This window comes from Ipomoea nil, unplaced genomic scaffold (assembly GCF_001879475.1).
Source record: "Ipomoea nil cultivar Tokyo-kokei standard unplaced genomic scaffold, Asagao_1.1 scaffold0804, whole genome shotgun sequence".
NCBI classification, from domain to species: Eukaryota; Viridiplantae; Streptophyta; class Magnoliopsida; order Solanales; family Convolvulaceae; genus Ipomoea; species Ipomoea nil.
Window position 1 is genome coordinate 534,012 of NW_017617232.1, and position 72,089 is coordinate 606,100.

A 72,089-nucleotide genomic window follows, 5' to 3' on the forward strand; every position below is an offset into this window, starting at 1 on the left:
TTTTCCTACCCAGCGAACTGCAAGGGTAAACTCGTCATAAAACACCGGAATAGGGGAAATCACATGTTTGTGTGTTTTATTACACTATTGTTGCATGTTGTCAACACTGTTGGTGTATTCTGGAAGCCGGCCGCTATAAATGGCCATTGTAATTACCATAACACGGGAATACACCATTGGTGTGTTTCACTGTGGTGTGTTTTATTACACTATTGGTGTATGTTGTCAACACTGTTGGTGTATTCTGGAACCCGCCCGCTATAAATGGCCACTGTAATTACCATAACACCCCCACTTACCAAAACGCGCGAAAATTCTCAGAATTACCACTGCTGTTAGATTAAACTGATTCAACGACACAGATACTACCACACGACCACACCTAATGACATGACCACATATGAGCGTTTATATATATATATATATATATATATATATATATATATATATATATATATATATATATATATATGCTTATGATTTTGTGAGAATACAACCCCATAAGAAAATTAAGAACCAATCTAAGTCTTACATTTGTAAAAATTGGACGGATCAGATCAGATTTTAAAAAAAAATACAACGACATTTTCATAATTATCATCAACTTCTTTGCAAACTTGAACATTTAAATATGCATTTTGTAACAACTAAATATGCATTTTTGGATAAATTTTATAAAATTAATGAAAAAGCTAAATTTGAAATCTATATGTTAAACCTTAAGCAGTAAAAAGTTGAACCCATACACTAAATAAAACCAAAAATTTAGTCATAAACTCTTAAATCCAAACCTTAAGGGAGGCGTTTGGTTCAGGTCATCTTAGATTATCTAGGTAATCTGAATCTGGTAATGTTATATTACCTTGTTTGGTTCAAGTTATGAGATTACCTTTTTTTTTTGAAAGGAGCCTGTTCGGCATTTATTCAAAATATGCAGAAATAGAGTGCGGCGGATTAGAGTCCGAATACATACTAGTCAGCTGATTAAAAGCGGTAGATGCTAATGTATGAGCCAAATAATTTTCTAGTCTAGGAACATAATGTAGTAAACAGTAATCAAAAGATGATAAACTAGTTCTGTAACTATCAATGGCATAGCCCAAGTAAGACCGTGACGTGTTTGTCGTAGACGATAAATATTGCTGGAGCACCAAACAATCTGTGTAGAGGTCGATAGAGCTTATTCCTCGATCACGTAACCATGACAAAACCTCCTTGCATGCGAAGGCCTCCGCCATTAGAGGCGAGAAACAGTCTATCATAGGAGCAGTCATAGCCGACACGTATCCTCCTTGCGAATTCAGAATAATAGCCCCCACTGCTGCCTTGTTCGTTCGTTGGTCGTAGGCCGCATCGAAATAGCATTGATCCCTCATGCCTTGCATAGCACGGTGTAATATACCCGAAGCATTCAATTGCAGCGCTGGCATCATGGTTTCGGTCTCCTGTCTCGGGTCGTCTACTGCCGCAACATTCCGGACAGCAGTGATTGCCGTGGTTCGGGCAGCTGGTGACGTGGAGTTGGTTGGCGGTTTTCGACGATCGGGATGTACTACCTTCCACGCATTCATGGCTGATAACGCCATTGCTACTACTCTTCGGGGCCTGGGCAACTGTGCTTCCCATACAGCTCCATTCCTTGCACGCCATATGTAATATAAAAGGGCCACTGCATAAATAATCCCATCATCATCTAAAATGTTCATCAAATCATTAAACCAATCACTGAAAATATTTGTGACACTACCTGGTAATGCTATATTATCTGAAAGATGATGTGGCGGTAATGTTTCAAGGTAATGTAATTACCCCCGTTTTCTTAGGTAATCTTAGATTACCTTGAATTATTTCAACTTTGCCATTGTTAACTAATAATAATAATAATAATAATAATAACAACAACAATAATAATAATAATAATAATAATAATAATGAAATAAATATATGTTTATATAATCAAACATACATCTGTGTATATTTATATATTTAGTTTTTTTTTATATATATTTAAGCATTGATATACATTCATACATAAAAATAAATAAATAAATAAACACACACACACACACACACATATAAATTATATATATTATTGAGGAAATTATAGTAAATTGATCCATATAACCTAAAATATAACCCTTAACCAAATAAGGTAATATTATATTATACAATCCAAGATTCCGTGAACCAAACGCCCCCTAAGTGCAATGCACTTTCACATTTTTTTTAAGTGCAATGTTTTAATACTAAATGTGTATTTTGTTAATACTAAATGTGCATACCATAACAACTAAATGTGCATGTTATTGCGTTTTTTTTTTTTTTAAATCTAATCTAATCCATCCAATTTTTTCAAATGTAAGACTCTGATTAGTTATTAGTTTTCTCCAAGGGACTTATATTTTCATATAATCGAATACATACATACATGAAGTGCATATTTTAGTGTTCAAGTTTGTATAATAAAGTTGGTAAAATTTACGAAATGCCACTGCAATTTTTTTTTTTTTACATAAATATGATGATCTATCCAATTTTTTCAAATGTAATACTGAGATTGATTCTCAGTTTTCTTATGAAGACTTATTTTCATATGATCTAATACACACACACACACACACACACACACACACACACACACACACACACACACACACACACACATATATATATATAGACACGCTCTAATGCGAATGGTAACTCAGGAGAGAAATAAGAGTCATTTACAGCTGTCCACGTGTCCAGATCAACGAATCAGATGTAATTAAAAAAAAACGACGCGGTGACATTTTCGTAAATAACTCAAACTTTGGTGCAAGTAAATGTGTTACAAGTGCAAGTAGTTGGTGCAACTTTGCAAGTAAAATCACTTACAAATGCAAGTAATTTACCTTGTTAACATTCATGCACCTAGATGCAACTAATTATAACGTTAGGTGCAACTAGGTATAATGTTAGGTGCACTTAGTATTGGCGCTCAGTGTAAATTTTATTTGCACATATAATACATATTACTTGCAATAAGGTGCACTGTATGAAACTACTACTTGCACTTGTAATACATTTTACTTGCACTTTAATACATTTTACTATGGGTGCACTGTTCTCATTTGAACGCGCTCATATATATATATATATATATATATATATATATATATATATATATATATATATATATATATAGTTTAAGGGACGTAGTTTTATAACTTAAGGTACGTGGTTTTATATCTTAAGGTACATCAATTTGAGATAGTTGATCATTTACATGCATATTGACAGAAAGAGTGTGTTTAAAAAAAAAAAAAATCGTTCGATTTGATTGTTTGAACCATTGATCTAGATTAGTGACAACCCTTAAAATTAGAGCGCAATTCTTTGGAAGTTAATTTAGCTCTCTTTCTATTGTTTATACCTTTTCTTTTTTACATTTAATACCCTTTAATTTAAGTTTAGTTTTAATGGCGAGAGAAACTCACAATAGTTACTCAAAATTTACATTAAAAAATTCGCATGTGTGACCTTAACTGGTAAAAGACCATAAAAAGGTAAAATAATATAAATTATTCATAGCTGATGAAAAATGTCACTAGACCACTCTCATTGGGAGTTGATTAATTTGTACTAGTTGAACACTTTAATAACATTACCTAAACAAAAATATAAGGCTCCTCCTCCCCATTTCACATTAATTATGACCACTCGCGCGCTGAACAGCATTGAATGGTTCCATTATATTATAAGAAAAACGAATAGATGCACCACCGCCTCCAACATATCCATTCAATTCATCTTTCTTCTCTAACTATCACAGAAATTAAAACACCTCCCTCCCTCCCTCAACATACAGTAGCAATAATGGCTCAAATAGAACCACAAACTTTCCATGCTCTCTTGTTCATCTCTTTGTTTGCATGCCTACCATCACTGTGCAGTTGCCATGATAATGGAACCAAAATCCAAGGAATGTTTGTGTTTGGGAGCTCTTTGGTTGACAATGGCAACAACAACCAGCTCCGAGACGCCATAGCCAAGGCCGATTACTTGCCATATGGGATAGATTTCCCAGGTGGGGCAACTGGGAGATTCACAAATGGGAAGAATGTGATTGATCTTCTTGGACAGCACCTGCAACTCCCTGCTTATATCCCACCCTTTACTCATCCTTCTACCAGAGGGGCCAACATTGTTCATGGTGTCAATTATGCTTCTGGTGGTTCTGGAATCCTGGATGACACGGGCGCTGTCCTGGTACGTATAGTTATAAATACCCGCTCCTGCTCGCTTCGTTTTAAATATGTTCAAACTTTTAAATTTTGACATATTTGGTAATATAGTTTATAGCCAATTTTAGCTAAATTTTAATTTTTGACATATTCAGTAATATAGTTTATCAATCAATATTGGTTTGTTTAACCATTATTAAATATTAAATGTTTGACTCGGTTAAACACCTAAAATCTAAAATTTAAAAAGCTGCTCAAAACAATTTTTTCCATAAGTTTTTTTGGTGCACGAGAAAGTATCTATGTTATACAATTTAAATAATTCATTTAAAAGGATCTTTTATATATATATATATATATATATATATATATATATATATATATATATATATATATATATTGGTGCAAATCCCAGCATTTTTTCAATGTGGGACATTGGGACAAGTGCTTTTTACAAGACTTTCAACATTTATTTTACAATCCAAATGAGTCTACTTTGAGAATTAATTTATTATTCATATATTATTCGTTTTGAGCGAACAATATATTGAACTTTCCGTCACACAACGAAGAACCTAAATCTACTTTGACCCGACCCAAATCGAAAGTAAACACCACAAATATTTATATGAAGGTTGAAAAAATCGCGAAGCGCCCTTTTTTTTAAAAAAATAATAATTTAAAAAAAAAATAGTTAAACTCCCGCCTAGACCGCGTAGTCCACGGCGACCTACTCGGCACCTAGGGCGGCCAACCGCCTAAAATGGCAATTCCGCCAAATTTCTAGGTCGCGGATTGCACACATTAATGATTATATGCTCAAATGGCAATTCCGCCAAATTTCTAGGTCGCGGATTGCACATTAATGATTATATGCTCACACGCCCTCTCATGTATGCGATGGGTTCCAAGCAACACGTGAACCGATAAACCGTAGTCACTTATGATTCGAACCCATGACTTTAGTCTGGCTCTGATACCAAATTGAAGCATGTGCTCCATCTCAACTAAAAGCCTAAGCTGATAGTTGGATTGCACATTAATGGTTATATGCTCACAATAATGTCATTTCTGCTACTTTCCCAACACTTTATTTCACAAGTGATGTGGAGCAAAAATATACATGGAGTTTATATATAAACTCATATTTAGTATTTTTTTATTAAATTTGTAAATAAAATTTTAATAAGTATATTAATAAATTTATTACAAAATAATTTTCTTATGAAATTAAATCATGTAAAATTAAAACTTATTATAATTATTATATTATGATATAAATATAGTATATATTAATTATTTTTAGTTGGAATTTAGAAATGGATGTTTAGATTGAATAAATAATGTATAAATTTATATTTATATTGTAAATGCACTAATTTATTAAAATTGAAAATTTAGAATGTTAATTTAGGGTCTGTTTGAAAAGTAGGAAAATGACTTCTGGAAAATGAGTCATTTTCCAGAAATTATTTTCCTTTTCCAGTGTTTGGTTGCATTCCGGAAAACTGTCTTGATGTGTTTGGTTCATTTTCTGGAAAATGAGTAGAATTGTATAATTAAATATTTTAATTATTTTATTTTAAATATAAAAATATTTATTATAATATTAAAAATAATGTTAAGTATTAAATAATATTAAAAACCGAACTCATTTGGCGAAATTGGGCGATTTTCTTCCCCGACAATTTCCGATCGATTTTCCAGCGCCCCTCTGCTTCAGCAACCAACTTCATCTCATTGAGATACTCATGTAGGTAGGTGACCCACCTCCGGAATCTCCCGAATCGGTGAAAGATATTGTTGCGAAATTCCTTAAAGACTTGCGTCGCTTGGGTTTCTTTGCTCCTACGCCGATGATTACAAGAATGGAGATCGGCGGTGGTCTCCCTAAGTTCTGGCAATATCTTGCTTCGATCCATAGCATCAATAATCAATCTGGACAACTCCTAGGCGTTAATAAATCACAGACTTCTTCGTCGCAATTTCTTCCAGCAGAACCTCTAGTGATGTTTTTTTTTTTAAATTTTTTTTAAGGTTTCCGGCAGAAACCAGACCACTGGTTTTTGCCGGAAACCTTGTTGTGTATTTGGCGGAAATGACTTCCGCCAAATTTTGGCGGAAGTCATTTTCCACCAAAATCACTTGATTTTCCCCAGTCAACGGAAATCCTTTTCCGTTGACTGGATTTTCCAATGACATTCAAACACGAAAAACCCAGAAAATGATTTGGAAATCATTTTCCGGGTTTTTAAACATAGTCTTAAGTAGTGTCAAAAGTTTTAGTTGAGCCAATCCGATAAATTCGACAACCAAAGATTTTACCAAATATTTTAAGGATAGAGCTAAGAATTTTAAACCTGCCTCAAAAAAAAAAAATCAAAAAGCCCGATAAAACTAACCTGAAACTTAACAAATTGGCCTGATTGACACCCCTACCAACCAATTGTCATTTTACCCGATACTTATTAGGTGGACCATGATCCACACAACTATAATTATGCATATGATATATTATTTCTATGAATAAAGTACATTATTTTTATACGTAATATTCATTATTTAAATGTGTACAAAATATTATGAGAACAACTGATTGAGAGTCAATGAAAATTGCTTTTCGGTCAAAGGAAAAATAGAACCAATTTTTTGAAAAATAACTTTCCCTTTTTACGAGGGAAAGTCATTTTCCAGGATTCCCATTACCCTTCCTACGTACGCTGCTTCTTAATCTTTCATAGCTTAACTTCTTCCACTTCTTGCTACCAACGAGAAACCACAACTTCTTCACCTTCTTGCCCACCGCCGAAAACTATTTTCCGGTAAAAGGAAAAACAAAATCAATTTTTTGAAAAATAACTTCCCCTTTTTACAAGGGGAAGTCATTTTCCAGGATTCCCATTACCCCTCTTGTGCTGCTTCTTAATCTTTCATAGCTTAACTTCTTCATCTTCTAGCTACTGACGAGAAATCACAACTTCTTCACCTTCTTGCCCAGAGCCGAAAACTAGTGTTCGGTCAAAGAAAAAACAAAATCAATTTTTTGAAAAATAATTTCCCCTTTTTATGAGGGGGAGTCATTTTCTAAGATTCCCATTTTCCCCTCTTGTGCTGCTTCTTCATCTTTCATAGCTTAACTTTTTCATCTTCTTGCTACCAAGGAGAAACAACAACTTCTACACATTCTTGCCCAAAGTCAAAAACTAATTTCCGGTAAAAAGAAAAACAAAACCAATTTTCTGAAAAATAACTTTCCTTTTTTACCGAGGAAAGTCATTTTCCAAGATTTCTTGCTCTACTTCTTCATCTTTCATAACTTAACTTCTTCATCTTCTTGCTACCAATGAGAAACCACAACTTCTTCACCTTCTTGCCCACAGTCGAAAACTTGTTTTCCGTGTCCCGTGCTTTGGTTTTCGTCGAAAATCAGAGACCATAGATTTGCATAATTGCATTTGTTTTTTTTTATAACAATTTTTAATAAATAACACTCATTTTATATCATGAATGGCACTCAATTTTTTTTAAAAAAAAATAATAAAATAAATAGCACTCTTTTTTATATATATATATAAATAAACTCATTAAGTATACAATTTTATTTATTTTTCAAAAAATAATCAAACACACATATTATTCTCTAGAATGCAACCAAACACTAAAAATAAAAACATTTTTTAAAATATTACTTATTTTTCAAAAATTATTTTCTTAATTTCCAAACCCCCTTAAAAGAATATCTCAAATAAATAAATAGATACAATCAAATAAATAAGATACAATCCTGCATGAACCACATACAAAATTTTAATTATGAGTACTGTCAATGTGTCATGTCGACAGTAAGCAATTATAGATTTATAGTGCTGGCGTGCCCCAGGCTCTTTAATTTTGTCAGAGAAAGAAAATACAAAAATATTTTTATCATATACTCCATAATATTTTACTCAATTAATATTATTAACAATACTTCTGTATATGCAAAAAATAAAATTATTATTTTATTTAAAATATTACAACTCCTTATTTATAGGCAAAAACATGTGTGATCCGCTGGGTTAAGTCAAGATAAAATGTAATATTTATACTCAAAAATATAATACTAATTAGAAATAAAGTGTATTTTTATATAAAAAAAATTAAGTGTAATACTTTTAACAAAAAATTAATATTTTTATATTTTAAATTAAAAATATTATATTTTTCCCTAAAAAATAATACGCTAGTACAAAAATAAATATTTAACATTAATGCTGAAATTAGGATTATATTAACAATAGTACAAAAAAATTAAATAAATAACACAAACTGCATAATATATATTATATCAAAAGAATTAATGATCAATTTAATTTTTTTATGGTTATATATTATGAAGATTATATATATATATATATATATATATATATATATATATATATATATATAAAAGACAGATCATGTGAGAACCACATGTCCAGGAGAGAATTGATAACCATTCCCAGCTGTTCATGTGTCCAAATCTAACAGATCAGGAACACTGTTTATTTTTAAATTCGGTGAAATTTTCGTAAATAATTGAACTTTGAAGTGCAAGTAAATTGTATTAAAAGTGCAACAAATAATGTACACTGAGAATCAATATGAAGTGCATTTAACGTTATAATTAGTTGCACCAAACGTTATTATTAAGTGCCCCAATGTAAAATATGTTATCATTAGGTACGCTATTGTTAAAAAGGTGAACTACTTGCACTATTTAAGTGATTTTACTTGCACTAGTTACTTGCACTCTTAGAGCATCCACACCAAAGGTTAATATGGGGTTCATGTCAGATCAATAAACTTGAGTGGGGATATTAAAAGATGTAGCGTGAGGTTATTTGATGGAAGAATCCTCCTGCAAATGCAAAAATAATGTCAGATATTAAAAAAAAAAAAATGAAAAGCACACACCTTGTACCCCACAGCGGGCGCGTGTGGAGTGTCATAGTGGCTACGGCTGGCGGTCACTCTGACACTTAACTCCTTTTTATATATATTTTTTTTTTGTTTAAAAAGTCAGATTACTTTTATTTTTTACTTTATCTTTTTCTCCACATTTTTTCTATTTCTTAATCACTCTTACATTCTTCCCTAATATCCCCAACTGATAATGTTGCTCTTAACACATGTTATTTGCACCAAAGTTTGAATTATTTACAAAAATGCCACCACGACTTTTTAAAAATGAAAATAAATTACATCCGATTCATTAAATCTGAACATGTGGACGATTGCGATAGATCCTTAGTTCTTTTCTGAGCATTCGTTCTCATCTTAGTGTGCCCATATATATATATATATATATATATATATATATATATATATATATATATATATATATATATATATATATATATATATATATATAAATAATGAGTTAATACCCAAAATCGTCCTCGACTATAGTGATTTTTCTCAATTTCATCCTAAACGACTTTGGTGACCTAATATCGTCCCAGACTTTTGTGTTTCGCTCAATTTAGTCCCAGACTTTTGTGTTTTTGCTCAATTTAGTCCCTCATTTTGTTATTCTGTCCATTTGGTGTTAAATAAATAGACAATTCAGTAATTTTAATATTGGCATCTCTTTATTCATAGACATGTGAACTGCGAAATCCTTTTTTTTTTTTTTTACGAATTACTCTCAGAATTACTCCTAAAACTGCGAATATAAAATTTGATTTGCAGGTCCGAGAGTAATTCTGCGTGTAATTCGTACAAGAAAGAGGAATTTCACACTTCACAAGTTGAAAGTAAAGAGAGATCAATATTGACATTACTGAATTGTCCCTTAATTTAACACCAATTTGACGGAATAACAAATGGAGAACTAAATTGAGCGAAACACAAAAGTCTGGGACGATATTAGGTCACCAAAGTCGTTTAGGACGAAATCGAGAAAAATCACAATAGTCGAGGACGATTTTGGGTATTAACTCTATATATAATTTACGTTTAATTTCACTATAATCGAATTGAATCCAAATATTTACCTACCAAAACTTGAGTAATTCGTAGATAACATTCTTTCAAGGCTGAACTCCAACCCTAAGGGCCCCCGTAATTCGTAGATAACATGCATGAGTGAGTGCATGACACGTTTTTTTGTCCTTGAATTATGGGAATTGCACTCTTCGGCATTCAATTATATCTTTTCGTGATTTAATTATCTATGAAATAAATCTTTTTAGCCTTATCCTAATAAAACTCAAGAACAAATAATAAAACCATTTCACCAACAATTATTGTATAATAATAATAATAATAATAATAATAATCCATTTGTGCATGCGTGAGAAGATATTGGGAGTGTTTGGTAAATAGTTATTAGTTGATTGGGTTAGTGAGTTTGACTAGTTTATAGCATTAGCTGATTGTAGAAAGATGTTTGATAAATAAGTAAATTAGTTATTAGCTGATAGTTGATGTCATGTAAAATGATTTTTTCACAAAAATTATCGAAAAAGCTGCTTTGAGTATCTTTTTAAATTTTAGCGTTTTAGAACAATAAACTGTTACAAAACGTTAATTAATCAAACATTTATATTGACTATTGAACCAAGTTAAACAGTTAATAAAGGTCAAATAAGTTAAAATTGGGTAATAAACTAATTATATTACCAAATTGTATTAAAAGTTTGGAATTAAATAAAGATGCATGCATGCAGGGAAATGTGATTTGCTTGAATAAACAAGTGGAGAATTTTGAGCATGTGACGTTGCCAGAATTGGAGCAGCAGCTGGACAATAAAGCACAACAAATACTGCAAAACTACCTCTTTGTTGTGAGTAGTGGGGGCAACGACTACTCATTCAATTACTTCTTGGCCTTACCCACTGCCAATCTTACTCTTCAAGCTTTTACTTCCCACTTGACCACAACACTCTCCCACCAACTCAAGGTACTTTCTTTTACAATTGTTGATTGGGAGTTTTTATTTAATTTGCTTCATCTTAAAGGAGGTATATATATATTTTGATTTCTTCAATTCTTTGGGTTATTAAATTAGCTTGGGGACTAGGACAAAAATAAAATATTGGTTGTCCAATCTCGAACTTCTCCGATAATTTAATATCTTGTTTAATTTGTTTGGTTGTAACTAATAAAAATAAAAATAAAAAACAAAACTAGACATACTAGTCAATGGCTCTATTTGGCAGAGATTATAACTCATTTTAAACTACTAATAAACTATAAGCTCTGTTTGGTAATGTTTTCAAAATAAGTTCCTAGCTTAAAATAAGAGCTTATTTTAAAACGCTGCTTAAGTATAGTTTCAAAATAAGCTAGTCGCTTCCTAACTTTTTTTTTTTTTCCATTTTTGTCCTTATATTTTAAAGAAATGACATCCTTTACCCTTTCCAATTAAAATCCTTTTCTCTTCTCCTTTATCCGCAACTTTCATCGCAATTATTATTATTATTATTATTATTATTTTGAGATGAAAGAGATTCACAACACTATTGCTACTTCATTATGGGATGCTAGATAATGATTATGCTAATAATTTTATTTTAAAATGTTAATTTTGTTGAAGACAAAATGTTAAATTTTAATAGGTAAACAAATTAATTTAAATTTTATGAAGATGTCATTTTTTGTCTTTTTACCTTTATTAGTTTATCAAAAAACTAATTTTACCAAACAGTTTCAAGCATAACAGCTAGCTTAACAGCTCTTTAGTTCTCCGTTCCTATCTTATAGCTTTTCAGCAGCTCCTTTTAAACTTTCAGCTACTTTTTTAGCTAGGTTTGCCAAATATAGCCAATACTGCCAAAGCATTCTAGCGGGGCGGGCTTTAAAGGCTACCACATTTACAACTCTCGAAAATAAAAACCCACCCCACCCTTAATGTGAGACATATCTATGAATCAGATTTAACTCGTTTTGATAGTTCTAATATTATGTGTTATGTTGATGTTTATGGTGCAGAGGTTGTATAAATTGGGGGCTCGCAAGTTTGTGCTCATGTCTATAAACCCCAATGGGTGCAGTCCATCAGCCAAGGCTAGGAACCCCCGGCGCAGCGGTTGCATCCAATATGTGAACCGAGCAAATCATCTCTTCAACCACAAATTGAGGACATTGGTGGATGCCATTTTGCCACAAATGCCTGCTTCTAACCTAGTTTTCGTCAATGCATACAAGGTCATTAGGGATATCATTAAGAATCCAGCCTCTAATGGTGAGTATGTATATACTTTTCCTTATCAAAACACCTTTCACGTTCATCATAATCTATATTGATAATGATAGTATATAAACAAAATCACTACATTGAGATTCATTTAGCACAATATAATAACCGTGATTATATGCTAGAAATTATATAAAACAATATTAATAATGGTTCACATGCATCCTTGATTTTATATATCATTCTTGTTTTCCTAGTACCTTATTCAATTCTTTTATTAGGTCTATGATAGATGACAATAAATTAAAATAAAATAAAATAAATCTTGAAATCTTGAAAGAATAGATTTCAAAGATTTGATTAAACAAGATATAATCAAGGGAAATATATAGTTAAATACATTCCTGAACTTTATATGAAAAATCAGCAATCTTGAGAGAAAAATCAACGACCAGGGAACAATCGTTGGCCGCATTCTTTGAAGAAGACGACCAACAAGTTGCCTTCTTCGGTGAAGCAAGCAATCACTGGTCACCTTTTTCCGTTGAGAGTAGGTGACCAATTGGTCACCTTTTTCAAAGAAGGGGACCAGTGACCATTCATTGGGGAAGGTTACCGGAACCCTAACGACTTGCTATTACAGGTCATTATTCAGTTTTTTCGGCTTTAATGCACAAAATTGACATATTGATGTTCTTAATTGGTTCAGAGATGTATTTAACTATTTTTCCTATAATCATACTCTCATAAACAAAATGTCACTAAAAATGGCTAATATCTGCATCTAATTTTTAAGCTTATATATATGTCAATTTTACTTATTTGTTGTTGAATATTATTATTATTATTATTATTTTAAAAGGATTTGTAGATGCAAGCAATGGCTGTTGTGAAGTCCCCTCAATAGATGAAGGTGGAAATGGGATTCTATGCAAGAAAGGAGGATCCATATGTGCAAACAGGAGCAATCATGTGTTCTTTGATGGCTTACATCCAACTGAAGCAGTAAATGCAGTGATTGCAAGGAAGGCTTATACTTCCATACGGAAAACTGAAGTTTACCCTATGAATGTGAAGCAACTCTCACAAATTTAGACCTCATGATTATGTTTAATTAATTCCTACTAGTCTGTTTTCTAAGCTTAATGTCAGCTAACTCTTAATAGCTACTCCCATACCTTGGTTGCTATTATATGTATACCTGCACTTTCGTTCAAATTCTTAGTAGTAGTTAATTATAGTTTGTGTTCATGTTAAATTATATCAAGGGAAGTTAAATTAAAGATCTTTAGGTGACTTGTGAATCCCATATAGGGTACGAACATATTTCTTGTTAAAGTGGTCTCTACCTTATTATCTACAACGTTAACGTTGCAAATTAATTAAGGGAGACCACTTGAACAAGAAATATGATTGGCATGGAAGGTTGCAGTACACCTGGGCTGGGCGTTATATTTAGATGCATTACAGTGGAAATGATCACCGAAAAGCCAAGCCAGTTTGGGATCGGAACACTACAACATGGGAAACAATTTAAAAATCCTTTTGGTAGCATGTAAATCCCATATAGGGTATGAAAGATTCGGGTAACGAGATATATATAGTGCAACATAACTTGCTATCCGTCAAACATACTGCAACGTACCGCACATATGTATGTGTGACCTATTATATTCTCTTTATATATTTTTGTTGGGGGTGTAATTTTCAATTCTATATAGCTACTAGTCATAGCCCAACAAATGCCAAAATAATTTGTTAAAAAAAGTATATTAACAAATTGCATAATTAAATGAAGCATCATATGAAAGTCAACTAAAAAGCACAAAAAAATAATATACAATTTGCATGCACTCCTCCTCCTCCTCCATCGTCATAATACTAATGAACCTAAAATAGGTTCATTATGATAATTACAAAAGTTCATTTTCACAATGCATAAGATTTATTTATTAATATTGCAAATCCATCAATAAACAACTAAGATTCAAATATATTAATACATATATTACAAGTCCATCAATAAACACTAGCATGCTCAATAAAATGAACCCATATATTAAATCTCAGTATAATTAGTTGCCCATAACGTACTAATGCTGAAAGGCATTTTACACAATATGAGTATGTACATATTCTAGAATTTTTAATTTGTGTTTGACAATTCGCTTTGTATTAACACTAGTAATTCACCCGCGCGATGCACCGGAAAAAATGATGTTATTATAAATATAAATAAAAAAATATTTTAAATTGTTTAATATAATAATATTTTTGAGCTTCCATTGGTCAAGTATTTATTATTTTTATAGAATACAAAATTAAAATTAAAATTTTGTATGATTAATATAATCTCTAATTATGTACATATTCAAATAAACTTATAGAGAGAATTTACATAATTACATTGATTTATTCTTAATTGTATTTCATCTATATTATAATTTTCACAATACGAATAATAACTAAGATAATTACATTTAGAAAGCAAATTTAAAATAAATGCAGTCATTTGTTATGGGGGGAAAAAATAGCTATTTTATTTATCAAATGTTGTGTTTTTTTTTAATAGTAAAGGATGTTGTGGCTATTTTATAATAATAATAAGGATAGAGATAATAATTATAACAATAATTACTCACCAAAATAATAATTGTAACATTAATTACTTCCCAAATCATATAACTTTATTATAGTTAAGATAAGATGAGAGATACCAACAAAATACTGCAATTAATATTAATTCATATATGAGCTCTCACACATATATTTGTCTATTTTCATTAAATTTTTAAAATTTTAATTTTATTTTGAAATTTATTATATACTTTATTTCTAACTTATGACAATTATAAATTTTACTAGCAGCTATCGTATTTGATGGTGTGAATTCTGCTTGCTATCTAGAATCTCAAGGAGTAAAATAGTAATTGTGATTATATTGAGGAGAGGAGAGAAATTGGCCTAAGAATCTCAAGGAGTAAAATAGTAATTGTGATTATATTGAGGAGAGGAGAGAAATTGGCCTAAGAGGCTTTGTTCTTGAATGTGTAGAGAGAGTAATATGAGTAGAAGTGGAAAAAAGCCCTATTTTTTTTGTGTGTCAAAGGCTTGAATGTGTAGAGAGAGTAATATGAGTAGAAGTGGAAAAAAGCCCTATTTTTTTTGTGTGTCAAAGGCTTGAATGTGTAGAGAGAGTAATATGAGTAGAAGTGGAAAAAAGCCCTATATTTTTTGTGTGTCAAAGGCCATTATATAGGTAGTGGTTCTAACCGTTAAAGAATAAAATATTCTTCAAAGGATACTTGACCTTAATTCAAGTACCGAACAAATGTCCTGAACGTATAGGGAGATATATCCAGGAAATAATCTCTATCAGTATTCATGATTGGACATATATATTAAATGATACTAGTTATGACACGCGCTTTGCGCGATTAGACCAATGCCCAATGTGTATTTATAAATTAGTGTTCCTTAATTGGTTAAAGTATTCATATAATAATGAGAGTATATAAACATATGTATGTTCACGGTAGAATAAGGGTATAGTTTAGGAATGTATAAACATATGTATTATATAATCCTATTAATTAAGACATCAACATTCTAATTAAAAATTAAAATTCTATGAAGACTTGTATTCTAAATTCTTTTTAAGACTTCAACGTTCTAATTAATAAATTAGAAGTGTATAAAGATTTGTATTCTGAATTCGTATTAAGACTTCTATATACTGTAAATATAATTTAGAATTGTATATAGATATTGTATTCTAAAATTCTAAAATCCTAGTAAGTCTTGATATTTTAAATATAATTTAGAATTTAGAATTGTTTAAAGATGTGTATTCTAAATTTCTATTAAGACTTGTGTATTCATATAAGAATGTGTATTCTGAATTCCTAATTTAGAATTGTATAAAGATGTATATTCTAAGTATGAATTAGAATTATATATATATATATATATATATATATATATATATATATATATATATATATATATGAAGGAAATTAGAATTGTATATAGATTTGCATTCTAAATTCCTATTAAGACTTCAATAGTGTAAATATAATTTTGAATTCTATAAAGATGTGTATTCTAAATTTAAGTTAGAATTATATAAACATTTGTATTTTAAAAAACGTATTAAGATTTTAGAATCTTATTAAGATTTTTTTTTAAACATAAATCCTAACATGGGGAGAATAGTAAAAAAGTCAAACATACAGAAATAAACATAACGTCAAATGTATATACTATTTGGCAGCTTACAGCATAGTGTTGAGCCGATTGCACTTATTAAGACTTCAATTTCAAGTTAGTTGGATTTATTGAACCAGAGGAGTGAACACTCATAATGCTTGTACTTCATATATAACAGTATTCAAGTGGTTTGTATTAGTGCTTCGTGTTTTATAATTATAGATAGTTGAAAATATGAAAAGTAGATTAACAATTTATACATCAGACCATGTTCATAAAATAAATATTTAGCAGTGCAAGAACTTGTAAAAGTGTACAAAATTGCAATAATGAATTCATTGGAAGCTGATGTCCATCAAAAAATCGGAGGAACAAGTTTGTTTCTTACATTTGCGCATAATATTAACAAGTAAATATTAAATGATAAAACACAATTTTTAAGAGCCAACCCCCCTCCCCCATCCCCCCCCCCCCCCCCCAAAAAAAATAAAAAAAAATCAGAGTAATAAATTATAGTATGAATACAATATAGTCTCAAATAGTCAAATATTGCTTTGACTATTTATTTAACCCCAGAAAATAGAGTTAAGAGTGAAGGGATTTAAATTTCTAGAGAAGTGATAGCCTGATAGCTCCCCTAAATACAAAATTTGATCTATTTCTTAGAGCAAAAGATTTTGTAAAACCCACCACCAGGGGAAAACCATAAGCTAAAGAACCATTGGTGTGGAAGAAGAACATATGAAGAATACCCACTTGCTCAAATGGCTCAAGTGCATAAAGTTTGTCCGTAATTCCTTTGCCTGATAAACAAATGGGAGAAGAAAAATCAATGAGAATGCGCTTCAAAATACAACTCCTAATTGAAAATATAATGATCAGAACGGCCTTTCAATCTTCCAATAAGATGTAATAACACTAAGGGTTGGCAAAATGAACATAAGCATCCACAAAATGGTTACCTCAAGTCTTTTCTCCCAATCTGCACCATAAAGGCTGCTTAGAATTGGGACCAACCTTGAGAATGAAATGAGGAAGTTCTTTGAAAAAGATCATCATTAAAAAATGTAAGAATTTAATATCAATCAAACAAATGGACAAACTAAAATAAACACGCGTCAGCCGCGTCAAGCAGGTTCAAAAACAAAGCAAAAGACAAGTATGCGTATGCACCCAACTGTGCCTAAAAACTCAAAAACGAAAGCATCGAAGCAAATCAATTCAATAAACTCAAAAAAGAAAGCATCGAAACAAATCAATTCAATTTCCGTGCTTATAAAGTCCTGAGTGTTACATCTGTACGGTGAAAAATCAAACTAAACAAACCAATAATAGATCTATCAACTCCGAAACGAGATCAGCAAATTTATATGAAAGAACTACACAAAGATCAAAAAGGTTATACGAAAGAAGAAAAAAAATCCGAAGAACTAAACAAGATCGGCAGTAGCTTATATGAAAGAACAAGGAACGGATACAGACGAGCATATACATAGATAAATTCAGTGATAAAGAGATGAAGAGAGAGTGGATTACCTTTCCACAGGCATGACTTTGCAGCTCTCCTGTTGATTAGTGATGATTTATCCTCCACTAACAGTTTCCTGCATTTTCTTCTTGCAAATTAAGAGAGAGATATCTATAATGAATCTTGTCAGGCATCCATATGTTGTTCGTTTACATGAGGCATGAGCTAAAATAAGAGTATATGCCTTTTATTTACCCAAAAGGGAGATTTTTCCAGTCACTTCAGGCTTTTCTCGTTTCAGAGTTTTTTTAATACTTCGGTTCAAACTTTCTTCTGGCTAAAAATCATATGTTTTTGTCAGGTTATAGCAAGCCGCACAAAGATTTATATTATTTTGGAATTCATAACAGGGGGAGAACTTCAACTTTGAAGATTGTAGCTTTAAATATTGCAATCAAAGTTTTCATTGCAGTTAATTAGTTTGTTAGTACTCTTATATTCGGAAAAACTAACAAATTGTATATCCGAAATTTCAAATTACATCCATGTCAACCAAGCATAAGATAATTTGAAAAGGCTGGAAAGCAAGGCAGGACTAAAGACATCAAAATGAGTTAATTTTTTCAGAAAATACAAAAAATGGCAATATCAGTCATTACAGCATTATATGCATGATCTTATTGTAAGAGCTTTGGGCATTACAATCCCAGTAGGAGTCTCTTCATTTCCACAAACTAAAGTAGGCAACTTCAGCTCTGTACCTCTTGGAGTCTTGGGACAGACAATTCTTAGCAACTTGTCCTCAATAACATTATATCATTCAAAATTCTCAAAAAAATATGAGGTACAAAATCAAGTTCTACTATAGCCAAACCCAAGGAGACCCAAAACACCAGACTTGCTTAACATCATCACCATTCAACAACTATCCCACCCATACAAATAAATAATATAAAAAAAATATTAAAAAAAAAAAAAGATGCCACAATCATCTCCTCCAACTGCAAAATTGCAGTTGGCATTTCCAATCTTTTACTGAAATTTTCCGTTAGTCAAAATTAAGCTGTAAAAAAAGAAATTTAAAAACAAGCAAAATCAAAAGGGAGCACAAATCACATCTGAAAATCCAGTCTTGATAAACAAAGCAACAAAAAATCAATGTACAATTGATGACCTAATGAGAAATAATAAAATAAAAAGAATGAATGGAATTGAAAAACATTAGTTTGAATCTGAGAGCTTACTGAATTAAGAACTCGGGCAGAATTGCGTAGAACAGGATGAGCGTTTGCAAGAGCGAGGAGTGGAGCAAGAGGAAGGGTACTAAGGCAACAAGGAGCTTATATGGAATGGCTGAAATCCGTGAAGAGCAACTATAAATCGTGCATTGAGGAGCTCGAAACGGAGAAGATCAAAGAGAAAGTGACGGAGGAGGTGACGCGGCTGATGCGGGAGATGGAGCCCCATCTCTGAGATCGCCTTGGCTTTGTTCAATTTTGCTGTGCTTGTTGTGCTTCTTACGATCTCCTTCCTCCTCTTACCTCCGGCGGCGGCAGACGATCCCTCCTTTTGTCGATTTTGCTGTGCTTGTTGTGCTTCTCCTTATTGCCATTCAATTTCATTAAAACTACAAATTTGCCACCGCCAAGTTCAATTGACAGAATCTGTTAAATTTAACATTGTAAGTTTGCTATTAGTAAGAAGAATGAGGGTATATTAGGGTTTTAATTTGGTAATGTACAATTAGATTAGCATAATGTATAATCTTGTAGAGCACATTGTTGTACCGACATTTTTTTAGTTCCCGTTAAGGGTCTAACAATATTCGCTCTTATTAAAATTGTAGATATCATTTTAATTTATGAGCTTAAAGTGAGACAATTATTAATTTATTTACTAATTTTAAATATGTTGGAAAAATGCATTAAAATGGCATTTTAAGTGGCTATTTTATGGTATAATTATTGGTGAGGTTCACTTCTGATTTTGGTCGGGTCAACGTGGATTCGGGTTCTTCGTAGTGAGGCGAAGAGATTGATATGTTGTACGCTCAAAACGGATAATGGGTGAATGAGATATTGATTCTCAAAGTAGACTCATTGAGTTGAAAAATGAAGAGAAAAAGTGAGCTTTTGTCCCACATTGGTTAGGGAAGAGGATTTGCCCCACTATTTATACAAGAGCTCTTTTAAAGTTTATTGAATTGTATAGCATAAAGGCTCTCTCGCGTGCGCATGATTCGAGCCTTAGCGACCGAACTCAACAGCATGGGACCATGGCAGGAGGCCCAACAGTCTAGTAGTGTGGAATTTTAAATTCAACAATAGTTACGGAATTTAATTTCTATTAATTCCAATTTTAAAATTCGAATTTTAAGTCAAACATAATGACCTTGCTGTTTCAATTTGTTACAAGGCCTAGGTTTATGGCCTTGTTTAATGTTATTTAGTACACCACTCCCTATATAAGAAGGGGTAGAGGGCAACAGATTTTTCAATGCACATAGTGACAAGAATACACAACACATGAAGTGTTTTCCTCTCCTAAAAACTCTGCTTCTACTCCTCTCTTTGCCTAACTGTGTTCAAGGCTTTGCTCTAGTTCGTCAGGTTCGTTTGTTTGGGTGCTCAAACGTTGAACCGTAGCACCTTTTATCCTAGGAAACCTAGGCCATAATGCTCCTAGCACTTTTGGGAGGTGACAAATAAGGTTTTAAGGAAAATTGAGTGTCTCGCTTGACTCGTGCTAAAAACCCTATACCCAAACACAAGCATATTTTTCTTCTTTCGGTTTGGATTATGCTTCTAAGCAAAAATCATCTTTCTATTACTGATATAGTCGTTGTATTGGAATTATAATATGAGGATTATACGTTCCAATTTTGGTTGATATATATTTATATATCTTTTTCGTAGATATATATGTACAGTGGCGGATCCCGAAATTTTGTTCAGTGGGGGCGAAACATTAAAACAAAATGTATAACTTAAAAAAAAAAATGAAACAATTAAAAAGTTAGCCATAAATATTATTAGATATGAGCGAAAAATAAACAAAATATGAAACATAATTAATTTGATACAATAATTCTAATATAAAACACATTATAAATTACACATTTTATTATTAATAAAAAATACATTATAAATTACACATTTGAAGTTAGTCATAAATATTGTTAGATATGAGCGAAAAATAAAAAAATATTTATAATAAAATATAAAACATAATTAATTTGATAAAATAATTTTAATAGAAAACACATTATAAATTATACATCTTATTATTAATATAAAAGTATATACATATATTTTGAAAGCCTAATGTGGTGTTAAAGGACTTGAAGCCACTATTATTCAAATAGCCAAAAATACAATTTAAGATTTAAACCCTTGACCTTTCCCAAGTAAAGAAGCGTGCTCTGTCATATAAGCTAACTAATAGTTTGTTAACATTACCGGTTTTATTTTACTTATACTAAATCTTGTACTATATATACATACATACAAGGTTGCAAAAATCGCGCCTAGGCGCCCGGCCGCCGCCGCGAAGAAGGCCGGAATCGGCCTCCTCCGCGGCCGGCCGGCTAGGCGGCCGCCTAGACCGCCTAGTCGGTTGAACCGGCGCTTTAATTTTTTTTTTTTAATCTTTTTTTTTTTGCGTTTTAAATTGCGAAAAGTTCGGGTTTAAATCGGTTGTCCGTTTTGGACAATTTTTTTTTCAAATCGCGTATTTTTTCGAGATCTATCCACCGCAAACTGCCGAAGGCGGTTTGGTCCACTAATTACTCAAAAAAATGCTTCTTTAGCTCTTAATTTTAGTTTTTTTAATGTATTTAGATGATTTAAACAATCTTTTGAACACTTTTACAACCACTTTCGTAAATAGTTTCTAAGAAATAACTATGGAAACTTTATGTTTTATTACTACATTTTAAAAATTTTTAATTTTTAATTTTATTTTTAATTAAAAAAATTAAAAAAAAATAAAAAAATCGGCGCCTAGGAACCCTAGGCGCTAGGCGCCCCCTTGCCGCCTAGGAGGCGCCTAACGTGTTTTGCAACATTGCATACATATATACATACAAAGATTATATAGGGGGTGAGAATGGGGTGGCGTGGGGTGAGTGGGGACAGCTGCCCCATTGCCCCACTGTAGGTCCGCCCCTGGTTGGATGTCAGGTCATGATTTATCAGTTTTGATTGGAAGCTTACCGGCTAAAATGACTAATTACATAATTTTTATGAATTAAAGGGTTCATTTCAATATTTTTATACTTTGAAGGTTTAATTACTATTTTGGTTATAATTGAAGGGTTTATTTAACCTTTATCCCTAATCCTCCATTTCTCCGCTTCTAAGTTCTAACCGAGCCCCTAGAAACCCTAGTTCTTCGTCCTCTCCATAACCGTAGCTCTATTTCCCTGCAAAAATCTCCAAACGGTAAATGATATTTTGATTTTTGGTTTTGTGCTTGATACTTATAATGTGTTTTTCCCGATTACCGGATTTCTAATTATATGTATGTATAGGCAACAGAAGGTGTGAAACCCAAGCTTACCCGGTGGCCGATGAGCTGCTCACCGCAACGATGATGCACTTGGTTCAACTAGCTGCCAACTATAAGCATCTTTAAAAGGTTGCTAATGAAGGCTATCTTCTTCCTTCTTGTTTATTTTGTATTTATTTTACCCTTGTTTTATTTTAGCATTCCCTGTTTTCCCCCCTGTTTTTTCACTTGTTTAATCTTTAATTACCGTATTCAATTGGATGAGAAAACTGGGGTTTTGTTCTGTTTCAGCCACTAAGACACTAAACCAAGGGATTTTAGAGTTTATTGTTATGGCAGCCTATACTGAACCACTCGAAATTCATCTTCACCTTCCACTTCTATCGGGAGATACTGTTTGGTAAAATAGTTAGCTTTCAAAGTAGTTTTTTTGATAAGCTTTTTGAGAAAGTTATTTTGCATGTAATCAACTACTCCGTATTAGCTAATAGCTAATTTACCAAACACTTTTCTACAATAAGCTATACTATCAACTAGTCAAACCTACTAACCCAATCAGCTAAGAGCTACTCCGTATTTACCAAACACCCCAAAGGTAAAATTTGTGCTATAGGCAATTTGGCTGTTTAGGATAATCCAAAATAAAATTGGAAAAATGTTTGGAATTATGTAGACTGATTGACAATTATACACTTGTATTATAAAAGAATTTACTAGTTCTACTTTCTAGTGTAAATCAGATGTATTTTTTTATTCAGTGATCCCATTTTAAATAACTTATTATGATTCTTGTTGTTGTTGTTGCATCTTTTATAGAATTTTTGAATCTAAATCATGATCATTATTAACTTTTCAATGCAGTTTAGGTCAATTTTGTTAGTCTTTTAATATTAGTTGCATTACCTACATTTCTGTTAGAGCAGTTGCCAAGGAAGCTCATGTTGCAACAATGGAAGCTCATATGCTAACATAGATCACATAATTTCTTTGACGTTGTTCATTTTCTTGGTGAAATGGGATTATCAGTTATTATTGTATTGCTGGTTCTGTTTTTGGTTTCTTAGAAAGAAAGCCTGATGATTGCATCTTAAGAACGGAGATCTGAATCGGTACTGTTTGTTGTAGCCTGCCCTCCAGCTGGGCTCCAAATAGTACTTTATGACGTCAAATTGTAAAAGATTTGAAGATGAAGGCTTTCCATACCTTTTTTTTTTTTTTTTTTTTTTAATATGCTATTACATTTAATTAAAAATATCAACAATATGTATAAATGTTTATTTATTTAAGTTGTCTTACCATAAAAGAAAACTTGTATTTTCAAGTATTTAGTTGGATAGTTTATTGTTTGAAAATATCATCTTTATATACAACACTACACTGTTATAAAGCAATAAAGCATAGCATTTTTTCTTAGAATGGCGTTTATTGTTTTACTGTCAATTAATATGTGATACATAATTTAAATTTTGGAAGGATATTTGAGATCAAGAAAGACAAGTTTTTCTCTATACTCTTCTACTGTTTAGCATGCTTTCTTTACTTGTAGTTATTTTCCTTTGTCAGCATTTGCTCTGTTTTAGGCCCTTGCTAGTTTCAACTGTGGTTTGGTGCTAAGTTGGCCTAGCATTTGGGTGCATAATTTTATCAAAGTTACAGTAAAGAGGTTTAGATGGAAAGGATCTCATCACATTTTTTATTTGCTGACTTTCGGAATCTGTAATTTATGTCATATTCAAATCCAGCTCTAGGTTGAGCATGTAGCATTACCCGACCTGTGATTGCTTGTTCCAAGACAAGCAATGAAGGAAGTGAGTTGAAATCTCAAATACAGCAGCTCAAGGTATATTATCAATCTGTGTTCATAATAATCATAATCACATATGGCCCAAATGAAACCGTAATCCCTTTCCTTTGTGAATTGCAGGATACCCTCGAGAAACTCAATACCAGATTCACTTTGAGGCTTTGACTGACGAAGTTAGCCTGCGATGCTGCCATCTCTTCTCCGTTTAATGAATTCCATGTTTGAAAAACAGAGGTTATTGATACATTCTTGGAGTTGGTTATTTAGGAAGTTGCTAACTTGCTATGATTGGAGAAGTCTTATTTTATTAAAATTAATTTACATTGTTTCAATATTAAGAAATAATTAAATAGTTATTTAGCTTATTACTTAGTTTAATTATTTGAAAACTATTAAATAATTATTTAGCTTATTACTTTGTTTTTGAATTAGTATTGACAATTTAGTTATTTAGAAACTACCATATAATTAACTAATCTTAGTTTGGATATCATTGTATTGCCCTATTATTAAAGGGATAAGTATTTACAATTTATGAGGGGTGAATTTTGAATACTAATGTAAAGAACAAGGGAGTTTTGGGTTCAAGAAAACCCAACTTTTTTTTTTATTTTTCCAACTATATATATATTTTTTCTTTTGTGTTTCTTGCCTGTAATGTGAGCACATAGCACATGTTATTGATTGCAGTTTGTATACAGATTTTTATACTTGCTTCATTGTTCCTCTAGAGTCCAAATATAATCTAGTACATTGAGTTTTGAGATCAATGGACGTTTTTAACTTAACATATGCTTAAACTCAAAATTCTTCCAAAGTCTGGGAACGGAGCATTCTTTCTTGACTACTACAAGTTGCTTGAGAATTTCCAATAAAATAAAATAGAGAAAAAACCTTAGTGCAAGGACAAAGTTCTTTATCAAGTCGTTTCTTTAGTTTTAGGGAAAACTATAACAAGCACATGTTTCCATTCAAATATTCACACACAAAATGGATTACAGACCAATGTTTAATTGCTTTCCAGGCTATAGATGTGTAAATTAGATTTGTCAAAGTGGGCCGGTAGAATAGTGCAGGCTTATGTGGCTAGCCACTTGGAGAGTTGGTATACCATGGACCATGGTCCACCTTGCAAGGTGAACCCTGGTCCTAAACAACATATAAATTGTGTGTTTTTAGTATTGGAATTTTGAACTTCTAGAATATAAATTGTGTTTCTAAGTCAAAACACATAGCAACTGTAGAAGGGAATTTTTGAATACAATACAAGGTCATCAAATCCTAATTTGTTAATATTGCGTGACTGCAGTATTTGAAAGGAACTTGTGAATAGTGAATACAAAACAAGTTTTATGATGACAAATTTTCTATCACAGGTTTTGTTTTGATCTTTTAGGTTTTATTTTTATTTTTATTTTTTTAAATTGTGGTAGTTGGAGAATTGAGAGTTTAGGCACATTATATTAGAACTTTTGGTTCATTAAACTGAAATATTTGAATAATAAACTTTTAGAGTTAATTACACTTTTGGTCCTATGACTATTGGGGTCTTGTTAATTTCAATTCATGACTTTAAAAACTAACAATTGAGTACCTTAACTATTCAATTTTTATCAATTTTGATCCATCCGGCCAAATTGTCGCCGGAATCTTGTAATCCATCTTAATTTGTTTAATCAGGGGGCAATATGGTCATTCCAAGTGAAAAAAAGGGGGAAAGTTGAGAATGCTGGACGCTGGCCATCCTAATATTCCAATTTCCTAAATCGATTTTAACCTAACATTTGAAACAAACGAAGAACGAAGAAGGAAGAACGTAAAAAGAGAAGGAAGAAAGAAGGGAATCTGTCTCCATCAACTGTGAAGTTTACCTACGTTTGCCATTCTCCATCAACTCTACTTGAAGTAGCAACAACAATGGCTAATTCGTCTTCTGCGACTGGAATGGGTTCTGCGCCCATTACTCTCCGACTAAGTAAGAATTACTTTGTTAACACTTAAATCCTATGAAATTGCTATTGTTTTTGTGTTGACAATATTTATTTTGTGTGGACTGTGGAGTGTGGCGTAGAATGACAGTAAAGCATATTTAGGTTTCTGTTTGTCGTGTGGTTTATATATGCACTATATATTTTGTACTTGTGTTTTGTTCTGTGGGGACCAATTTGGGGACTAATTTGTTGATTATTGTATTCTGTTGTGTGTATATGATTATGGGAAGGTGTTGTGTTCTGTGGGGACCACTATGTTTATTCTTTTATGAATGTCATGTGCATATACTGGGATTAGGAATACTAATGGGGACCATTAGTGTATAACTTTCTTGTGTTGTGTTCTGTGGGGACCACTATGTTGACTGTTCCATGTGTAAATGGTTGCTTTACAGGAGATGGAGTTGGCCCATTTTCAGTTTTCCTTTTTCATAATGGGATAATAAATAGAGTTGGTGAAGTTAAATATTTGGGCGGTGATGTGCAAGTGTATGCCAAAATGGAAGCTAATGAAGTGTGTTTAACTGTGTTGAAAGATAAGATGAAACAATTAGGGTATTGTGAAATAGGAACACTCATTTATTGTTATTGGAATGGTAGTTTGAAGTTACTACAATCAGATAATGATGTGATATCTATATTGAATGAGGTCAATCCAGATAATATGTTGGAGTTATGGGTTGAAACAATGGATGAGTTAAATTTGATTGATGCAGAAATTGAGGTAGTTGAGTCAGATGGTGATTGGGAAAGTGAGGTTGAGGTAGACTGTGTTGGTTTAGATAAGCAGGTTGGTGTAGTGGTTGGGGATGATTTAATTGCAGACCAAAAAAGGGACCCTAAAGTAGAAAAAGAAGGTGAAACAATGACAAAGAATATGGAGGATGAAATAAACTTTTCTGATGAGGACTCAATAGTGGATTCTGATAGTGATGGTGAAGTTAAATGGCCTGTATTTAGAGCTGCAACTGACATGCAAGATCCCCATTTTACTTTAGGCATGACTTTTGCATCCAAGCAACAGTTTAGAGAAGCAGTGCGAAATTATGCTTTCAATAATGGGAAAAAAATTAGAACTGTTAAAAATGACAAGGTGAGGGTAATTGTTCAGTGTACACAGGAGGGTTGTCCTTGGAGAATAGGGTTGAGGAAAGTAATTAACTCACTGTCTTGGAGGATTTTGAAGATGATAGATGAACATGCCGGGTGTTCATTGGTTTTGGAGAATTCTGCCAAGGTAATGAATTTATCCTACTCATTGTCCTTTGTATGTGTAATGTATGAAGTTTGATTTCAGTTTTGGTGCTATGCAGGTTGGTAGACCAAAGATGCTAAGAAAAAAATTTGCTGGTGAATTGAGTCAAGATGGAATTTCAGTGTCAAGAAAGCATATTCAACTACATTGTTCCCTTTGTAGGCAAGCTGGACATAATTTAAGGAAGTGTCCATCTAATCCAAATCAAGATGTAAAATTTATAATACTATTTTTGTTTTTCAACTTATACTATTTTCTTTGTAACTTATACTATTATCTTTTTTCAGTTGAAGCCAAAGAAGAGGATCATTTATGCCACCAAACAAATTCCCATTTGCATGCCTTCACATGCCACTAGGCAGCAGCAGGGGGACCAAAGTGGCCAAGGGCAGCAGCAACAAGTGGACCAAAATGAGAATGGACTACAGGAGGGAGACCAATATCAATTAGGACAGCAGCAGGGGAACCAAAATGACCAAGGTCAGCAGCAACAAGTGGACCAAAATGACAATGGACAACAGGAGGGAGACCAAAATCAATTAGGACAGCAGCAGGAGAACCAAAGTGAGCAAGGTCAGCAGCAACAAGGCAAATCCATGTCCAAAACCACAAAGAAAACCACTATGAGGCAATCCAATCGGAAAAAACCATACTATACAAGGAGCAAGACAACCATGAAGTCCAAATTCTTTGGAAACAAGGATGCCCCTATTAACATTGAATGAATGAAGATAACCCTTTGATTGTTTTTGGGAAAACAGATTGAGTTGAAACTTTAAACTCAATTTGTTGTATTTTAATGGAAAATGCAGTATGTAGACAACCATGTAGTGTTGGTTAATGCTTTGAAACTTGAAGTCAGTTTTTGGAATTGTCCATGTAGGTGGTTAATGAATTCTGTACATTACTAACAGTCACTTTTTGGAATTGCAATGTAGTCTTGGTTAATGAATTGTGTACATTACCAACAGGCAGTTTTTGGAAATCTAATGTATTCTTGCTTACTAAATTGTCTACATTACCACAGTTAGTTTGCTTAAGTAAGTTTTTGGAATTCAGTTAGTTGTTTAATGCCTTGAAACATTACCAACAGTCAGTACATTACCAAAAGGATACCAAAAGGATCAGTTCATTTACATTACCAGACTTCATACATTACACATACAGAGCATAATTTGGATCAGTTCATTTCCAAAATGTACTACCAACCAATACTACAAATATTACGATCAACGCAACTACAATCTTGTTTAACCACTTCAACACTTGCCTTCATCATTATCACCTTTAAGTTTCATATTTAACTTTCTTATCTCTTCATCTTGTCAGTTTTTGTTTCAGCAATCCCGGAATTATTCGCTTTGAACGATAGCACATTGGAGGATCATACCAATTAATAAATCCACATCCCACATGCCTCTTGTGATTGCATTTTAAGTTTAAAATCACCGTGTGCTAAAAAATATGTTGTGTTCATGAACGAACCTTATATGAAAGATTATAAGGAGGAAAGTATACCATAAAATAGTTAAAAGTTACCAACTTAAAGGGGTTGATGCGAATTGCTAATGTTCTTATCCGTGGTAATTTACGATATTGTTTATAATGATTTGTTTTTTGAGATAACATCAGCTTGTGGACGTGCCGGAGTGGTTATCGGGCATGACTAGAAATCATGTGGGCTCTGCCCGCGCAGGTTCGAATCCTGCCGTCCACGTACTTTTCTTTTCTTTCGCTCAGAGTCAGAGGTCTGTGTATTAGCCCGCCAAGAACAAAACGAAATGAATAAAGCATTAGCCATGTAATCTGCAACGACTGTGATATAAACTAAATATGTTCATTTTTTACCATTAAGGGATCAAATTTCTACTTTTAAAATAATTAAATGGCTAAAACTACAATTTTCTCTTATATAAATGAAGATATAAAATATATTTGACATTAAATATCAAATTATTTTATCACCACCACGCCTCCAAATTTGGCGTATGTATTATAACTCATCAAATTTATGGACTCAATGATTATTTCATGAACAAAAACAATCGATGTCAACCGATACCTCCAACCAGGGGCGGATCAAGAAAATTATGTGAGTGAGGGAGTACTTAAAATGACTTTAGAATTGTTAATGCCAAAATATCAGACACCTATAATATGGTTCAAATACATTATAAATTATAATAAAGTGTTTATATGATAGACTACATTATAGTTAGGGGCGGAGCTAAAACTATACTTGGGTAGGGTGAAATTTTAAGACACTTTGAAATGGTATAAAAATATTTATATCAAAATATTAAACATAATCGATTAGATAAAATAGGTTGAATAGAAAAGAAATTATATTCATAAATACTTTAATAATATTAAACATAATAGAAAAGAAATTATATTCATAAATACTTTTTTTTTTGAAAACAACCGTAACGATTGTATTAATTAATCATCGAAGCAATAGAGTCAGGATGGATAGCATCCCAATACATAGAGTTGTCCTGAGTAAAAGCTAACGAAGCTAAAGTATGCACATGTAAATTAATCTGTTTAGAAATAAAACTGATAGAACAATAAATAAACGAAGCTATAGATAGCCTGCAATGGTCTATCACGACTCCAGCATAGGATAGTATAGCTGACGAGGTGTGGTGCAAAATGCTCCGCAATTCTGAACAATCAGTGAGAAGCTCTACCGTCATGACATTCTTCCCCCTTAACCAGGACAATGCTTCCTTACAAGCTGCGGCCTCTGCCATAAGAGGTGAAAAACAAACCGGCAACTTGCCATTTATTGCCGCGATAAACATTCCGTCGGCAGCTAGAAGGACTGCTCCGTACGTAGCTTCGCCGGTCGAAGGCCTGAAGCCGGCGTCGATGTAGCAACGAGGCCGTGTATGCGGTGACGTGGGCGGTGCTGCCGATTGCTCTCGGCTGGGGCAGCTCGGGTGGCTCTGGCCGAAAGCATGCATGGCTGCCACGGCTTGTCTCCGGACGGTGGTTGGGTGCAAGAGAGATCCTTCCCATACCGCCGTATTCCAGGTCTTCCATAGATGATAAAGTACGGCCAACATCAAACAAATCTGCTCATCCGTTAAAACTGCCAACACAGCCATAATCCATGAGGGAAAAGAATCCGTTACAATATTCATAATGGGTAAGCATGTAACATCCCATACAAGCCTAGAATAATTGCAAAGAACTAATGCATGCATAATATTTTCATGAGCCAAACCACACATCTTGCATGTTGGTTCTACTTTTACCCTCTTTATAATCAGATTATTCGTAGTAGGGAGGATATCACAAATTGCCATCCACAAAAAAGTTTTCTACTTGGCTGGAACCCTTAATTTCCAAATAGTTGCCCATTTGTCAAAAAGCACCTGGGGCACATACATAATCACCAACCAGCTTCATATAGGCATTCTTTACTGAATATATTCCTCTAGGGCCGCCCAACCAATACCATGAGTCCTCATAATCTGGGCTTACAGGGATCTTCAATATTCTGCTCACATCTTCTGGGATAAATAAATCAGATAGGATATGTGGATCCCAATTATTAGTTTGCTGATCAATCATACCAGCAACGGGAGCATCTCTTAGCTGTATATGCATTTCTGTCTGAACCAAAGGGTTGGGATCATCAGGTAACCAGGGGTGTCCCCATATCAAAGTCGTTCTACCATTACCCACTCTTCGTCTTATACCAGCTACAACAGTGTCATGTGCTGCCATAATACTTCTCCAGCAATAACTCGGGCAATTTTCTATGGTTACATCCACAAAAGAGGTATTAGGATAATATCGTGCCTTATAAACCTTTGCGACCAGAGTGTTGGGGTTAGTTAGGAATCGCCAGCCCTGCTTCCCTAACATTGCCAAATTAAAATTCCGCAGATCTTTAAAACCCAAACCACCATAATTCTTGGGAACACGTAGCTTATCCCAAGCTTTCCAGTGGATTTTCCTCTCTGTTCCACTTCCCCACCAGTACCTATTCATGGTCCTCTCAATAGATAAGGTGAAAGAGTCTGGCAATAGAAAAATGCCCATTGTAAAAGTTGGCATTGCTTGCGCCACACTTTTTAACAAGACCTCTTTACCAGCCTGAGATAGCAGCTTTTTATTCCATGACCCTATCCTTTGCCTGATCTTATCCTTCACATAAGCAAAAACTGCCCTCTTATTCCTTCCCACAAACGAGGGAAGACCAAGATGTTTTCCAAAATTCGGGGCTTGGTCAACCTGTAAGCAATCCGCTACTGCCAATCTCTCCGCCTCCTGAGTGTTTCTGCTGATATTAGATTTATGAAAATTTACCATTTGACAAGACAAGTTCTCATAGCCTTTCAGACATTGCTTTATCACAGTGGCCTCCTGAACATTTGCCCTGAAAAACAGTAGACTGTCATCCGCAAAAAACAGATGCGAGATTGGGGGTGCTCCTCTAGCCACCCTGCATCCGTGTATAGATCCCGCCATCTATGCCTTTTGTAACAATAAAGATAGACCCTCTGCACAAATAATAAACAAATAAGGGGAGAGGGGATCCCCTTGTCTGAGACCCCGAGTGGGTGCTACTCGGCCTCCTATTGCCCCATTCACAAGAATATTGTACTCAACAGTTGTCACACAGAGCATAATCAATTTAATCCATCATTCATCAAACCCCATTACCATCAACATCTTCTGTAAAAACTGCCACTCCATTCTGTCATAGGCCTTTGCCATATCCAATTTAAAAGCCCCCCAACCTGTGGCCCCACATTGCTTCCTATTCAAGAAATGGCCAACCTCTGCAGCAACAAGGATATTATCCGTGATCAGCTTACCCGGAATAAAAGCACTCTGAGACTCTGAGATCAAGTCCCCCATGAGTGGTTTCATCATGTTAGTGATCATTTTAGCCATAATTCGGTATAACACATTCCCAGAGCTATTGGCCTCATGTCAGCTACCGTTTCAGGCACAGCTTTCTTCGGGATTAAAACAACATTTGTATCATTTAACCCATCCGGGAAAGTGGAATTATTCAAGCAATTCACCACAAAATGAGACACATCACTTCCAACCACATCCCAGAAGTGCTGATAGAAGCGCGGATTCATTCCATCCAGCACCAGTGCTTTGTCAGGGTACATAGAAAACAGAGCAGTTTTGATCTCCTCAGGCACAAAAAGGCGCAATAATTCATTGTTTTGTTCATGGGATACTCGAGAGGCAAAATCATCAAATAAGGGGTCCACACATTCAGAAACACCAGAGGCAAAAATAGTTTTAAAATAATCTAAAACTACCCGGTTCATAGCCTCACCTTCCACCCATATCCCTGCATCATTCATAATCCTAGAAACATAATTCTTTTTCTTTCGGGCAGAGGCATACCTGTGATAGAACCGCGTGTTGGCATCTGCACCACGTAGCCAATGTTGCTTGGCACGCTGTATCCAGAACACATCCTCCTGGGCCTCTAGTTGGCTCAACTGGCTCTCCACCTGTTGGAATTCGGCTAAAGCAGCAGAATCCCTTCGGTTCCTGATTTCCTCTTGCCTCCTCCGAAGGCGTTTTATTCTGTCACCAAACTTATGGAAGTGGTCACCCCCCCATCTCATCAAATGGCTCCCACACTGCTGCTGACAATCCAGCAACCCCTGAGCCCTCCCACCCTGCCAGACCATCTCAAACTTAAAGGTTCTCGACCTCCCAACCCTCTGTATGCATGCATCAATGTTAAGGAATAGGGCCGAGTGATCCGACTTGCGCATTATAATATTTTCAACCACAATACCACCATTCATTTCGCACCAACTAGTCGTGGCCAGGACTTTGTCAAGACGCTCCTCCAACCATCCCTCCGTCCCCTTACTCTTTTCCCAGGTATATTGATGGCCCCTCATTGGTAACTGTAACAAACCACACATGTCCAAGGTCTCCCCAAAGCCGCGTAGGAGACTACTCGGATGCGGATTACCCCCCCTCTTCTCATGCTGATAAAGTAGGTCGTTGAAATCCCCCACCACTACCCATGGGAGGACCGATCTACCACTCAAAGACCGCAACAGATCCCACGACTCCCTTCTTCTATGTCGCTCTGAAAAACCATAGTAGCCCGTCATTCGCCACACTAGCCCATTCGTGTGACTCACCTCCACATCAACATAATTTTTTGAATAACTTAGCAAACCTGCCGTGTTATTCTTTTTCCAAAACAGAGATATCCCACCACTACGCCCCGTACTATCAACGTAAAACAAACCCTCAAAACCAAGACAGACTCGGAGACGTTCCGCATGCACACGTCCCACCATTGTTTCCACTAAAAACACAAATTCCGGCTTCTTACGGTACACTAGGTCCTCAATTTCTCGAACTGTTCGTGGATTGCCCAAGCCACGACAGTTCCAGCTTATGATACTCATAATGATGGGCGGGTCTGGGAGCCAGAACCCGCCGTAAACAAGTTTTTTGGAACCTTGGTCATTGTAACATCCAACCCTCGACCTTCCGACCTCCCACCACTCATGAGATCCTCCCTACGCCTCTTCGCAACCCCCACCACCAGGCCCTCGGCTTCCTCCCCACCACCACTCCCCTCGGCTGCCATACTCATAGCTAGAACTTCGCCGGAACCCCTTTCCCCGGTCACCTCCCTCGGCTGCCTCTCCGGCGGCAATATCCAACTTTCACCCACCGCCCTAGGCTCACGCCGAAACCCTGCACGCATATCCCCCGAATACGGATAGTCCTCAACTGCCAATGGTGAATCACGTGCATGCAAGCAAAATTTATAGAGATGTCCTAGCTTGCCGCAAAAGAAACAAAAATTGTGTAGGCGTGGTTTTGTCTCGCTTCATAAACCTCATCCTCCGGCGCAGGGGTTGTCAACCGGAATTGCCACTCTTATACGATAAAACTCCTTCCACGGGGCCCCCACAAACCTATTATCCACTTTAATGAACGATCCCATAGTGTTCCCAATCTGCTCTAATATTTTATCTGACGTGTAACCCATCGGCAAAGCATGCACTTGTATCCACATATCAAGCGTGTCCAACCGTACATCATCTGGCAGAACCCCATCCACAAGCGGCCGACACACCAGCGTGGCATTCTCATACGCCCACGAACCCTCCTCCATCACACGCTCCATGTCTGTTTTATGGTGGAAAACGAACATGAACAGCCGGGGTTGTATCTCCGTAACTTGCATGCCCTTGACCGGCTGCCAAACTGATGCCAAGACCTGGCTCATGAACTCTATCTTCACCAATTTCCTCGTCAGAAATCGGCCAACTAGGCGACATGTCTGTTCACCCTCGGCCGCCTCTGCTACTGTATCGTCCGGCGCCGGTTCGAAGGTAAACACATTTTCTTCTAAAGCCATATCGCCCCAGCGCTCTATTTTGGCCGCAACCTCCTCGTTTGCCTGCATCGTCGACATCAGAATAGTCGAGCTTCGTCCAGAAAACCAATCGGAAACCGCCCTGTCGCGTAGAGACCGGTGATCTGCCGTAGAGAAAACCTAGAGATGGTAGGGAAACCCTAGAAAAACCTAGAGAGAGAATTTATTGACATAAGTAGAAAATAATATATTTTTATTAGAAAGAGATATTTTTTTAGGAATTGGGCGATCATAAATACTTTAATAATATTAAACACAATCAATTAGATAAAATAGTTTGAATAGAATAGAAATTATATTCATAAATACTTTAGTTTTAATTAACTAACTATTATAAGTGGGTTGTGAACCCATGCCATTTCATTTCATAATCAAGGTTCAACCAACTAAACTGCTAAATTCATTAATGATTGGTACATATAAATATACTAGTATTTCTTATGCGCGATGCGCAAAAAATAGGTGCCCAATATTAATATTTTATATTAAAATTTTAAATTTATTTAGATTTTAGATATTTAAATTATTGTAAATAATAATAATAATAATAATAATAATAATAATAATAATAATAATAATAATAATGTAAAACATTCGTATAATTTTAATATTTATATTTTAAGAAATAACTAACATATAACCCCAATATATAATGTGTATATTATTATTATTATTATTATTATTATTATTATTATTATTATTATTATTATTATTATTATTATTATTATTATTGAAAATAAGAAAATATATGGTGGATGCATGTGCATGGTAGCAATAGTGGAAAAGATAACAGAAGTTGTAACGGTAGGGGTATGTTTGTCCAAAATATTGTATAGTAAAACTAACATTTATAGCATAATGTATTATAAAACTTAAAGGAAAAAACGGACATAAATGAAGGGTATAACCTTCATAAACACTTATTATATTTTTAGATATTAAGCGGTTGGGGAGGGGTGAGTGGGGGCAGCTGCCCCCACTGCTCCTATTGTGGCTCCGCACTGTCTTCAACCTTACACGGTGATGAGTAGGAACTTTTAATAGTTGTATAAGAAAATTCTATCTTTGTGGCTGTAATACTTCCATCTTTGTGGTGTATTGAACTTAAGTTTGAGTCTCTTGAGTTCCTTGTTGGTCGATGATTCCTTTTTCCTTGTTTTGCTTAGCTTCCGCAACTAAAAATGATTTTTAATCAAATAAATTCCTTTTTATCAAGTATTTTGGTTTTAGAAAATGGGGGTGTTACAAGTTGGTATCAGAGCCGTACGAACCTTTGTGAGCCTAGGTTATGCCAATGACCCACAAAGCCTAGATTTATGAGACCTTAGGTGACGCGTACACGGGTTGCTTCTCACAACAAGTGCACAGGCCTGGCCCTGGGCAAGTGCAGGCCGGGCCCTTGCCCAGGGCCCATGCTAGGAAGGGGCCCACCACCCCCATTACTTCTTATATATACCATAGCATTTCGTATAATTATATAACATGCATTAATATCATAGATTTCTGTGTTAGCTTAGTTGGTAGGACTTTTCATTTTCTGTGCACATGGTCAAGGGGTCGAATCCCCTTTATGTCTTTTCCATAAAATTTTCCCTATGTACTATTTAATACATAAATTTAGGGATATTATTAAAATATGTTTTTAGTTGGTTGAGTTGGTAAGACTTGTAGTTTGAAATTTTGTATGCTCATGGTCAAGGGATCAAATATCATCATATGTATTTTTACCTAAAATCTTCCCTCCCTACTCTTTAGTAGATGAATTTAGGATATTATTATATTAAAATTGTAACTTACTAAATTAATTTCTATTTCTAATTTGTATTTTTTTAATTTAATTTATAATTTTGTGATTTTTTTTTACCTTTCTATAATTATAGTGAGATTTATAATATAGATTGATTTGTGATTCATATCAAATTTTGAAACTATTTCTATTCGACTAATTTACTACTTATATTTAGAATATGTGTTATTTTGTGAACTTTATAATGAGTTATGTATATGTAATATATTTTGTGATTTAGTTATGAAAAATATTTTAAAATATAATTTTGATTTTTTTTTATATAAATTATCTAGTCAATGTAGTTTAAAAGTTCTATTGTTTGTCATCATATTCAAATTAATCTAGAAAACTTTGAAAGTGATATAACTAAAAAAATATATAAATATGATATTAATATAGAAGATGTGTGATTTAGTACGTGTTTTTTATTCAAACTATTTTATCCAATTAGTTATGTTTCATATTTGAGTGTTTTGATTTATTGTTCCTAATAATTAAGATTTTATGCTATGCTATTTGTTGTAAGTTTTGTTTTATAAATTGGAATTAATAATTACTTTATTATTTATTATAATAATAATGTGATTCTTTATAAGCTATATTTGGTTTTAAATTATTTATTCATTTTATAAACTATATAATTCTTTATTTATGAAAGCAATGATGCGGTTATTGATTATTTTAGATTCACGAATGCATCTATAATTATTTTCATGTGTATGTAAAATTGTTAAAAACTTGTGAATCTTATTTAAGTTATTGGACATTACTATTTTTTCCTTATTTAATTTAAATTTTAGTTATAAAAAATATATTAATGGAAAAATGGCACTTTTTCCCCCTGAGTTATATACTTATAGCACTTTTCCCCCCTCAATTATTCAAGTGGCTGTTTTTCCCCCTAAAATGTTAAATGGACATATTTACCCTTAAAATAAATATTTTATTTATTTTTCTTCTCCAACAAATTATGACCATAATTTGGTTCAAACCAAATAAACACTATAGCAACCAAACCGAAATATTCCAATTACAATTTAGAATCGAAACTCGATATTTAGAGTTTATTAAAATTCCGGAACGGACGATTCATGTTCTGAACTGAAAAAATAAAATACATTTATTGTTGAATTTAGACTATTTTTAAAATAAAAATAAAATTTTAAAATAAAAACGGTTCAAAATCGCGAATCGGGTCTGGAACCGCCGGTTCACGGTTCAGGATCCAATTTTTTTGATTCATAATTTTAATAAATTGAAATCCAAATATTGGGTTCTAGATCTGAATCATAACCGAAAACTTTTAATTCGATTGCTATAGTGTCCGATTCAGTTCGAACCGAATCGTGGTCATCCCTACGTATACGCAATAATTTGTTGGAGAAATATAATAAATAAAATGTTTATTTTAAGGGTGTAAATGTCAATTTAATATATTAGGGGAAAAACCACCACTTTTAGAATAATTGAAGGGGCTAATGTGCTTACCTAAATAATTGAGGGGAAAAAAGTGCTATAAGTATATAACTTAGGGGGAAAAAGTGCCATTTTCCCTATATTAATTTAATATAGGGCCCATTTTTGTTGCTATGCCCTGGGCCTATAGAATGATAGGACCGGCCCTGCAAGTGCACATCCAAGGAATCACTCCAGAACCTTTCGTGTCTTATAAAGGATCTTACCTTGTAGACTCTTGGATTTTGAGATCCCAAACTCTACAATTGCCTCACTAAACTAACCAATGATCTTCTCAACCCTTGATGATTAAGCAAGGCTAAGAACTAGACTTAGCAGGAATCTAGCACTTGAGATAAGACATAAAAACGAACTTAGCTATTCAATATTAGTAGTTTTTTTTTTTTTTCTTGGGATTTTTTTTGGGTATGTGTATGAATGTAAAGAACAAGATAGTGGATTATGCCTTCTCGGCTTGTAAACTAGCTTCTCATTAGCTTACTTAGATTGAATGCTTCTTACAAACAACCTAAACACTCAATGCAATTCTCATGCAAAAAAAAAGAGAGAAAATCTCATTTCATTCCAAATATTACAAACTGTTGAACCGTTGGGTTATGGGGTATTTATAGGGAAAAATCAGGAATTTAAATGTATAAAATATTCTAGGCCAACATGGTAGTTTTTTGTTGCCTTTTTTTTAAAAAAAAAAAAAAAATTCTTTAAATGTACTTTTTGTAGGATAAAAAGTCGATAAAATAAAATAAGTAACGGAATTAAAATTTTGGAGAAAATAATCCCAAAAGAAAATTCAAGTCATGTGTACCGTACCACATACTCTCCTTAAAATTGATCCGTTATGTGTTTGATCGAGCTAGTTATTATTTAAACTTCATTGGATACTTTGGTTAAAATGTGTTTGATAATTGAGCTGATTAAACAATAAAATTTTTGGCCCAACTCGGCGTAGAGTAAAAAACATTTAAAAAGCATTTAATTTTTCTCTTCAATTTCCTTAGTTTAGACTTGTTTCATTTATCAATAGTCTATTAAAATATAGATTGGGTTAAACCAGACCAAACAATAACAATCTTAACTTGACCCACCAAAAAAAAAAAAAAAACTAATTTTTGCTCTTCAATTTCTTTCATTCAAAGTTATTGCATTTATCTATACATGATTAAGTATGGGAAATTATTGGGATGGTCCACAGTGGACCACGGTTCAAAATGATGTTTTTTTGATGTATTTTACGCTGCGCACGTGTTAGAATAATGAACATTTTGGAGTTAGATAATATATTTTATGAGTTAGAATCATGTACTTTGTTTTAGAATAATGTACTTTATATGTGTTATAATAACAAAATTTCTGTCTTCTCTATGAGTTAAATAATGTACTTTATGTATATAAATAATGTATTTTATTACAATAAAAATCTTTGTCCAACCAAGCCCACATCCCAAAAAATAATTTTTTCCTTCAATTTCTTTGGTTCAGAACTATTATATTTATCAATTTATGCATTTATTTGAAAATGACATTTTTTTTCCCTCTGAGTTGTTTACTTATAGCATATTCTTCCCATGTTTTGTTTATGTAACCACTTTATCCCCCTCAATTGTTTTTAAAGTGGCTATTTCTTCCTCTCTTTGTTAAATAAATGTTTGGGCGGTTAAAAATGAGGGTAAAAAATGATATTTTACTTAATAATAATAATAATAATAATAATAATAATAATAATAATAATAATAATAATAATAAGTGAATATCATTTTTACACTCATTTTTAACGGTCCAAACATTTATTTAACGGAGAGGAAAAAAATAGCCACTTTAGAAACAATTGATGTAGATAAAGTGGTTACATAAACAATACAGGGGGAAAATGTGCTATAAGTAAACAATTCAGAAGAAAAAAGTGCCATTTTCCTTAAGTTAAATGTTAAAAAAACGAATCTAAAAAAAAAAAGTTAATTCCATTTTTGGTCCTACTGTTATAGGGGTCATTCCAATTTTAGTCCATCATAATTATTTTTGTCACATTGTGTCCACTATTTTTAAAAGTGTTTCAATTTTAGTCCACGAAAAATATTAAAATGGACTAAAATTGGAACACTTTTAATAATAGTGGACGCAATGTGACAAAAATAATTATGGTGGACTAATATTAGAAAAGCCCCTATAACAATAGGGCCAAAAATGGAATACACTCAAAAAAAATACATTTGTTTTTTACTTTTAGTAAAATAGAAAAAGAACGTTTTCTAAATTTAATGCAAACACTAAAAAATGAAAATTCTTTTTGAAACATAAATTATTTTTTGAAAATTAATTTTTAGAAAACATTTCCTGTATTTGATAGTATGCAAGACTTCTCAAACAGAGTCAGTGTTGGATAGCCAGATCATTAACAACATCAAAGAAGCTTCAGAAAAAAAATAAAGAAAAATGGTTAAAAATTTAGTAGTAGTAAGGCGTCGGTACGGAGTTGCGTCACTTCAGTCGTAGTCTTAGACCCCTTCTCTCATTGAGAACCCATACCGTTACCAACCTGCTATTAAGGATATGACAGAAAGAAATAATAGAAAAAGAGCAGACAAGGGCTTTCGACAAAAAGGTTCAGGTCTTTTTTTAGTCTATTCCTCTCTAAGCTGCTTCAATTGCAAGTGGTGGTTGACTCTTGATTCAATTCATGTGCACATCACATCTGCCCGATCAGTCAATGATGAGAAGGCTTCTGCCGACCCCAAAGTAGTTGATGACGAGTGTCTCCGTCATCCGTTCCGCTATTGAGGCTGCCAAACTTCTGCTGAAAATAGACTTGACTTCTACTTCTTGGAAGAAAAAAAGTTTCTTGATATTTTGCATCTCGAATTGTATTCCCGCGAAAGGCCCTTAAGATGGAAACTGCTTCTAATGCTGGGCAATCTTGTTACTTTCATGAAGGCAGATAGGGAATAGGATGCTACTTCTATGCTCATTCCGATCTTCCTCTTCCGTTCGCGAGTAAAATACCCCGCTCCTTGCTTGAATAAATGCAACAACTAGAAGACGCCTCCAACTACTTAGGAGAACCCACTCTTCTTCGGTTTCAGAATCGGGGGATGAGGGCTGCCTATTTCCTTAAGTCAAAAAGTCAAGCGGGTCGGCGACTTCCACTTATCGATCCGGCCCCAGAAAAGTGACCGGCCAAGGCCCACCAACTAGTGGAACATGGACCCCCCCCCCCCCCTACTGAAAGAAGAAGAGTTTCAGTTTCTACTTCGAGAGTACCCGGAAGAATGCTAGTAAGAAGGAGGCTAGTTTGCTAGGTTGTAGATCTTCTCCCTTATTCTAGTAGAGAGGAATCCCCTCAATAAAAATGTTTCAATCTTGTAGCACAATTTACGATTCAAATTTCTTTTAGCATTGCTAGGAAAGTTGTTTCTATGTCTGACTGTAAAGAATGTTTTACCATTCTATCGATCTTTATTGTAACTGTTTCAACTTATGATTAATGAATTAGCTCTTTATTTAAAAAAAAAAAAATATTTCCTGTACCGTATATGTATGAAATATTATAAGGAGGAAAGTATACTATAAAATAATTAAAAGTTACCAACTTAAAGGGGTTGATGCGAATTGCTAATGTTCTTATCCGTGGTAATTTACGATATTGTTTATAATGATTTTGTTTTGAGATAGCATCAGCTCGTGGACGTGCCGGAGTGGTTATCGGGCATGACTAGAAATCATGTGGGCTTTGCCCGCGCAGGTTCGAATCCTGCCGTCCACGCACGTTTCCTTTTCCTTTGCTCAGAGGTCTGCACTTTAATGTTGGCCTTGTAATTAAAGTATACATAATTCATACTCACAATTACTAGATACTAGATACTAGATATTCAGACGTTATGCCGTGGAACCGTGTTCACCATTCATGGTGAACATGGTTCCAACGGTGTTAGTGCACCGTTATCTTTCTTTCTTTTTTTTTTTTTTTTTTTTTTTTTTTTTTTTTAAATTAATTACGTGACTGCCTACACATTCACTTTGGAACCATGCCTACACATTCACTTTGGAACCATGAGATTATGAATTTTCTGTTATAAGATTATGAATTTTCTGTTATGAGATTATGAATTTTCAGTTATGAGATTATGAATTTTCTGTTATGCGATTATGAATTTTCTGTTATGCGATTATGAATTTTCTGTTATGAGATTATGAATTTTCATTACATTCATAATTTCGGACATTCATAAATTATGAATTCATGCATGCACATTCACTTTGGAACCATGCCTACATATTCCCCTCCGAAATCACGGACATTCATAAATTATGAATCCATGCCTGCACATTCACTTTGGAACCATAAGATTATGAATTTTCTGTTATGAGATTATGAATTTTCTGTTATGAGATTATGAATTTTCAGTTGTGAGATTATGAATTTTCTGTTATGCGATTATGAATTTTCTGTTATGCGATTATGAATTTTCTGTTATGCGATTATGAATTTTCATAAAATTCATAATCTCATAACAGAAAATTCATAATTTGATCAGTAACGCGCCGTTAACTTCACATCCGCGATTTTTTTTTTTTTTTTGCCTAAAAACGACGTCGTTTTGACCTGTGTTCACCATTCTCGGTGAGCACGATTCCACGGCATAATTTGCGCTAGATATTGAGGTCAGCAACTCTGCATGTTGCTTAATATGTTGGCCTTATAATTAAAAAATATATATTTATAACTAATGAGATAATTAAAATAACAATAGAGTAGTGTTCACAAATAAAAATAGAAAAGTGCATTTTTGGTTCTTGAGATATAAGTCATCACAAAATTAAACCATAACAATCCGTTTGGCAAATAAATTCCTTCGTTTGGGTGTAGGGAATTGAAATTCAATTCCCTAATTTTTATAGAATTAGAATCACATTATGCTTCTATGATATTTTTTTAGATGTAAACATTTAAAAATGTTAACATTTTATTATGTTTAACTAAGTTGTGTACTTTTGTTTTTTCAGAAGTTTATTTTGGATATGAGCTTATGAAGTTTGATGTTGAATGGTTAAGTTGGGAGCTATTAAATACGTTCTAGTCACTACTACAAAAATCACGTACAACGTCGGGGAAATAAAAAGACATATAACGTCGATTCCGTTAGAAAACCGACGTTATATGTCTTCAAAAATAAATTAAAAAATTATGAAATATACGTCATCGGTTTGCCTTATAATCGACGTCGTAACACATTTATTAAAAAAAAAGAAGAAATAAATATACTATACCGTAAATGAACCGACGTCGTATAGTTAAACTAATTTCTTTTTTAATATCCAAAGTAAATGAACCGACGCGGTCGGCTATGATACAAGTTTATATCCAAAGTTTTCAAATAACAACTACATTGCATTATAGTTTTGATACAAATTATTTGTTATTTTTTTGAAATAAAATTTACTTGTTATTTAAGATTGATGATGGAAACTTGCGAGTTTGGTCCCTGAGTTATGACCGTATCCATTTTTAGTCCCTCAGTTATGAGCGAAGTAGCGCATTTGGTCCCGGACCGTTAAATTTGACTGAAAAATTAAAAAATATTTAAAATTTTAGGAGTAAGTAAGAAATTCATATTTTATTCACTTTCTTATATTGAAACCACTTTTGCTTCCTAGCATTTCAAGATGACTCAATAGTTCAGCAGAGAGAGCTACCCACTTTGGACATAATTCCCACACTGATGCCGCCGAGGTTGTCTTCTTTGGACATATATATATCACCTTTGTCTTCTTAAAACTAGAGTAATGAATGATGACCTAAGAGTCAGTTATGAAAATTCTTAAAACTTTTGTAACTTCTAAAAACGATTATTGACTAAACTACTTCATATTAAAACTTTTTACATGCTAAAAATCTCAAGTTATTCCGTTGATGGATTTCTCATAAAAGCAGCCTGAGAAATTTGACATCATTTTATATCTCAAAAGTTCTGGTTTGATTACCTTTGTTGCTTAGTAAATAAAATTGCCTAGTAAAGAAAATTGAAAATTGATAAGATAACGTGTTTCATACGTCTGAAGACAAAATAAAATATATATTTATGTTTAAATTGCTAATAGTTTGAATAACTTAATTGGTTGAACTCTATATATTTAAAAATGGCAGGAAAACATGAAGAATCTGCGCTAATGGCAGGAAAACATGATGAATCTGCGCTAACTTTTCAATGTTTGTTGTACCAATAAACTTGCATTAGTCCTTTGGTGCATAGCACCCTAAAAAATATTATATTTCCAGTTTCCCTTCCCCACAATGCATTTGAATCAAATAACCCAATTTTTTTTAGCATAAATTGTTCAAGAGAGACACCATGAAATAAACTGGGAATTATTCATCAGTCAGCAGCAAATAGTAGTATCAGAATCCAAATTCAAACCAATTCAATTCCTTCTCCCCTGATGGAATCAATCACAGCTTTGACCTTTCCATGATATCTCTGATCCTTTTTGAAGAAAACAGAAACAGCAGGAATGCCTTTGACCCGCAGTCGCTCCCCCAGCAGCTTGCCTATTTTTGCAGCAGCAGCAACATCCCGGGTGTTTTCTTTCGCTTCTATCATCCCCAACCTCAAACTCTTCTCTTGTGTGCTGGCAGCTGTGGCAACTGTTGCACTTGGTGTGTGGACTACTTGAGCATTCACATATTTGTTGGTGAAGTGCATCCTCAAGACATAAGGTTTGAGGAACTTTGTCACTCTTTCTGGTCTAACTGGTGGAGGAATAACCATTTCTGATTTACACGACACACAAAAAAAAAACATTAAATTCAGCTTGAGCATTTAACTATAATGAAGAAGACTTATAGTTCAGTCTGTATAGTTTTACTTGGTTTTCAATTTTGGGCTCAATATAGCATTAAGAACTAGAGTGAATTTCATACATCCAATTCTGATGTGCATAAAATGGTATGCAACATCAGAGTTCAGAAGGAACAGGAACATCATGTAAGACAACAATCCATTCAAATAGCAATCTCTAGGACGTAGTAAACTACAAAAAATGCATTAAAAATATGAAGAATTGAAGATCCTTTAGGAAGAGAATAAAGCATCACAAAGATCTATTCTTCCAAGAAGACAAAGTAAACATTTCAAGGTTTGGGAGTGGGGGTTGAAATAAAGCTTCAGTATTATGGCGAGTAAATTTCAGATTTGGTCCTAGAACTCTAGAAGCTTTAAGCTTAGTTTCGTTTTGGTCCAAGTCTCAATTTAGTAAATAATGATGAATAGTTTTGGTTTCAATTTGGACATCAGACAAATCTCTTTGGCCAAATTGGATATAATTCCATCAACATGGGACTTCCACATGCACATGGGCACGGATATTATAGGAATAATCACCAGAGGGAAATAATGGCTAATGCTTTATAAGCCAGTCCATAAACACTAATTTACTAATGTCTGGAATATACAAGACTGAATATAACCAGTTGATTCATATTAGTAGAATTCTCCATTACATATCCAACTAAACTTTAAGGTAAACTAGCAAAAGATATTAATCCCATATCTTAAGTTCATTTTAGGTCCCTCCCAAGTATCATCCGACAGAAGGGGTTCATGATTCCTACTATAAGGCTATAACCATTGACTTAGGAGTTAGGATTTTAGGTTTCATAGTACATAACATTTCAGCATCCTAAAATTTATGTCAATATTATCTGAAGCTAAGAAAGCCTTTTCTATTAGTAACATATCATCTTTTACCATTAATCATACATAATAAGTATATAAGACTCAAAGCAAAGAGAAAGTGATAGTTTATTTCTACGAAGTTTGGTTTGCATCACATTTCACCTGACTAGTGTTGTAAAACTCGCTCGGCCTAGGCACTACTAGGCGCCCCTAGGTCGAGTCGATTTTGGCTTTAGGCAGCCATTTACACACTAGTCCGACTAGGCGGTAAAACATTGATGCTTAGAGTCACCTGGGAACAACCATACGACTGCTTTCAATCATTGCCTCGACTATCACTAACCACCAACTGACTCGGAACTCGCAATTCACAAACACTCGTTGCTCGTTGCTCACCCCTTCGCCCTTCTCCTTTACTACCTACCTATTAATTTCTGAGATTTATTTCAGAAAGAGGAGGCCGGAGATCACTCAACAGTTAAATACACAACACATGAATTCATATTCTGTAAAATACATGTATATACATACAAGAGTGCATATTCTGTATATATATACAGACACAAAACCAGATTAATCAAATATTTAAGTCCTATATTTCTCCTAAAAAATGTTAGAATTAATTTTTTTTTAAAAATATTTTCTGTAATTTTGAATATGAAAAAAATACAATTTGATTTATAAATCTGAAAAAATGTATAAAACTGGAGATTACACTATAGCAAAATGGCTTATTTCATGAACCAATTTACACGTAAGAAAAAATATAGATAGAAAAGGGAGATTTTATACCTGCTAAGGGGAATAAATCGATTATCCGACAATGAAGTGAGTAGGAAAACTAACGCCGAGACTTTGAGTTGGAGATGCCGAGTGCGGAGAACCGGAGGAGCCGAGGGCGGAGGCCGGAGGCCGTGAGCCGGAGAAGGAAGTAAACGGAGAGTTTTAGGGAAAAGCTGCGCTTAATAATGGACTAGTATTCGACCCGCACGGATAAAATTTTAAAAATTTTATTTTTGTTAAATTCAACTTTAAAAAATGTGAAGTATACAATATATAATTTTTTTTATAGATATAATAAATAAGAAATATAAGACATTTATAAATGACTTACACATTTCATATATATATATAAAATATAATATAATGGGTTGGGTTTTGGGCTAAATTTTGATAATATGGATGCTGACTTTGATTTTGATCAATAGTTATGTTGTGCAACCGAATGTACCATGCGCATGGTGCATACACTGCAAAATAACGTCGTCTTGACTAAAAATGCGCGTCCCACTTAAAAAAAAAAAATTCAGGTTCGATTCTCGGCAATAGCATTATTGTGGATATATAGTTATGATTTTCTGGATATATAGTTATGAATTTGTGGATATATAGTTATGAATTTATGGATATTTAGTTCATTCATTGTAAATATTTACTTCATTCATTCACTGTGGATATATAGTTATGAATTTGTGGATATATAGTTATAAATTTATGGATATTTAGTTCATTCATTGTAGATATTTACTTCATTCATTCACTGTGGACATTTAGTTCATTTATTGTGGATTTTTACTTCATTCATTCACTGTGGATATATAGTTATGAATTTGTGGATATATAGTTATGAATTTATGGATATATAAAAATGCTATTGCCGGGAATCGAACCTGATTTCTTCTTTAAGTGGGACGCGCGTTTTTTAACTAAAACGACGTCGTTTTGCATCGAATGCACCATGCGCATGGTGCATTCGGTTGCACAGCATAATTTGCGGATTTTGATGGTAAAATAAATGGGCTGAATAATAGAGATTATTTTATGCAGTCATTATATCGTGCACCGCGATAAAAAACGACGTCGTTTCTTTTAGTAAAGAAACAGTCTGCCGTTACCGTTAACGGAGTCTGCATGTTTGATGTATTAAACACCAATTGACACTACAATACATCTAAACCGACACTGCATCATGTATTATTTTTACTAGTTTTTTACGCACATTGCGCGATTGGGATAATGCCCAATGTTTTTTTTTTTAAATAAGTACTTTAAAGTATATTAAGGCAAGATTATATTGAAATTGTTCATGCATAGATAATTGTTGGTTGAATTTGCGTATTTAAATAGGTAATTCTTCTCCCAAAGGTTGAGTCCCCTACCCCAAGGGCCCCCCACACTCTGACCCGACAGAGCATTGTAGGAAGTTGTAAATCACGGTGACTCAATGGTTCAGCAGACAGGACCAAATGCCGGTGCGAACAAGGAATCTGCCCACTTTGGACATAATTCCCGCCGAGGTTCAAACCTTGGTCTCTTCTCCCAAATACTGCCCACTAAACCATTGAGCTAAGCCCGTGCGGGTTAAATAGGTAATTCTAAGTTTACAAATGCAAGATAATATAGTCAAGATTGATTATAATTGTCAATAAAATAATTGTATAGGTATGGTTGAAACCAAATACGGGACATAAGGGAGAACAAATAAAAATTAGGGCATAAAATATTAAATATATACTAATATTGTTTGAGGAGATTTCGACATTAGGATTTGTGGTTAAGTTCTATTAAGACTTTAATATTAGAATTAGATTAATGGTATAATTATAATTCTATATTAGACGTTAATATTAGAATTAGACTAACGGTAAATTAACGGTATTTAACGGAAAAGTTAAATGGATAATCATATAATTAAGGATAAATTAGAAATTTTTTTAAAAAAATTAAAACCTGAACAATTTGAACCATTCATTTGATTTAATAATTTGGCGGTCATTTTTTCTACCCAATGTTAATAATTAAATAAATTCGTTGGTCAAATCCGCTAATATAATCCGCTAACTGCTGATGGTCAAACAAGGACATTGCAAGGTATTTCTCACTTCAATTTGTTGTGTGATTTGAATACCCTCTTTGTCACAAAATCTCTCAAGGTAGTTAATATGGTTGGCATTATTAATTATATATTTTTTTAATTTTTTCATGGTATTAATAAAATACTTGGTAAATAAATATATAGCATTATTTTGTATTATAACTTTGATATTTAATTAGAAAAATAGTGCACAAAAAAGATAATAGACAATGTAGTGAATATAATCAATTGATGAATTTGAGTAAAAATTTTTACATTTGAGAAAAATAAAGACGATATAACTAATGAAAATATTTCTCTTAATTAATTTATTGATAATGAATAATTTTTTTTCACTGAATTAAGACATTGTAAGGACAATGTAGCGAATATAATCAATTAATAAATTTGAATATAAAGAATTTTTATATTGTAGAAAAATAAAGACAATATAACTAATAAAATTATTTCTCTTATTTAATTTATTGATAATGAATAAATTTTTTTTTTAATAAAGGCATTGTGGACACATAATTCTGAATTAAAAAAATGCATATCTATAATTTTTTGTTGTAGCTACTAAATTATTATTTATATAATTTAATAAGAGTAAAATAGAGTACTAATTATGCCAACTTTGATTGGGATGAGGTTCGAACCTAAGACCTTTTTTTTTTTTTTATTGAAATCAATGAGTAAGTTAACGGTGAACTAACGACAATTCTTAAAATTTTAACGGAATTAGTAACGGTGTGTGGGTATTTTAGGAAATTTTAGTGCAAAATTTAAATCTTATCAATCTTTTAATCAATCTGAGCCATTCATTTGATTAAAATCTGTGACCGCCATTTTTTCTACCCATTATAGGCCTAACTCTCTTGGGCTCTTATTAGTATAGTAGATATTATCAAATGAAGCTGCAGTTATATCAAAATGATAGTGTAGTTGTGGTGAAATGAAACTGCAGTGTATATAAAATGAAACTGAATAACATTTCACATATTTAAGTGTATATTGTGAAGCTGTAATTATATCAAAATGATCATGTAGTTGTGTCTTAATAAAACTATAGTGTATATAAAATTAAATTAAATAAAATTTTCACATATTTGAGTCTATAAATATCGAATGAAACTGTAGTTATATCGAAATGAAACTGTAGTTGTGTTAAACTGAAACTGCATTGTATACAAAACGAAACTGAATAACATGGTTACTTTTTGCGGAAGGGTGATGTAAGCATTGAAAATTTAAATAGTATTGTTGCACCGTGGTGGATAATTGATTGTTAAATTAATTACTTTAATTAAGCTAATTAGACTGGTATTTATTTAATCGGGTTAATTAAAATGGCCCATTAAATATTTATTTGATTTAATTGCTTAATTAAATGTAATTGGATGTTGGAGTGTTCGGCCCGAAACGATGAAATATTTAATTTAGTTGGACCGGGCTGCTTGGAGTAATTGGGTTGCTAATTAGCGGGTTTGACTTGGTCTTGGCCCATCAAAATTATATGTGGATTATATAATTTTGAGAAATTTGAATATTTGATATTATTTGGAAATTTAATGAAATCATGAACCTGTACGCAATGGTGTCCCGATACATTCCTTAATTTAATTAAAGAAATTAAATTAAATAAAGAATTAAGAGTTGGTTGGAGATTTTCTCTCACCCTCACCACTATAAATAGTGGTTTCATTTTCAAAGAAGGGGCTCTGAAAATCTGCATATCGAAGCTCTGCCGAAATCTCGCCAGGATATCGTCTGGAACACGCCCGCAGTTATATATATACTGCGTATATTGCGCTGAGGAATACGCCACTTGAACACCGGAAGCCCTTCTTTGAAGATCAAGCTGCATGTTAGCCCTTCATTGAAGAACAAGCTACATAACTCCGGAGGCCCTTCAGCAAGGAACTACTTCCAGTTCGGCCATACTCCCGAACTCGGCATACTTCCCATACTTCCAGTTCAGCATACTCTGAACTCAACACACTTTCAACAAGGAATTCGGCATACTTCCAGTTCGGCCATACTCCCGAACTCGGCATACTTCAAGTTCAGCATACTCTGAACTCGACACACTTCCAATTTGGCATATTCCAAATTTGGCACACTTCTAATAGGCATACTTGTAGTAGAGAATCAGAGGACTTCTCCTATACAGAGATTGTACCCCTCCCGTTTGATATATACTTGATACTACTTGTAACCGATACTTTGAATTTTGAATATATACAATTCAAGTTTTTCGCGTTTACATATTTTGGCACGCCCAGTGGGACAGCTCTGCCTCTCATCTCTCTACTACTATATCTCTACCTGCTCATCAAATGGCATCGAACAATCTCATGTTCAGGAGGACCTATGCCCAAGCTACCAAGTCCAAGTCTACGCCTGTAGCTAGCTCTGGCACTACCCCAAAAACGCATGGTCCGCTGACAAGGAACCGCGCAAAGGATTTGGGGGTCCAAGTGCCTGAACCTTAGTCCATGGCACGACGGGTGGTTCGAAGGCTTGACAAGGCCCCTGCTGCCTCAAAGGCAATTGCTTTTGCTGGAAGTCCACCCTCTCCCAAGGGAGCTACCGATGGTGGTAGTCCAACTTCTATGCAAGGGAACGCTAGTAGTGGGAGCACTTCCCCCGTAACTCCGCCTCATCCATTATGGAAGGCTGCACCTGAGTGGTCGCATATCTACAACGTCATGCCGGCCATGGCGACAAACACAAAGTCTGTGGAGGAGCAATTAGCTAGAATTGCTAGGTCTCTGGAAGGAATGGCTGTCGCTCTCCAAAATCAAGAGAAACGGCTTAACACCCTCGATAATAGGGTAGGAAGCATCATGGAGGAGCAAGGAAGCCGTGCTCCAGGAAAGCAACCTGAAGGGCAAGAAGAGGTTGGTCAGCAATCACCACAACCTCATGTTAGCCATGTGGTAGGAGAAGCTGCTTCCCATTTACCTGCAACTGAGAAAACCATTCCAGTTACCGAAGGCATGATACCGGTGGATCAGTTGAAGGACTACATAATGGGGGCCATCAAAGGCAGGTTGGATGAAGGACAACCTTCATATTCCTATACTAAGCCCTACACACAAAGAATTGAGGAATTGAAAATGCCCTACGGCTATCAACCTCCTAAGTTCCAGCAATTCGATGGCAAAGGAAATCCCCGACAGCACATTGCCCACTTTGTGGAAACATGCAATGATGCAGGGACTTATGGCGATCTGTTGGTAAAGCAGTTTGTCCGTTCATTAAAGGGAACTGCGTTTGATTGGTATACTGACCTTGCGCCCGGCTGCATTGATAGCTGGCATGATATGGAACGTGAGTTCTTAACTCGTTTCTATAGCACAAGGAGAACGGTCAGCTTCTTGGAACTCACCACTACTCGCCAATGGAAGGGTGAACGCGCTGGTACCTACATCGAAAGGTGGAGGGAACTATGCCTGAATTGCAAAGAAAGAATATCCCAAAGTTCTGCAATTGAGATGTGCATCCAAGGAATGCACTTCGAACTCTCCTATATCCTACAAGGGATTAAGCCAAAGTCCTTTGAGGAGTTATCCAGTCGTGATCACGACATGGAATTGAGCATCGAAGCCAGCGGAGGGCTCAACATATTGAACTTGCCTAGCTCCTCCAATGCACCTGGAAAACAAGAAGTTAAAAAGTGGAACAAACCTTTTCCAAAGCAGGAGAAGAAAGAAGTGATAAATGTGAAGGCTACTCCCATGACAGTCTTCACTAAGGCAACTGAAAGGCCTAGGTCAAGATCATTTTCTGGCCCGTCAAGGGGTGGTAGAAGGCCGACAATTGAAGAAAGGCAGGAGAAGACTTATCCTTTCATGGATTCCGATGTATCTCCCATGTTTGATGAGCTACTCAAACTTAGGCTCATTGAGTTGCCTGAAATGAAACGTCCTGATGAAGCTACAAGGGTGGATGACCCATATTACTGCAAGTACCACCGTCTTCTCGGTCACCCAATTGAGAAATGCTTTATCTTCAAAGATAAAGTAATGGCACTGGCCAGAGATGGAAAAATCGAGCTTGCCGATGCCAAAGCGAGCTCAAATCAAATCTCGATTACACCCGGACGGTTCGCTCCGCTGTGTACTGAAAAGGAAGATGGGAAACAACGGAAGCGTCCACTCCCCTTCATTGTTAAGCACGCTGTCGGTCAAAGTTCAGAACCGCAGCGGGATGATAACGCATCCGAAGGTAAATGGGTGATTGTCGCTCATAGAAAGAAGAAATTCGGGCCTGTGAAGCATCAAAAACACATAGTGAAAAGTTGGGTCGAGAAAACCTCAAAAAGTACTCATGCCCGCAAATCAAAGACGAAGGGGCATGTCAAGCAACCACGAGCACCAGTTTCTTTGGCTCAATATATGCCAAAAGGATTTGATCTTCAAGGGGCAGGCACTTCTAGCTCCTGCCTAAATACAAATGACAAGCCAGAAGATGGAGGTGAATGTTCATCTCCTAAACACACCGAGGATGAGGAAATGTTAATGCATAAGGCTACTTCCTACTCCACAGAAATTACCTTCAAGGATGAAGACTTGTTACTTGGAGGCACGCCACACAATCGCCCATTATTTGTTGAAGGCTACACCCGCGGGCAAAAACTCAAAAGAATTATGGTTGATCAAGGCTTAGCTGTCAACATCCTATCCCTCCGAGCTGTGAAGGACCTTGGTATACCTACAGATGAGCTTGCCCAAAGTCGTCTAATGATACAAGGCTTCAACCAGGGAGGGCAAAGAGCAATCGGCATCATCAGACTTGACTTAAGAATTGGAAACCTAAGTTCAGGTGTCCTGTGCCATGTCATAGATGCAAGGACATCTTATAACTTGTTACTTGGAAGGCCATGGATACATGAAAATGGGGTGGTACCCTCGTCTTGGCATCAGTGCCTCATGTTTGAAAAGAACGGCGTAGTTGAAAAGGTTGTCGCCGATGAAAGGCCTTTCACAGAGGCTGAGTCTTATTTTGCAGACGCAAAGTTCTACATTAAAAGGAAAGTTATTGTTGAAGATATTGAGGATAGCCATGACGATCCACCTTCCCAATCAAAGTCAAAGGGAAAACAAGTTGTAGGGGGAGATCAGCATAACACGAAACTCATCTTCCCGCTTGCAAGGATTGATACACTCAAAGCAAATGCAGCAAAATTATCTGAAGATAAAGGTGGTGATAAAGTGGGCCAAACATTCCCCGCCAAGCGTACTGAGGGTTTCGACCCTAACGCTTATAAGCTTCTAGCCAAGGCTGGCTATAACCCCAACGAGCCACAGAAATTGGGAAAGCTTATCCCAGAAGCCGGTGGTAAGGGCAAAGCAAATCACCAAGAACCTCAAACGCGCAAAGGGTTGGGCTATGTTCCCCCTAAACCAGTGCGAATTCTTATAAACAGGGCTGCAAGTAATTGTATCTCCGCAGAGGGAAGCGAGTATGACCCAAACCTCACTCCTACCAATGATAATGGGCAAGACAAAAAGAAGTCAGTCTTCGACCGAATCGGTAAGGCGGACTCTCGACGCTCAGTCTTTGATAGACTGGGGTCAAGTCCTAAAGCCCTAAAGAGAAAGTCAATGCATGATCGACTTGGAGCTGTTCAAGTTATTAAAGACAGTGCCAATGTTCCTGCTGAAGTGGAACCTCCAAAAAGGCTCAGAAGCATGATTCCTTCTCGTATGAGACGAGAAACATATATTCATGTTACATGCGGTGAAGTATTGAAAGTCCAACCGAAGACCATTGTACACACTCGAGTACATAAAGAGGAAAATGAGGAAAGCGTAGGCTCAAGTGATGACGTACCACCAACCACTCAGGGAGAGGTGGCATCGTCGTTCCATATCACTTTGTGTGATGAGACCCCGATTGAGGGGAAAGATGCAGAAGATGCACCCCATGAGTTAGAAGAAGGGGTACGAGCCGCGTTGGACGAATTAAAAGAAGTTGATCTGGGAACGCCTGAAAATCCTCGTCTTATCTTCATTAGCGCACTCATTTCTGATGAAGATGAAGAAATCTATGTCACATTGCTGAAAGAATATATTGATGTCTTTGCATGGACATACAAGGAGATGCCAGGGTTAGACCCAAAGGTAGCTGTGCACCGCTTAGCAGTGAAGAAGGGGTGTCGCCCGGTTAAGCAAGCTCAACGACGCTTCCGCCCCGAGCTCATTCCCTCGATTGAAACAGAAGTTAATAAGCTTATTGAGGCTGGCTTCATTCGTGAAGTTAAATATCCAACCTGGATATCCAGTATTGTGCCTGTGCGCAAGAAGAACGGCCAGATCCGCGTCTGCGTAGATTTTCGGGACCTCAATGTGGCATGCCCGAAAGATGACTTCCCGCTTCCTATCACGGAGTTAATGATAGATGCCGTGACTGGGCATGAGATCCTGTCATTCATGGATGGCTCCTCCGGTTACAATCAAATCCGCATGGCGCCGGAAGATGAAGACCTAACTGCATTCCGAACGCCAAAAGGCATCTACTGCTATAAAGTAATGCCCTTTGGTTTGAAAAATGCAGGTGCTACATACCAAAGGGCTATGCAGACAATATTTGATGATATGCTCCATAAAATGGTCGAATGCTATGTAGACGACCTGGTTGTGAAGTCGAAATTGCGCACAATTCACTTGGTGCATTTAAGGCAAGTCTTCGACCGCCTACGAAAGTTTCAACTGAAAATGAACCCCCTGAAATGTGCTTTTGGGGTTGCTGCTGGAAAGTTCCTCGGGTTTACTGTTCGACACAGGGGCATCGAGATCGAGCAAGCAAAAATCGATGCCATAATGAAGATGCCTGAGCCGAGAAACCTTCATGAGCTTAAAAGCTTACAAGGGAAGTTGGCTTACATCCGAAGGTTCATATCAAACCTAGCGGGAAAATGTCAACCTTTTAGTCGATTGATGAAAAAGGGCATCCCATTCATATGGGATGAGGCATGCAAGAACGCATTTGAGAGTATCAAGTCATACTTGATGAAGCCGCCTGTGTTAACTGCTCCTGTTCACGGTTGCCCGCTGATCCTTTATATCTCCGCCCAGGATTGTTCTGTAGGCGCCTTGCTTGCTCAGGAAAACGACAAGGGGAAGGAGAATGCTCTCTACTATCTTAGTAGAATGATGACCCTGAACGAGTTAAAGTACTCCCCAATTGAAAAGCTATGTTTGGCACTTGTGTTCGCCATAAAAAAACTTAAGCACTACTTCGAGGCTCATACAATCCGGCTTGTTTCCAAAGAGAACCCAGTGAAGTATGCTATGGCGAAGGTCGTGCTCTCCGACCGCCTCGCAAGGTGGTACTTATTGTTTCAACAGTTTGAAATTGTATATGTGCCGCAAAAGTCTGTTAAGGGGCAAGCCTTGGCCGATTTCCTAGCAGACCACCCGATACCTGCTGAATGGGAGTTGTCTGACGATTTGCCTGATGAAGATGTGCTTGTCATTGAAGTCCTACCCCCATGGAAAATGTATTTTGATGGAGCTTCGCATAGAGAAGGGGCAGGTGCTGGAGTTGTCTTCGTCACTCCAGAAGGCGAGGTGTTGCCATATTCATTCACCTTGACCGAGCAATGTTCAAACAACGTCGCTGAGTATCAAGCATTGATACTTGGGCTCGAAATAGCGGCTGACATGAAGCAACTAAGAATTAACATTTATGGAGATTCAAAGTTGATCATAAACCAAGTGTTGGGTCTATATGAAGTGAAAAAGGCGGAGTTAGTCCCATATAACAACTATGCAAAGATACTCATGCAATGGTTAGGGGACGTCACAATTGAACATGTACCGAGGAAAGAAAACAAGCAAGCTGACGCCTTAGCCGCATTGGCTTCAACTATTGCTCATCCTGCAGCCCGAATACAAGTATGTCAAAGGTGGGTGGTTCCACCAATCTTTAATGAAGACGGCTCAGTTGATGAAACTGTTGAACTCCCTACTGCCTCAGTGTATGATATAGGCAAAGACGACTGGAGGCAACCGCTAATTGACTACCTCACTGATGGAAAGTTACCTGAAGATCCCCGTAAAAGGGTGGATATAAAGCGTCGAACTCCTCGCTTCATCTACTATAAAGAAACATTGTATCGTCGTTCCTTTGATGGAATATTTCTCCGATGTCTAGGGGAAGAGGAAGCTTTACAAGCTATGCAAGAAGCTCATTCTGGGGTTTGCGGTGCACATCAATCCGGTCCCAAGTTGCATTTCCACATTAAGCGAATGGGATATTATTGGCCTACAATGGTAAAGGATTGCATAGACTATGCTCGAAGGTGCCAAGCTTGTCAATATCATGCAAACTTTATCCATCAACCACCAGAACCTCTGCACCCAACAGTTGCATCTTGGCCATTTGATGCTTGGGGACTTGATGTGGTTGGCCCAATTACGCCTAAGTCATCTGCAGGGCATGCCTACATACTAGCTGCCACCGATTACTTTTCAAAGTGGGCGGAAGCCGTGGCATTGAAGGAGGTGAAGAAAGAAAATGTTGCAGACTTTCTCCGTGTCCACATCGTCTATCGATTTGGTATCCCGCGATATATCTTAACAGATAACGGGAAGCCCTTTGACAACAAGTTGATGGACAAGATCTGCAAGCTTTTTGACTTTAAGCAGCGAAACTCATCAGCTTACTATGCAGCTGCAAATGGGCTTGCTGAAGCTTTTAACAAAACCCTATGCAATTTGTTGAAGAAAGTGGTCTCAAAATCGAAAAGGGACTGGCATGACAGAATGGAAGAAGCTTTGTGGGCGTATAGAACCACATATCGCACACCTACTCAAAGCACTCCATATTCTTTGGTGTATGGTGTGGAAGCGGTCTTGCCTCTAGAGCGCCAAATACCTTCCTTAAGGTTGGCTATACAGGAGGGTCTTACTGATGAAGAGAATGCCAAGTTACGCTTGGCTGAGTTAGAAGCCTTGGATGAAAAACGTCTGCAAGCGCAACAAAGCTTGGAGTGCTATCAAGCTCGTATGTCTAGAGCTTTTAACAAAAGGGTAAGGACCCATTCCTTTCAAATTGGGGACAAAGTCCTAGCTGTTCGCAGGCCCATCATCGTCACGAGAAAAACCGGTCACAAGTTCACTTCAAGGTGGGATGGTCCCTACGTGATTTTAGAAGTTTACACCGGTGGGGCTTACAAGCTGATTAGTGAAGATGGTTTGAAGATCGGTCCAATTAATGGAAGGTTCCTAAAGCTTTACCACCCTTAAACTTGGGGTGTCAACACAAGTCATGAAGATCTGATGAATGACTCATCCACCAAAAATGCAGCACGTGGTTAAACTGCTAATGCATCTCGCTTTGTCTATGGGTGGGCCCAAATCATAGACGCTCCTGGCCCGCATGAGTCTAAACTGTGAACGGCTCTACTTTGTAAAAAAAAAAAAAAAAAAAATCATTTGAACTACGTTTGACTTGATCTCCGTGATAGGAGTACGTAGGCAGCTTAGAATCAAATTATCTAAGTTCAGTCATAACAAAATCAAATCCAATTCATGTTGCAAGAGTGGGTTATATAGACAATCCTTCAACGGGTGAAAGAAAAGTTGTTTGAATTATCGCTAAAAGACCGGCACATAAATGAGGAGCATTCAATTATCAAAAGTTAGAAATGAAATAACAAAAGTTCTTGCAATCAAAAGAGAAACTAAATGACAAAGAGTATCAGTCAATAAAAAAGCCTAAAGCTAAGCATATCGTCTTTGCACGCTTCTAAGCATCTCTTTGCCTCCTTTAAGCTCGTTTCATCTTCTGGCGTCAGTACAGTCAGGTCCTTAATGCGGGTGACCTCTGCCCCAGCCTCCGAAACGGCAGTCTTAGCATTGCCCAGGTCATCTGTAATTTTGGCAATCGCAGTGTCGCATTCCTCTGCCTTGGCACGAACTAACTTCAGTTCTTTCTCCAATTCCTCTTCCCGATCTTTTGTGGCCTTAAGCATCTTATGTTGGCCCAATAGATCTTTCTTGAGTTTCCTAAACTCGTCTTGTGCATTCTTAAGCGCATCCTTCGCCAGGGATAAAGACTGAGACTCGCTCGATGTTTTGTCAGAAATTGTGGACCTTAAGTTATCAAAGGCTTGAGCTTTCGTGAAAATGTCTGCAACCCGTGTTTCCAAGGGAGAGATATCAATGTCTAACTTCCGCAGATTTGCAAAAGCGTTCAAAAAGTTCTCTTGCAAAGATGAAATGTGTTCTACCGAGGTGTCGTCCAACTTTTTGCGAAGCTTGTTCCAGACATTTATGACAACCACCTTAAATTCTTCCAGTACGAGGTCTTTTCCATCAAAGACAGAGACCTCAGGTCCATCTTGCTGACCTACGCGTGGCTCGTCGAGGGAATTCCCCGACTGGTGCGTGTTTGATGCTGAAGCATTGTTTGAATGTCCACTTTCTCCAGTATTACTGGCTGCCACCCTTTTATTTGATGACTCAGCCCCTCCACTAGCAGGTATCGCCACATTTTCCTGTCAAGAAGTAAAAGAGGGTAAATTAAGTGCTACCAGCAATCATTGGGATAAGCAAGAACAATGATTTACGTCCACTGGGGAAGGCGAACGTCTGTCTCGTCGCCGTTTCCAGTGACGGTCATGGCTTTCCTCATCACCCGAGTCCGACCGTACCACATCGGCCCTGTTTTTCGAGATGATATGCTCCTTTCTCTTCTTGGGTGGTGGTTCATCTCCCTGGACTGGGTGTTTGCCCTTCTTGGCGGTGCCAGCCTCCTGCTGCACGTTGGCTGGATCCTCAGGAGCTAAACCCTTGATATTGCGCTCGAGGTAGTCCCCATGGACTTGGGCCCACCAATCTTTATAGCCCGGCGAGAAATACTTCTTCATGGTGACAGTAACTCGAGTCGCGGGAAATGTCACTCGCGACCCTGAACCCCTAAGTGTAGAGTGGCGCCAACGTTGGAAACCCTCCGAAAGCGTGACCTCACGTTCATCATTGCCCAGTATGCCAGAGCTGCCGTCTTGGTAGTAGCTGAACTGTCGGCTGAATCGATGAGGAGTGTAAGGCTCTGCGATACATGCATCCGCCCATCGCAATATGAGGTGGTTAGAACGAAGACACATGAGGTACTCGTGGTCGGTAGAGTGTGCGTCCCCATTATCGAGGAAGTGGAGATCCTTAGTTAGGCGGCGCGTCGTGCAGAGCCAATTGGTGCTGTCGGCTTTGAACATCTTACGACGAGCCTCTACTGGTCCATAGTACCTCGCGCCACCCTCTCCAGAGTAGGCAATCATCAGCGGGGAAGCGGACGGTTGATCATTTGCGAAATGAGTGTCGAAGTAGAACGACAGCCATCCATACACATAGTGAATGGGAAAGTGACTATCAACTGACCCCGGCGTACTAGAGTGCGATATTACATTCAATCCATTGAAAATGCTCGCAAGTACGGGGATCCCAAGGTTCAGTGTTTTGCCCGTCGCCATTAGACTTGCCATTTTGAATGTTTGGGCTCGAATGAGTCGCGTTGCTTTGATGGGGAGCACGAATATGCACAGCCAACAACTTAGGTATGCCGCCAAATGGGTCTCCTCCTCGTATTCGGAGGGAATTCCAAGCTCAGCAAAAGGCGCTTTGGTCGTTTTTGTCCAACCCCCGAATGCTGGGATCTTGCCACTTGGATTATGGGTGTTCCTCGGGCGAGTCTTCTTCTTATCCTCTTTCCTAGGCGGTGGCCTGTCATAAACTTGCGGTCTTCTGCTCCAGAATTCTATCCACTCAACAACGTGAACTGAACGACTTTTCTCCTGTTGCCCACGGCGACCACCTCGTTGCCTAATTCGGTTACCAAGGTGACAGTATGCTTGGAACAAATACTTACAACATTGAGGGGCGGAGTTGATGTCTTCCCCTGTTAATTGCGAGGCAGTTGGAACATACTCATCGTAGATGTCGCCAGATATCGGTAGACCGCAAAGTACATGCATATCCCAAAGCGAGATTGAAAGCTCACCGAGGGATGTAAGCAAGGTATTTGTCATGGGGCACCACGCTTCGCAGAATGCTTGGACGATAGGCGTCGAGCGGTCATATGTGAATAAGGAGGCGTATACGCCGTCGTAGATCGTCACATCCTCTAGAAGTTTGCGATGCCGACTGAGTATAGCCTCAGTCCACTCCCAATACCCCTTTGTGAAGCTAAATTCACCTTTAAAGCTGGGATGCTGATTCCATAAAGCCTCACCTTCAAGTATCCATCTCCCTAAAGTCGGGAGTGTGTCTGTGTAGTCCACATGACTTAAGCCGGTCTTCAGAACCCATGTTTTCGATGGCTGGGTGTCAGTGTCATGGGTCCAATTTTCCACTTTATATGGCGGTATCTGGGAAAGACGAGTTCTCGACGCCATTGGTGGGTAAACGATGAACAACATGCTATCTTTTCCAGTCTCGTCGCTTGATACTTTGAGCCTCCTCTTCTGATCGGCTCCCACGGTTTCCCAAAACACTACCATTGTTCAAAGATGGTTTGCGATGTGTGAATCTGCATGAAAATCAAGAGGCCAAGTCCATAAGTAATAACAATTTGTAAAGCAAGGAAAAAGTTCTAAGTCTAAAATCGCCATGAAACTGTTCAAGGGAATTTTTCACGTGATGATATGTGCACAAGGCAACCCATATAATATATGTTATACGTATACACTTACTACGTGTGTAGTGAGTACATATATTATATGGCAAAGGAAATATACATGCAGTATATGCAACAAGGATATTATATATATATTATATACGTATATATATACACACCAAATCAATCACATGAATTAGGTGTTATATATATACCCACGCATTGTATGCAAATGGTGGTGCAAAACAAAAGCACCAAATATATATCCATATGGACCACGCATGTATTATATATATTATGCGCAAAGTACGCATGTGTATATTATATATAATATAAGTTAAACATGTGGATTATGCATAATGGGCCGTGTGTATATATATATATGTAATTCGCATCGTGCAAACTTGTGTATTACATATATATTATTATATAATACTACAAGTGGTGAAGCAAAGTGCATGAAGATGGACTACACATTACATATATACATATATATACATTGCATGAGAAACAAGGATTATATATATTATATACATATATGTTAGCATGCAAAGAAAAAAAACCATTAAACATGGCAGGCAAAGTGATAAAGCAAAACCATTAAATGGGTATACACGTACACACAAACAAATACAATCAGTGTACTACATATATGCACTCAACATCAAAAAGTAACCTGCGGATTACATATATATTGCATACATATATACACCTCACGCAGTCAGTGAAGGAAAAGGGAATAAAGCAAAAAAAAGGGGGCAATGTATCATGTATGCAGCTGCCAAATGCACGTGTATATACATTGATACACGCAAGATGAGGCATAGGGAAGCAATGAAAAGAAGAAAAGGACCTGTTCTACACACGAAGTGCATACACAATACACAACAGAGTAACCCATGAACCAATGGGTATATGTATTATGCTTCGTATATATGTGAGCACGCCGGAATAAGAAAAGAAAACAGAGAGCGTGGCCATGCGATATGCTTCCTCTCAACAAAATTAAAAAAAAAAAAAAAAAAAAAAAAAGGGGCACATGACTCAGAACTCAAGAAGCATTAGGTCGTATATGCATTTACATTACTTGGGCCATGCTATGTGTTAAGTATATGCACTTACACACGCAAAGTGGTCTACGTATTTGGAAAATAGCACCACCCAGACTCTCAATATATACATATAGCACATGTTCAAGCATGGCAGAAAAAAAACTCAGAAAAAAAAAAAAAAAACTCAAACAGTCCAGCAGCCAAAAGATTTCGAAGCAGTGAAACAATATCTTACTTGGTTGGAGGGGGAGTTTCGTGTCTTCAAGATGCGTAGTCGCGTTCGAAGCGACGATAACGTCTGAACAAGCTTTCTTCTCTGTCAAGCTCGCCGGTGGTCGGTCCAAGCAGTTGGTCCTTCGGCGACGATTCTATGGTGCACGGCGAACTCCTGGGGCACGGGAAATTTTCTTTAAACAAAGGGGGAGGAGAAGAAACAAAGCATAGTTTGTTTCCGAGACGGTGGTTTCGGACTCCGTTCGTAGAAATGGTAGGGTACCGGAGCAACACCCTCCGTCGACCATACGGCGGCAACGGCAACGCGCCGGAGCGCGTGCCCGACGATTACACGGCAGCTTTCGTCCCCAAAGGGCTAATGGCGCGAAACCAAACCATTCCGGAAAGAATCGATTTCCAGTCGACGGTGAGTTCAAGCAATGGTGAAATACACGGTCAGTTCCCAGGTGTTTCTACCCAATGCCTCACATATCTTGTTTCCTTTATTCCTCCTGTCAAAATAAAAGCAAGAAAAACAAGAAGATAGTACACTGGAAGAATTAGAATTACCTTGTTAGAGGCAAAATTGAAGGCTCAGTCAAATCAGTTGCAAGCAGCTCTGTGTCTTCGGTTGAAGAAAAAGAATTCATGGAGACTATTTATAGTGCTCAAGTTCGCTGGAATGGGAGTATGTTTAGGTTTTATCCCATCAAGTCGTTGCTCTCAATCCTTATCAAATTCATATTCTGCGGATGAATGGTGGGATTTTGAGCGAAATGGTAGGATGAAGCTGAGCATTAATTTTCCAGGTGTAAAAAAAAATTTATTACACATTTGATTAAAATTAAAGGAAGGAGAGGAAAAGAAATGGGCCTTTAATGTGATGTTGAATATACTATGGGTTCTGAATATTGAATATGGGCTACTATCAAACTGGGCTTCTACATGCAGATATAGACACTTGCAGTCTAAATGACATGTATTGAGTTGCTACAAATATGGACTCTTGGACTGCTACGGTTAATTTCGAGACTACCTTCCCTTTGCATTTGAGGCACATCAAGCAAGTCTCGAAGGGGCAATTTGTAAGCATTGAAAATTTAAATAGTATTGTTGCACCGTGGTGGATAATTGATTGTTAAATTAATTACTTTAATTAAGCTAATTAGACTGGTATTTATTTAATCGGGTTAATTAAAATGGCCCATTAAATATTTATTTGGTTTAATTGCTTAATTAAATGTAATTGGATGTTGGAGTGTTCGGCCCGAAACGATGAAATATTTAATTTAGTTGGACCGGGCTGCTTGAAGTAATTGGGTTGCTAATTAGCGGGTTTGACTTGGTCTTGGCCCATCAAAATTATATGTGGATTATATAATTTTGAGAAATTTGAATATTTGATATTATTTGGAAATTTAATGAAATCATGAACCTGTACGCAATGGTGTCCCGATACATTCCTTAATTTAATTAAAGAAATTAAATTAAATAAGGAATTAAGAGTTGGTTGGAGATTTTCTCTCACCCTCACCACTACAAATAGTGGTTTCATTTTCAAAGAAGGGGCTCTGAAAATCTGCATATCGAAGCTCTGCCGAAATCTCGCCAGGATATCGTCTGGAACACGCCCGCAGTTATATATATACTGCGTATATTGCGCTGAGGAATACGCCACTTGAACACCGGAAGCCCTTCTTTGAAGATCAAGCTGCATGTTAGCCCTTCATTGAAGAACAAGCTACATAACTCCGGAGGCCCTTCAGCAAGGAACTACTTCCAGTTCGGCCATACTCCCGAACTCGGCATACTTCCCATACTTCCAGTTCAGCATACTCTGAACTCAACACACTTTCAACAAGGAATTCGGCATACTTCCAGTTCGGCCATACTCCCGAACTCGGCATACTTCAAGTTCAGCATACTCTGAACTCGACACACTTCCAATTTGGCATATTCCAAATTTGGCACACTTCTAATAGGCATACTTGTAGTAGAGAATCAGAGGACTTCTCCTATACAGAGATTGTACCCCTCCCGTTTGATATATACTTGATACTACTTGTAACCGATACTTTGAATTTTGAATATATACAATTCAAGTTTTTCGCGTTTACAGGTGAAAAACAAATGCCGTTTCTTTTCATTTAACAAAACGACGTTGTTTTGATGTTCGGTGCATAATCGATTATGCACCGCGGTGCACGATATAATTTGCGTATTTTATGTTTAATAAATGAGCTGAGTTTGGCTACATAAATGTAGGCAAATTATATGATGTACTGCGGTGCATAATCGATTATGCACCGACATCATTTTGTTTAATGAAAAGAAACGACATTCGTTTCCCGCTGTTCTACATCCTTGCGCAAAAAGTAACTCTGTTATTCAGTTTCATTTTGTATACACTGTAGTTTCAATTCAACACAACTACAGTTTCATTTCGATATAACTACAGTTTCATTCGATATTTATAGACTCAAATATATGAAAATGTTATTTAATTTTATTTTATATACAATATAGTTTTATTAAAACACAACTATATGATCATTTTGATATAATTACAGCTTCATTGTACAATATATACACTCAAATATGTGAAATGTTATTCAGTTTCATTTTATATACACTGCAGTTTCATTTCGCCACAACTACAGTATCATTTTGATATAACTGCAGTTTCAATTGAAAATATAAAAATAATACGTGAGGCAATGTCGGTTTAGATATACTGTAGTGTCAGTTGCTAATTAACATACAAAAAAAATGCGCGCTCTGTTAAAATTAACGGCGCACAGTTTCTTTACTTAAAGAAACGGCGCCGTTTTGACCGCGGTGCACGTGCACCGCGGTCCACGATATAACGACCGATAAATGTACACTATTATGTAATTATTAGTTTTAATTTTTATAATTTTATATTTATATAATTTTGAATTTATGTAATTATTCTATCTAATTTTTTTTTTAATTTTATATTTATAAAAATTTACACTTTTTAAAGTTTATATTTATAATAATTTACAAATTTTGATGCATCTGTCATTTTTTTTTTAAATCGGTATTTAACCATGGTTAATTATATATAGATATCTTTTGAGTTAGTAGGTTCACATGGACTTAAATTTTCAGTATGTTGGAATCTATTTGGATTATAAATATTTTTGTATGTGCAATTTCCATAAATATGTTTATACTGTAAGTACATTTAAATTATTTGAATTTATATTTTTCAAATCCTTTATGGTATTGAATAAGACAATTTTTTATAATATATACTGGTAGTATGTTGTGATGTTCAATACTTATAAACAAACAACTTCGTATTGCTAAAGAAAGAAATATTTGTTGCAATACATTTTGAGAATGATTGTTTGATTTTATTATTTTAAATTATTTTTTATTTATTTTTAAGTATTTTTAAGTCTCGTCAATAATAACGTTATTTAAATTTTATGCAGTGCATTGCATAGCAATACTGTTAGTCGTATTATATTTGTAATGTTATAATGTTACATTATTTAGTTATAGTTGATTTAGTCATTAACTACTTATCTTATGTATAGGGCTAGTTCGTTAGGCTTAGAATCCTAGGTCTTTTGTATCTCTGTACTGTTGACAGTTTGAGTTATACAGAAAACACACGTTCATCTGGTATCAGTTAAGACTCAGGTGATCCCTTCTCTCTCCACTCCCAAAATGTCGACTAATTCCAGCGAAAGCACGGTGACCGCCGCCACCGTGCCACCGTCAGCCACCAAGACTTCCCTAACCACCGCCCACCACCTTGTTTCCCTAAAGCCTACCACGAAGAATTATCTATTCTGGAAAACCCAATTGATATCGTTTCTCCGAGGGCAAGGACTGCTGGGCTACGTTTACTGGTGATACTCCATGTACGTCGGTGCTTCTCACAACTTCCTTTTGGACCAGCTCCCGTGCCTCCTAAAAGGAACGAGAATTAGGTCACCGTTAAACGGTCAGAGAAAGATCCATATCACCTCATATAGTTTAAACCCAAAAAAACATTGCTAAAAATTTGATAATACACTATACACATTAATATACGGTATCACTTTAATCAAGAGTGACAAGAGCACTACGAAGTAAAATAAGAGTTTGTTTTACTTTTACTAATATATATATATATATATATATATATATATATATATATATATATATATATATATATATATATATATATATATGATGGATATATTATACCCACCACCCGACCCGGGGTAGCAACATGGACCCGGAGCACCGCGGAGGTGCCCAAGAGCAGCACGGACCCGGGGGACCACGGAGGTGCCCGAGAGCAGCACGAACCCGGGGGACCACGGAGGTGCCCGAGAGCAGCACGGACCCGGGGGACCACGGAGGTGCCCAAGAGCAACGCGGACCCGGGGCACCATGGAGGTGCCCCGACCCGAGCCGACCTACGTGGAGCTCGGGTCGGGGAGCTCGGTCCTACCCGAGCTCGGCACCACCCGGGCTCGGGACCCGACCCGACCCGCTCCGCCCGTGTAACACCCCGTGTTACGACCTTTAATCTTGGATTAATTATTTAATTAATCCCGCTAATAATAATTAAATATGATTAATTAAGTTAAGTTCCCCTTTAATTAATTAATGGGGTCCACCATGAACCGTAGACCCTTGCCTAAATTAGAGGCTTAAGTCTATTAGGAATAAAGATAGTAAACCTTTTACCATTCAGATTGTGATTAGGATCCGCTCTAATTAATATGGACCCTTATCCCTAAAGCGAGTCCCTGAATCATATAAGGAATAGGATTAGTAAACCCATACCATTCAGGCCCTAATTAGGAGTCTTAAATATATATATAAAGAACTTAGGAGACACCCGGAACCCCCACATGATTAACGCCCACCACCCCAAAAAGAGCTCCAAGAATTCCCTTAGGAGGAATCAAGAAAGCAAGGAAGCTTAAAGAAAGATCCTTCATAGCCAAGGAATTAATTAAGGCTAAGAGGTAACCCATGTCTCAACAAAACCTATTTTCATAGCTATGATTCCCCATTAGGGTTTCCCCCATATTATTGTGTATTGGCGAGATATGATGATTATTATTGATGTTTGATGTGATGATCCCATGAGGGATCTTGATGATCTTGATATTGGGAGATTCTTGATGATTATGGAATTCTTGATGATTATATGAAGTTCTTGATGATTATGTGTTGTTCTTGATAATTGTGTGATGCTCTTGATGCTTATGTGTTATTCTTACCGAATCTTGCAATTAGAAGACGAATCGTACTCTTGTTGATATAAAAGTGATTAGAACCCTAGGTTGCATCGTATGATATTATTCTTGGTTTATTGGGTGGGAAATCGCATGTTTGGGTGTTAATTGTATTTAGGAAAGCATGATAGATTATGTGCCGTTCGGTTCTCGTATTTGATCCGTTAATTGTCTACGTGTTGTCATTAATTGCGTTGTAAAGTGTCTAAGCATGGTTTCGGGTTCCACAACGGTTCCCGGGACGAAAAGTGGTGAAAAGAGTCAGTGGGGGGGTAGGTGGGGGTAGGGGACCCGCCACCTACCCGTGGCGTTCTCGGGCAGCCCGGCAGCGGGCAGCCGGCGGGCGGGCAGCTGCCCGCCGGGCACCCGCTGCCCGGAACAGTTACCGCCGGCGGGCAGCCGGCGGGTGGACCACCACCCACCGGCTACCCGCTGGAATTTGTCCCCCTCGGGACCCCGGCTTCCCCGTTTGATGTTTCCCCGATCCCCGTGGTGTCCCAACGGACCCCGTTTGTCGTGCCTATGTCTAGTTTGATATTTCGGGTACCGTTCGTAGGTTTATGAGTCTATTATATTGCATGCTAGTCGAATTGGTATCCCATTGACCTAGGTGGAAGAGGTATGAACCCCTTAGGACTATTCTTAGTATGTGATGGATCACGCATAGGTTTTGTTATACGCTTTCGTCCCCTTCCCAACGTGTAATGTGGGTTGTATGTGCTTGTTACGTGTTATGTGTGCGTGTTGCCCCAATTCGGTTGCGATCGGATTGGTTATCCTGAGCTGCGGTTCAGAAGCCGGCTACAGTCAGATGGGAATTCCTGGCTATAGTCGGATGACGGTATCCTGGGCTGCGGTCCAGAAGCTGGTTGTAGTCAGATGGGAATTCCTGGCTGCAATCAGATGACATCTTTCCTGAGCTGCGGTTCAGAGGCTGGCTGTAGTCAGATGGGAATTCCTGGCTACAGTCAGACAATACACTCTCTTGGGCTGCGGTCCACTGTTTGGTTGCGATCAAACATTATGATGAGCTGCGGTTCATCGGTCGGTTGCGATCGACCCCTCCGTGTTGCGATACGGGGCAGGGTGCTGCGGGGCCGTGTCAGAGCTATATGCACTGACCCTCATGTATGGGCATGCGATTGGTCCTGTGGCGCCAACAAAGTGTGTTATGTGTTGTGATACGGGTGAGCTGTGATTATGTGTGCCTTGGGGAAATGTGACTATGGGAGTTATGTTGGGGATTGTGTATGATGAGTGGTGATCATTGTTTATGCCTTGTCTTATATGCCTTGTCTATTATGAACTGCATATGACTGTTATAACTATTGCTTGCGTCTGACCCTATCTGTCGAGTCATTCCCGGTTTTAAAAGCTAGAGTTCGTACGATATATCTTCATGCTCGAAACGGTTTTCATATATCTATATATATCTCTATATGTATTGTATTTCAACGCGTTGGAGTGGGTTACCAGCATCTCTCGCTGAACAGATATATTTGGCTTTCAGGCACAGAGGACTAGAGCACTGGAGCGCGCTAGAATTGGAGCGTAGAAATAGATTAGTTTCCCTTTCGGCCTGCGTGCCATGTTATGCATTTATATTTCAGAGGATAGTAGTTAGATAGCCTGTGCACCTGGGTTCTCTAGCCCAGGTGTGGCATAGCACCCCGCACACTTATGTTACACTCTGGGATTTAATGAGATATTACCTTTATTATTAAGTTTTAAATGTCTTGAAAATCAGGGGTGTTACAGTTGGTATCAGAGCCTAAGTTGACCCTAGGAAAAGACTCTTAAGACCGGACTTTAGGACGATAGGCTTGAACTCTAAGTACCTAGGAACATAGGGCTCAGGAATCTTAGGACGCGCGGTGAGATTGTGAGACCCACACATAACTCCCCTACACGTTGCCCTTCCCCATTCTAAAACCCTTCCCCACTTATCACTTCACCAGAAGTGCATCGAACTCTAACTTAACATTCTTATAAACACTGACCAGAAAGACGATAGCATGGCACCAAACAGAAGGCAATCAAGGACTCCGGAACCCGCCACCAGCGACCCCTTGACCCAAACCCTACAGCAACTAACACAAGTTGCGCAGGCGTTAAGTGACGCGGCCCTTCGCAACACCAGGCCCCCGCCACCTCCATCAAACGCAAACTCAGACGTTGCCCGACAAGTTTCAAATCACCGACCACCCACGTTTTCAGGAGAAGAGGATCCCGCAGTCCTGGAAGAATGGATCCGAACCCTTGATAAGATTTTTGGGGTAGTAGAATGCCCGGAGGAACGCCGCGTAGAGATAGCCTCGTTCTACTTCGGACACGAGGCCGATCTCTGGTGGATCCACGAGGGACCCACTTATCAACAAGAACCAGGATTCAATTGGGAGAACCTCAAGACACGACTACGAGAGAGATTCTATCCAACCCACGTAAAAGCATCCATGTACGAGGAGTTCCTTCATCTAAAACAAGGAACGGCCACCGTCATAGAATACCATAAACGATTCCTCGAGCTGGCACGCTTCGCGCCAGAGCTAGTCCCCACCGAGGTAACCAAGATAGAGAGATTCGTGTCAGGCCTCAACTTCGAAGCTCGAAAGGCGCTAGTGGTAAGCAGACCTCGAACCCTCAACGAGGCTTACTCCAGTGCCGCGAATCTCTATCGAATCCAATTACTCCAACGCGGAGTTCAGGAACAAATACGAAGAAGAAACACTGGAAGTGGGGCACCGCCGGTGAAAAGAATGAGAAACGACACCGGCACAAGGTCGAACAACCCGACCAACCAAAGACCACCCCTGGGAAACAACGAAGCTAATCCAAGAGGCTTCCCTTGCCCGAGATGCAACAAAAGCCACAGGGGCAAGGATTGCGCGGGCAACCCCTGGCGATGCTTCAATTGCGGAGAGGAAGGGCACAAGGCCTTCCAGTGCACTCAACCCCAAAGACCACGCCCCACCACCGTGGGTCAACACGGGGGCACCAGCCATCAAAGGAGTTACGGCGCCCCCGGGAAGGTATTCGTCATGAGCCAAACGCAAGCCGACCTCGGAAACGAAGAAGACCTAGAAGGGGAGAACCCAAACCCCGAAGACGAGGACCATACGGACCCCGCCGAAGAAAATCCCGGAAGCGAATTCTGTCTAGGATGAACCATCACCCCGTGTAATCATCCCCTATATCGTATCGACCACTTATTTAGTTTAAATTACTTCGGGAACGTTATGTCTACTTAGCTTAGCTACTTAGAGAGTGTTATGAATAAAGATTCATTTTTGGTTCAAATTCCATTCCCGCTACACGAGTAAAACACAAGCTACGCCACCCACTCAACCCTTCCCCACTAAAAGACGAAACAAGGAAAAGGACAAAAATCACCTCATCAAGGAATGCCTAATGTTACCACTGGGAATGGAACCTTAGACCTCTCATCTATAAGTTAAAGCCTTAACCACTAGCCCATGTGTGTTTCTTGAAACCACAAGGGAACACCCTCTTAATAAACCCCTCCAAAACCCTTAAACCCACAAAATCCCCAAATCAAAAACCCTTATTCTTCTTCCTTTCTTCTCCCTCTTCCTCCCCACACCCTCTCCTCCTCCCTCTCACACACCCCACTGCCCCACCATAGCAGCCACCTCCCATCACCACCGAACGGACGCCGCCACCGCCCGGCCACTCCCCGGCGACGCCGCCCCGCCTCGCCGCCGTCCGGACCAAGCCGCCGGAGAGAACCCGCGACACCGGCACCGCCCGCCTCTCGCCCGGGCACCACCCGCTGCCACGCTCTGTCCAACCCCACTCCAAGCCGCCGCCTCCCCTCGCCGAGCCCTCACCGGAGCCCAGCCCGCCGCCACCTTCCTCGCCCGCGAAGAAAAACGCGCCGCCCACCTCGCCGGCGACTCGCCGGAAACATCGCCGGAAGCCTCGCCGGAAAACCCACCGAAAAAAGTACCACCTATCACAATGCCAAAGAAACCCCTCGGAATCCGCGCCCCGGAATGGAACAACGCCGATTACACCGTAATCGGAGGTAAAGCACTTGAACCCGACCAATTTTCTCCGGAATTGGTTGATATGCTTAAATACCAAGGACTTTT

At 36.6% G+C, this 72,089-nt stretch overlaps 5 protein-coding genes, 2 long non-coding RNA genes and 2 other non-coding genes across 11 annotated transcripts; 5 read left to right on the plus strand and 4 right to left on the minus strand.

The window, feature by feature from the left end:
- The first annotated feature begins 3,784 nt into the window (after positions 1–3,784).
- Positions 3,785–13,602, plus strand: LOC109177302 (GDSL esterase/lipase At1g29670-like). The gene is made up of 4 exons (XM_019326615.1): positions 3,785–4,248; positions 10,916–11,149; positions 12,181–12,433; positions 13,248–13,602. The coding sequence occupies exons 1-4, from the start codon at positions 3,856–3,858 to the stop codon at positions 13,478–13,480; spliced, it is 1,113 nt and encodes a 370-aa protein (XP_019182160.1). The 5' UTR covers positions 3,785–3,855; the 3' UTR covers positions 13,481–13,602.
- Positions 13,603–17,074: 3,472 nt separating this feature from the next.
- Positions 17,075–17,589, minus strand: LOC109177306. The gene is made up of 2 exons (XR_002053561.1): positions 17,557–17,589; positions 17,075–17,397 (listed from the first exon to the last, which is right to left on the minus strand). It is a non-coding gene; the product is annotated as an uncharacterized LOC109177306 (long non-coding RNA).
- A 4,799-nt stretch (positions 17,590–22,388) lies between these two features.
- LOC109177307 lies at positions 22,389–28,625 on the plus strand. Of its 2 annotated transcripts, XM_019326620.1 has the most exons (9): positions 22,389–22,504; positions 22,594–22,700; positions 24,314–24,411; positions 24,496–24,609; positions 26,056–26,350; positions 26,762–27,603; positions 27,680–27,832; positions 27,909–28,101; positions 28,195–28,625. In XM_019326620.1, exons 5-9 carry the CDS (start codon positions 26,293–26,295, stop codon positions 28,344–28,346), a joined length of 1,398 nt encoding a protein of 465 aa, XP_019182165.1. In that variant the 5' UTR covers positions 22,389–22,504; positions 22,594–22,700; positions 24,314–24,411; positions 24,496–24,609; positions 26,056–26,292; the 3' UTR covers positions 28,347–28,625. The 2 variants fall into 2 exon arrangements, with proteins under 2 accessions (XP_019182165.1, XP_019182164.1); XM_019326619.1 differs by having other exon boundaries at positions 27,909–28,606.
- A 631-nt stretch (positions 28,626–29,256) lies between these two features.
- Positions 29,257–29,338, plus strand: TRNAS-AGA. The gene has a single exon. It is a non-coding gene; the product is annotated as a tRNA-Ser (tRNA).
- Positions 29,339–30,059: 721 nt separating this feature from the next.
- Positions 30,060–30,734, minus strand: LOC109177248. Its single transcript, XM_019326564.1, has one exon. It carries the CDS (start codon positions 30,732–30,734, stop codon positions 30,060–30,062), a length of 675 nt encoding a protein of 224 aa, XP_019182109.1.
- A 9,970-nt stretch (positions 30,735–40,704) lies between these two features.
- Positions 40,705–47,559, minus strand: LOC109177317. The gene is made up of 3 exons (XR_002053564.1): positions 47,548–47,559; positions 41,327–41,328; positions 40,705–40,769 (listed from the first exon to the last, which is right to left on the minus strand). It is a non-coding gene; the product is annotated as an uncharacterized LOC109177317 (long non-coding RNA).
- On the plus strand, positions 41,967–42,048 carry TRNAS-AGA. Its single transcript has one exon. It is a non-coding gene; the product is annotated as a tRNA-Ser (tRNA).
- On the minus strand, positions 44,468–46,936 carry LOC109177314 (50S ribosomal protein L18-like). Of its 2 annotated transcripts, none has more exons than XM_019326628.1 (2): positions 46,751–46,936; positions 44,468–45,054 (listed from the first exon to the last, which is right to left on the minus strand). In XM_019326628.1, the coding sequence occupies exon 2, from the start codon at positions 45,050–45,052 to the stop codon at positions 44,696–44,698; it is 357 nt and encodes a 118-aa protein (XP_019182173.1). In that variant the 5' UTR covers positions 45,053–45,054; positions 46,751–46,936; the 3' UTR covers positions 44,468–44,695. The 2 variants fall into 2 exon arrangements, with proteins under 2 accessions (XP_019182173.1, XP_019182174.1); XM_019326629.1 differs by lacking the exon at positions 46,751–46,936 and adding an exon at positions 46,251–46,387.
- Positions 47,560–55,759: 8,200 nt separating the features above from the next.
- On the plus strand, positions 55,760–58,072 carry LOC109177249. Its single transcript, XM_019326565.1, has 2 exons — positions 55,760–57,328; positions 57,551–58,072. Exons 1-2 carry the CDS (start codon positions 55,760–55,762, stop codon positions 58,070–58,072), a joined length of 2,091 nt encoding a protein of 696 aa, XP_019182110.1.
- The last annotated feature ends 14,017 nt before the right edge of the window (positions 58,073–72,089 follow it).

Excerpts from the sequence above, each read along its gene's own strand:
- LOC109177249 (XM_019326565.1), top strand. The coding sequence starts at position 55,760 with ATGAAAAAGGGCATCCCATTCATATGGGATGAGGCATGCAAGAACGCA. Across the intron at positions 57,329-57,550 it reads AAGCCGTGGCATTGAAGGAG|AAAGTGGTCTCAAAATCGAA; the intron begins GTGAAGAAAGAA and ends AATTTGTTGAAG.
- LOC109177307 (XM_019326619.1), top strand. The coding sequence starts at position 26,293 with ATGGCTAATTCGTCTTCTGCGACTGGAATGGGTTCTGCGCCCATTACT. Across the intron at positions 26,351-26,761 it reads GCCCATTACTCTCCGACTAA|GAGATGGAGTTGGCCCATTT; the intron begins GTAAGAATTACT and ends GTTGCTTTACAG. Across the intron at positions 27,604-27,679 it reads TTTTGGAGAATTCTGCCAAG|GTTGGTAGACCAAAGATGCT; the intron begins GTAATGAATTTA and ends GGTGCTATGCAG.
- LOC109177314 (XM_019326628.1), bottom strand. The coding sequence starts at position 45,052 with ATGGTTATTCCTCCACCAGTTAGACCAGAAAGAGTGACAAAGTTCCTC.
- LOC109177302 (XM_019326615.1), top strand. The coding sequence starts at position 3,856 with ATGGCTCAAATAGAACCACAAACTTTCCATGCTCTCTTGTTCATCTCT. Across the intron at positions 11,150-12,180 it reads CACTCTCCCACCAACTCAAG|AGGTTGTATAAATTGGGGGC; the intron begins GTACTTTCTTTT and ends TTTATGGTGCAG. Across the intron at positions 12,434-13,247 it reads TAAGAATCCAGCCTCTAATG|GATTTGTAGATGCAAGCAAT; the intron begins GTGAGTATGTAT and ends TTATTTTAAAAG.
- LOC109177248 (XM_019326564.1), bottom strand. The coding sequence starts at position 30,734 with ATGGCTGTGTTGGCAGTTTTAACGGATGAGCAGATTTGTTTGATGTTG.